This window comes from Phyllostomus discolor, chromosome 8, assembly GCF_004126475.2.
Source record: "Phyllostomus discolor isolate MPI-MPIP mPhyDis1 chromosome 8, mPhyDis1.pri.v3, whole genome shotgun sequence".
In the NCBI taxonomy this organism is placed as follows: Eukaryota; Metazoa; Chordata; class Mammalia; order Chiroptera; family Phyllostomidae; genus Phyllostomus; species Phyllostomus discolor.
The window spans coordinates 79,805,708-79,877,585 of record NC_040910.2 but is presented as its reverse complement, the minus strand read 5'-3'; the positions used below and the strand labels follow the sequence as shown (position 1 = coordinate 79,877,585).

Here is a 71,878-nt window from a genome sequence, read left to right as displayed (position 1 = left end):
GGTCAGGGCGCATGCCTACGTTGCAGGTTCGTAACTAGTCAGGGCATGTCCAAGGGGCACCCGATCGATGTTTCTCTCTTACATCAATGTTTCTCTCCCTCCCTTCCCCTCTCTCTAAATATAAATAAAATCTTTAAAAAATATAGCAGTAAGGACCATGACACACGGACAGGTTAAGAGATTCGCCGTGGACACGCAGCAGGCAGCCTCTGAGCCAGGACAGCCCGGGGGGCCTGCTGCCCAGCCCAGAGCTCTGGCTGCGGGGCCAGCCCCTCCTGGAGGTCGTCCTGGGTGTTCCTCTCTGCATGTCCTGTGGCTTTCTGGGCTGCACGGCTGCCTCGCCCTCGCCCAGCTCACCCAACAGGTCACATTTTGGGGCTGCTTCTGACGAGGGCCACAGCACACGAGTGCTGCTTAGCACCTTGGAGGGCACACCGGGAACAGGTGGGCCACTGGGAGGGGGGCCAGAGGCTCTGAGGCTGCTGTGGAGAAGTGCTCTCTGCTCTTGTGCTATGTGCTGTGTCACCAGCACATAACGGCGCCACACTAATACCTGCCAGCACTGGCATTTCTCAGCCTCATCATCCTGGGACCGTTTTCTTTTTGGGGGAGAGTTTAATCTGTATTGTATTTTTTTTCCCATCAAATAGCATTGATCTGCCCCTGCACCAGGTGGTGGAGATGGTTCAGCTCCAGGTGGCCCCTGGGAATCAGCAGCTTTGAAGCTCTTTCTGCCAAAATGATAATCAGAGAACACTTGCTAAGCAGAGCATTTAGGTGTATCAACCACCAAATCCACACAACCACCTGTGAGGGGAGGGTTATCACTAGTCCCATTTTAGAGATGGGGACATTGAGGCTCGGTGAAGTTAAATGACTTGTCCAGGTTCACACAGCCAGGCGGTGATGAGACTAAAACCCTGGAGTCCCCTTCCTTTCTCCCTCACCCCTGTCATCCCCTGCAAAGGACAGAGCCAGAACACAGCCCCAGAGGAGCAAGGCCCCTGCACCACACTCATCGCCTTTCCTCCCCAACCCTCCTGTAAGAATAATTATTCTCGGAGACAAGAATAATTACAGCTTACTATGCCAGGCCCTGAGCTTATCTCATCTCGGTCAGCCCTCCAGCAGCCTCCCTCGAAGGTTCTGTTGCTATGCCAATTTCACAAGTAGGGGGCCTGAGACACCAAAGGGTTGAGCCACCAGCCCAGGGTCCCTCAACTCACAGGGAACAGCACTGAGGCTTGGCCCAGGTCTGAGACCAGGGTCCTTGCTGGGTTGCAGATGACTCCCCACCTCATGTGCCCCCGTGTGCACACCCATCTCTGCGTGTGAGCACACCTCAACACCTCAGGGGCAAGGTGAGGGATTGGCAGGATAGGGCTGGGAAACCGAGGCCACTGTAAGAGCTGAGTTTCACTTGGGGTTGAATGTTCTCCCCCAGGTACCGAAGTCTGTTGCCAGCTCTGTGCAATATAAGACAGGTGCAGGGTGGGGGTGCAGAAAGGAGAGGAGACCCTGCTGCATGCCCTGCTGCACAGAAGCCCCTGTGGAACCCTCCCACCAGCTCCTTGAGGGAGCTACTGTCATGTCTCGTGTGTGGAGTAGGAACCCGAAGTTCGAGAGGGAAAGTGACTTGCCTGAGTCTCCCAGGGAGTATGGGGCAGAGCTGGGATTTGAATCCAGAATGTCAGACTCTACAGGCAGGTTCCTTCTGTGCTATGTGTTTATGGGGTGCCTATCACGCTCACCGCTGTATTCCCGTGGTTCACAGTAAGTGAAACATGGATTGTCACAGGGCAGTCAAACATGGATTGCATGCGGAACTGTGCACTTACCATGTGCACGGCACTGCACCCAGCCCCATGACAACCTCGTGATGAAAGTGTCATTGTTCTCATTTTACAGGCGGGACATGGAGGCTCGGAGAGGCTGCCCACAGGCTCAAGCACCCATGGATCGAAATTGGACATCCAGAAATGCAGACCCTCGCCCTCCAGCTCCAAAGACAGGGGCTGCCCCCCGAGGGGCTCTGCACTGATGCCAGTGCCGCCCAAACCACCCGTCTGGGCCGCCCAGACACCGAGGGCACCAGGCCTTCCGCGGCACGGGCAGGCGGTGGGTCTTGCTGCTCAAGGAGGCTGAGACTCTTCAAGCAAAAGGGGCTCTTGAAGGGTGGAAGGACTTAGATGGGGTGAGGGGACAGAGGAGGGTGGCTCAGGCCAGAGGCAAAGCCTCAACCTCCATCGCTTCTGAGGGGAGTGTCAGCGTCCCTTCTCCAGGGTGGAGATGCCGAGTGTCACTCTCGTCCAGAATGCTCCCGCTCAGCAGCCCAGGCACCTGGTGTCCCAACAGAAGGGAAAAGTGTGGTTGTCACGGTGAGCACAGGGCTCTCAGGGGGTCAGAGAGGTGGGGGGGCTCTCAGGGTCATTGTATCAATGGTGATCCAGAGGGGCCTTGGGGTGATACCTGGAATAACATTTTTTTCTTGTAAATAGCTGAAGTATTTATTGATTTGATTACTGTCTGTGACAACGTACTGATTTCCCACTTGTGTAAAAGGATAAAAATTAATTTAAGTTAAAAAAGAGTTAATTTAAGGAAAAATATTTAAATGAAAAATAGTATAGGCAGTTTCCCGGTGTGGCGGAAATTACAAAGGTGGGATCCAAATAACCGCAAGGAAAGCACAGCAGAAGACGTGAGTTTTGCTCTGTGTTTGTCCCCTGGCGAGTCACGTGTCAAAGGACAGTTCGGGGAAGAGAGAGGCCTTCTAAGAATCCTCCCAGTTGTGGTGCCCTGAGGCGTTAGCGTCATGTGTTGACTGACCACTAGAGGGCGTGAGTCACACAGGTTCCCATAAGTCAGTAGCCAAGGTCTCCCTCGAATGACTTGGAGATGACAGAAGCACAGGGACTTTTGCTGGAAATGCCCAGGTGGTCACCTGGGTGGACGGACCCGGGGTGGATCAGGAGATGGACGGCTTTGCTCTCGGAGTCCCTGGAGCATGACTCTCGCTGGCTGGTGCAAGCCTCGCAGGTCACCCTGCAGGGCTGGCACAGTGGGTGTGGGCCTGACAGCCCTGCTCTCAGGAATTTTCAGCCAGGCTTGGAATTTTCTTGTCAATGTTCCCCAGAACATGCACCCTTCTCTGCCCTTCCGTGATGCTCCATGGGTTGGGGAGTGGCATCCAGGCAAGTCCTGAAGTGTGGTATTTCAAGGGTCAAGGATTCAGGTGCAAGTAGTGTATTTGGGACCTGCAGGGGACTTCACTAGGGGGTTGGGGAAGGGCAGGCAGTCATCCAGGGTGTGCTCTTAAACCAGCCACCACAGTGGGCAACAGGAGTTCAACCCCAAGGGGGCCCTTAGGAAACCATGTGGACCTTAGAGCCGCCCACCCAAGAGGCCAGGCTGCTGGCTGTTCACCCAGCAATTTCTGAACGTCACTGGTTGGGGTTGTTCTCAGGGGTGGTGCATGCTCCGTGGCCTGCTGTGGAGAGAGCAGCCCTCCTCAATTCTTGCAAAGCCCTCAGGTCCAGGTAGGCTGATGCGCGCAGCTGGAATTCACAGGGCACACCTGAGTGAGGGATGTGGGTGGAGGAGAAAAAGAAGCGGTTCCCCAGCTTGAACCTCTAAGGATGCTGGGTGCTGATCCAAGAATAAGCTCTAAATGCCTTTGCAATAAGCAAGCACACCCTCCAATATTTCCCTAGCTATCTGGGCACCTCTGGTGGGGCCGTGTGAGCCCTCTGCACCTCTGCTTTCTCCGTTAAGGTTCCCTGGAGCCTTTCCAGCTCTGATATCTGGGCTGTCTGAGTCTCCCCGCCACAGGCATGTCTTGACTCTGGTGTTCTTGGGACAGTCCCCTTGCCGATCAGAGTGCCCACCAGAAAGCAGAATGTGGCAAGAACTGGCGCCTCTGAGTCCAGACTCCGGCCACTGGTACACAAAAACGTTCAGGGCATCACCGTGTGTGAGAGTCAGAATCATTTGAGAAGATCATGCTGGTCCCACTTTAGAATCCCCCTTTATGGTGGATCACTATATAGTCAAAGAAATGAAGGATATTAACAACGTTTTATGTTAAGGAATGATATTATAGTACAAAACGACCTCCACCATGTAAAATAGAGGCTTAGAGAACAACTGAGTAAAAAACCCTAAAATACTAAGAGTGGTGGAAATGCGGGCAATGGTTATTTTCTTCTTCACCTTCTCTGTTTTCCATGTGGGAATGGGGGTGGGGCAGAGGGAACAGGCAGTTTGCTGTATGCAAATCAGGACTTGGCTCTTGGAGTAGCTGACGGTCCCCACCTGGAAGGAATGCTTTGTTTCCTCCTGCCCTGGCTGCTGAGCCAACAAGGGAGGCGCCTGCATTACTGCAGGGGGTAGCCTTGGCCTTTGGAATCCCACACTTGTGCCTCTCCTGCCTCATTCAATCTGCCCCTCTCTCAGGACTCCCCCCCTTCTCCAGGAGCTCCCCAGCAAGCTACACCTTTGTTCTCCCTGCCTAGAGTAGCCTCCCCAACAGCTCGCCACCCCGACTCTCCTCCCCAGGCTAACTCTAATCCCCTGAAGACTCTCTCCAGACTCTGCTCCTATGTGGTCATCTCCAGAGGGTTCCTCCATCCTCCATCCCTAAGCTTGCTTGTTTTTCCTCCAGCTCAACACTTATCTGTCTCCCTTACTGGACACAAGCTCCCCAAGGCCAAGGCCATGTCTCACAAATCTCTGCAGCACCAGCACCATGCCTGGTGTAGAGTAGGTACTCAACAAAATTTTTTTTCATCAAGATATAATTCACATAACATAAAATCCACCTTTTGAAGTGTACAGTTCAGTGGTTTTTAGTATATTCCAATGTGGTGCAATACTGTCACCATTACCTAATTCCAGAATACTTCCATCACCCCCAAAAGAAACCCATACCCCTCAGCAGCCACTCCCCATTTTAGTCTCTGCCCAGCACTAGGCAACAGCTAACTTAACTTTGTCTATGAATTTGCCTGTTCTGGACAGTTTATATCAATGGAATCATGCAATGTATGGCCTTTGTGTCTGGCTTATTTTACTTAGCACAATGTCTTTAAGGCTTACTCACGTTGTAGCATATATTGGCACTTCACTCCTTTTTATGACCAAATAATAATCCCTGGTACAGACCTACCACATTTGTTTATCCATCACTCAGTTCACCAGCATTTGGGTTGCTTCCACTGTTTGGATGTCATATGCTGCTACGAGCATTTGAATACAGGTTTCTATGTGAACAGATACTTTCAATTCTCTTGGGTATAATGCCTAGGGGTAGAATTGCTGGGTCATAGGGTAGCTTTATGTTTAACTGTTTAGTTTTGGAAGAACTGTAAGATTGTTTTCCAAAGAGACTGCTCCATTTAACACTCCCACCAGCAGCAGTGAGTGAGGGTTTTGGTTTCTCCACATGCTTTCCAACACTCGTTATTGCCTGTCTTTTGAATTACAGCTTCCTAGTGTGTGCAGTGCTCAGTGAACTTTCAAGGAATGAGTAACTAATCGATGGGTGGGTGGGTGGGCTTGTAGAAGCGGATGCCAGCCCCTGAGCTCTGCTCTCTGATTTCGCTGGGGGTCTGCACGGAGCAGAGACACAGCAGCCTGTAGCATGCCCCTGATGTGGTTCTGTCACAGGTGTGCACAGGTAACTAGGTTCTTAGTGATCGAGGAGAAAGAATTGAACCGAACACACAAGGTTTATAGCATAAAGAAAGAGGGAAGATTTATTAAGTGATAGTACACTCCACAGGACATGGGAGTGGGCCAACTCTGAGCAGAGATGGACAATGTGGGCTGGGGGGGTTCTATTCTTATATGGCAGAAGCTCCCTGGCTAGTCTTTGGCGGGCTTTTCCTGCTCAGGTACAAGGAGTTGGATTTCAAAGCTACTGCGCATGTGTGGTTTCCCGTGATTTTCTTGATTGGCTACTGGAGAAGGAGGTCCCACAAGGTTAATTCATTATAATGCTATTATAATGAATCAGGGGTAGCGCACAGGCGCATTCTATGATTCAGAGTTATCCCAGAAAACAGGAACAACCCGTCTTAGGGGGTCTTTGTCATGTATAGATGTTTTCTACCTCAGCCCTGCGGGGTCTCTGGAGTTTTCTTCCTGACTATCTCCTGCCTCAGTTCCAGACCCCTAATCTGCCTCAGTCCTGGGTCACGCAAGCAGGCTGGTGGCCTGGACGCCACTTACCCCATGGGGAGCTGCTGGACAGGGGGCCCCTTTCTGGATGGGGCTAGCTCTGTAACCCCTCTGGGCCTTAGTTTCCTCTTCTGAGAAGCGGAAGTAAACCTCCGCTTATGGGATGGCAGTGGAATGAGGGAACGCACACAAATCGCTTGTGCAGGGCGCAGGAGGAGGCTCTCTTTTCCCCAGTCTGTTTATTCAGAGGCCCATCCGACACGTGCACAACTGTCACTACACGAATTAACTACTGGAAAAGAGCTTGAGCAGAGGGGGTGGTGGGAAGGGAGAAAGAGAGGCAAGAGGTTTACATGAAGCGGGAAAGCAGCAGGGACAGCGGCGGGTCATGGAGCAGGTGGGATCGCAGACAATCCCGGGAGAATTACCCCAGGCCTCAGGGCTTTTTTTCTCTAGAGCCATTTGCAACCTCAAGCACCACTCTTGCTTTCCAGACCCCTAAGCCTCCCGTTTAGGTCCTTGGAGGGGCACAGAGCCTTGTGGCAAGAAGGACTTTAAGGTTCTGTACCTATATTTTGATTGTACTTTCCCCCAAGATTCTGCATATTTTAAGGAGCGGAGCACTGTAAGAGCAGCGACCCACATCTACTCTTCTAGACCAGTATAAGGTGAGACCTCTGTTAGATACTTTCTCTGTCACCTAAGTAATTTGTTGGTTGGGGCAGTTTAAAGGTCAGGGGAGAAAGAGGAGAGAGTTAAAATAAACTGCTGAAAAGACTAGGGTGGAAACAGCCAGGGTGCTTCGCCTGTGGCTGACCCTGACCTCCAGGACGGACTTGGACTTGCAGGTCTGGTTTGTGGAGGACCCAGGCAGAGGTGTCTCCACCACTGAGAGAGGCCAGGAGGGCCCAGGCCTGCTGCGGGAAGATTCTGGCTCATTTGAGTGAGTCCAGGAGCGCTGGCTCCCTGGTTCCCCAGGGAGGAAACCGAAGCATGCAGCCAGTGGGTTGGGAGAGGAGGGAAAAATGCACAGAAACACAGAGAATCCACAGTTGCAACTGTGTTCCAGGCCCTTGTTTTGTCTGTAATTTGTATTAATTGGTTCGTCATTGATGCCTAACTCCTATCTGGAGAAACCCTTTCTAGGAGCGTCAGAACAGTGGACCTGGCCCGGCCACTTCTCAGGGGTTTCCTGGGCCTCAGTCTCCCTGCTGTGTATCATGTGACCCCTCCCAGTAGACTGGACCAGGGTGGGCATGTCACTCTAGGGCAGCCAGGGCCTCAGAGGTAGCCTGGTGGACCCTCTTTCCAGAAGGATTCAAACTGGGCACAGAGGAGCAGTGGTTGATAGCAGAGTGGATCTCAAAAAGGACCCCAGGGAGAAGGTGGAGGGCGGGAGCCAGGGTGCAGAAGAAGCCAGGAGTGAGCAGGCACCCTGAGGTGGGGAGTGAAGGCAGATTGCTGCGGGAGGGGCAGGCTGCCCCTGCCAGGCCGTGTGGAGGAAACCCAGGACCGGACAGTGTCAGAATTCCCCAGGCTGTGTGCTCCTGGCCATGCTTCCTTATTGCCCAGAGTATTCCACAATAAACTCACTTTCTGAAAGAACCTGTGTGCAGGGCTTGCACTTTTGCAGGCAAGAAGTTTTCCAAAATGATTGCTCCTAACAGAGCCTAACACAGGTACTACTGTTTTATTGAGGAAGTCTCCTATTTGGGGGTAAAAGTTTACCAGGAATTGAGGAAGGAGAGGAGCTACACAATGATGGGTGATGCTGGAAAGTAGCCCTCGTACTGAGGCTGCTGGGCTCTACAGACGCAGAAAGCCATCTGAAGGTCCTGTTGGAAGAGGTAGCCCATTAGACGTGAGCATGGGCAGGCGAAGGAAGGGAAAGGGAACAGTGTGTCCTCACACGTCCTTGCAGGTCTACGGGGCCTTAAGTGAATCTCTGGGCTGGCACAGGCCTCGACACACCTGGAACTATGGCCACCAAATCTGACTCAGTCTCAGGACATTGTTCAGCTGCATAGGTCACCTGTTCCAGCCCCATAGCGTGCGTGTGGACAGGTTAGTGAGGGGGTGAGCTGATGAAACAAAAGCAGAGAAGTCCAGGAAGGAGGGTCCATGAACACCTGAGCTTTGGACTGATGGGCACTCTCACTCTGAGGTGCCCACTCAGTCCCTCCTGGGGATATTTTCACCCTCCCAGTAAATTCTTGCCTACCTGCAGCCTCTCTTTGTCTCTTGACTGAAATCTTTTCTTCACAAAGATAAGAATGGAAGTCTATGTCTCAATGTCTCACCAATAACATCTTTGGTGCCATAATACAGCTTGTCTTATTACTGGTACACTGGTCGTCCTTGTCACCTTGGCTTGAAGGACCTGTGTTTTCTAGCTCCTTTCATCCAGCCATGGGGTTTTCTCTTGCTAAACCCTGGCTGGTGTGGCTCAGTGGACTGAGCGCTGACCTGAGAACCGAAAGGTCACCAGTTCAAGTCCTGGTCAGGTCACATGCCTGGGTTGCACATGCACGGTTTGGGGGCATGCAAGAGACAACATCTCTCATACATTGATGTTTCTCTCCCCCTCTTTCTCTCTCCCTCCCCTTCTTTCCAAAAATCTTGCTTCCTATGGATTGCTGCACTTGCAGGCACAGGTCGAGCATTTGAGAGCTGACAGGGTGCTTGAGGACTCCCACGAAGGATGTCCGTCTCAGACCAAGGAAGTTTGGGAAGCTTGCACTAGGCACCCTGCCGACTGCAAGACAACATCCACGCACCCCAGAACACTGTAAAATAGCAAAGGCCCTTCCCCAGGGCTCTCAGGCTGCTAGTTCCAATGGAGACAGAGAGAGGTCCTTGTCTTTTTGGCTAGAAGGACATTCTTTTCTTCCTTTCTTATGTCTGGAGTTGAATTCAGGCTGACTTTCTTTAAGCTGGTTTTTTTTTTTGGTGGTGGTGTTTTTTTATCAGTCCTAGAGGTGGAGCTAAAGGTTAAGGGTCAAGAGAACCTAAGCTATAGATAAGGATTGGGATCACCAAGGACAGGAGAAAAAGGGATGGCTGTTTTTAATTTTGGCTCTTCAATTGGAATCGCTTTCTGAGAGTTTGAACAAAATCTTTTGCTGGATAAACGAGAGCCTGAACTCATTCGGCTCCAAAGATAAGGGGCACTTCCTCCCTTCAGCTCAAATTGAGGTATTCGTAGGTGACTGAGAATCTCTGTGCAGGTGTCAGGGGTACACCTCACGACATGAAGGGGCCCCACAGGGCATTCCAACTCAACTGTAGTTAAAGAACTGACTCGACTGGGGACGCGCACATAAAGAGTCCTCACTGCTGTGTCAGACAGCCTGGGAGAGACCCTGAGACACATAAGACAGTTGGAGACAACTCGGGAGGTGACAGCCCCTTGGAGCTCCACCCATAAACAGCACCTTCAACCCACCCCATCATACCCCTAGAAATTTGTTTAGACTGCTCCTCAGATCCCAAAATTAAACTAAGATCAACACGGAAAATCATGCCTCCAAGACTGGAAGCTCCCAGACCCCAGACCCCACACCCCCATGAATAATACTGCAGATACACAACCGAAAGAAAGTCTTTACTTGCAAGTAGTTACAGAAATGAGAAGACTTAACTAGAAGAGCTATCAATTTAAGATGGCCACAATGTAGCTCTTTTGATGCCTAAGTTAATTTTTGCATGTCAAAGTAGAAAAAGCCAGCTCTAAAACTAAAGCTAAATGGATGGAAAGCTTATCTTGATGGGAAATGAGGGGCATCTGAGAGAAGCTCAGGTAAGTACAGAATAGAAAACCAGAAAAACTGGTAACAACAGCAATGGAATACATTCCTTTCTCCAGGACCCCAGTGGGTCTGCAAAGGAATTTAATTTAACCATTAAGAGAATTTGGTCCTAGTTTTTTGCATAGGGCTGCTCTGAGGGCATTTCCCCTTCTCCTCACTGGTGGTTTGGGAGAAGCTGAAATTATCATAAAAGAGAAGCCACTGAGGCTCTTGCAGACACTGGGGCTACTCCATCTGCTCTTAACCACGTCCAGGTTGCCTTCTCCCTGGGAGTAGAGCTTCTGCACCGGTGGTAGAGAGAGCTAATCAACCAATGTTCGTTTTTTCATCAGAACCTGTTCCCTTCCAACAAGGGAATGTCATGGGACAATATCAGCTGATAGGATGAGATTTTCTTTTTTTTTCTTTTTTTTAAAGATTTTATTTATTTATTTTTTAGAGAGGGAAGAGAGGAAGAAAGAGAGAGAGAGAGAAACATCAATGTGTGGTTGCTGGGGGTCATGGCCTGCAACCCAGGCATGTACCCTGACTGGGAATCGAACCTGCGACACTTTGGTTCACAGCCCACGCTCAATCCACTGAGCTACACCAGCCAGGGCTAGGATGAGATTTTTTAAAAATCAGTGATGCCCACATATCCTTTTTCCAGGAGGGTGAAATATATTTAGAACTAAATGAATCAGATACTGAACCAATTGGGAAAATAATATTTTAAGGGAGCCTCAACAAGAGGAAGCTAATCTTGAGACTGACTGGAGGTGTGTTCATTTTTCCTATGACTCCTGTGTCTTCTCACCCCCAGGGACACCCAGCAGCTTCTGATCTTCCTGGAGCAGGTGACAGAATTTGCCCTCAGGGTCTGAGGTGCTGTCTCTGCCCGGCCAACCCAGCTAACACTCAGAGGTCACAGGGATCTCCTCTAATACCTCCCTGGTCCCCTGTCCTTTAAAACACCTTTTCTGCATACTCCCTGGGGTCCCCGAATCCAGAGAAAGGGACCCTCCTCCATAGAGCCTCTGATGCAGCTTAGCAGGGACATATCCTTCTCTTCGAGGAGTGGAGCACCTCTCTTTCCCTCTCTCTCTGTTTCTCTCTCCCCTCTAGGCCCCCTAAAGGTTTAAGGCTCTTAGAAACATGAAAGGCAGGAAAACAGGATGCTTGCCCAAATACTAAAGGAGAGTCACAAGACGAGTTTTTCTACCCAAGGCAGCAGAGGTAGTAGATACCCCTTGTACAGACAGACACGAGGGTGGGAACCTCCACTAAGGCTAGTAAAAGCCAGAGGCCACCAGACTCGCCCATGTGGAGTTAAACAGACCCAACAAGTTGTGCCTCACCACTATCTGTTGGTAAGGCTCCACACCTGAGCATAACTGTATTGCCACTCCGGGAAGGTCTCCGCCCCGTCCTGGGAGGGGCAAGACGTAGGCCTCAGGACGCTGAAGTCAGCAATGGTACAAGACCAGGGGTGGGTGGCATGGTTAGGCTAGCTGATTCCAGGAACCCAAGCACGAAGCAGGGGGTGCTCTCTTCGAGCCCACTATAGGCTGGGAAAAACAGGGACACCTATTTTCTCCCATACTCTCCTCTCTTCTCTTCCAGATGGGAAACAGATCCCTTCAGTAAGCTGAGAGGTGAAGGATGGTCTCTAGAAGTTTTCTGTCCCCGAAGACAATAGGCAATGCAATCTTCACCCACAGTGCCTCAACATACCCTCTTTTAGGGGGCATGCTCATCAGCTGGGAGAAATTTGACCCTGAGTCCCTTGGGAAAAAGAGGCTAATCTTCTTTTGTGACACAGCCTGGCTCCAATATAAAGCAGGCAATGGGGAGTCTTGGCCAGCTAATGGTGCCGTTAAGTTTAATACTATCTTGTAGCTGGACCTGTTGTGTTGGTCCCAGGGAAGTGGACAGAGGTTCCACATATCCAGGCCTTTGTGGCTCTCGGGGATGACCCTAAGCTATGTAGATCTCTCAGTAATTGCTACAGAGCCTCAAAGAAAAATGTACCCAGACGATGAGGGATGATGAGGGACGGGAAGGTTTTAATCCTCCTCCTCAGGAGACAAAGGGCTCTTCATGACTTAATTAAAATGCCCATCAAAGGCCTCAGAAGATAGAGGTTAGTTGGGATGAAATAAAAAGAGCTGGAGGGAACATATTACAATTAAATATCATTCCAGGGGCATCTCTGAGGCTCTAATATTAGAAAGACAATCCATCACTGTTTTCCTATCTGTTCCACCACACTGGGGGCATTTCTGAAGATGTCTGGGTCCTATTTCTAGAGGCCTGGAGAGGCCTCAGCAACTGACCCCTTCTGCCCACTGCTTCCCAGTGAGAGGAGAACCATAGTGGGTGAGAAGTGTCTGGTATCCATATGGCGGGTATTTAATTAATGTGTGTGAAAAGGAAGAAGGAAGGAAGGGAAGGGGAGGGAAGTTTGAAATTAGAATTTGCCTAATCTAGAGGTGAGCCAAAGACTTGCTGAGATAACTTTTCCTCACCAGAGGATATTTTTTTCACTGCTTTTAGAGAGAGAGGAAGGGAGAAAGAGAGAAACATCGATGTAAGAGGAAAACATTGATTGGCTGCCTTCTTGTATGCACCCAAACTGGGGAATCAAACCTGTAATTCGGGTAAGTGACCTGACCAGGAATTGAACCCATGACCTTTCAGTCAATGGGATGATATTCCAACCATCTGAGCCACAGTGGCCAGGGACTCCTTGGAGTCTCTGTTCCTATGTCACCTCCTCACTGGTCAACCCTGCCATCCTTCTTTAAAATTACAGGCTTTGTCCTCCCCTGCCCCCGCTGATTCCCCTTATCCTTCTCTATGCATCTCCCCCAGAACTTAACCTCACATCCTATGTGATTTACCTTGTCTGTTTTTCCCCACTTGAATGAAGGCCCCAAGAGTGCGGGAATTTTTGTCTGTTTTGTTCATGTATGTATATCCAGGACCAAGCACAGTGCCTGCCTCAATATTTTTTAGGTGAATGATTGAAATTCTCTGATATAATGTGACAGAGAATAAATTATTTGTTAATTGCCACCACTAGCACCTTCTAAGGAGAGTGGGCCTCAAGGATGATTCTCAGTTGGTGGAACCCGCCCATCCCACCTGGGTGCCTTATTCCCAGCTGCCCCTGCAGACTCCAGCTACTCAGGGATAAACCATGAGTCAGAGAATGAAATACTCTTCCAGCACGAACTCACACCCCCCCATGTCTGCTCTCTGGCCCCATGTCCACCAGCCAGGTCAAATCCCACACACTGAGGAAAGGGTGACAAATAACAAGTGCTCTTTTCCCCTGTCTTCAGAGTATCAAAATGATGGATACAAAAGCAGCCTTCTTGTCCCTTGCGCATGGCAGAGTGGCTGCCAGGGCTCACGTAGCCAGAGAGAAGGCCTGGGGTGGGGGCGGGGTGGGGGCACAGTCCAGGAAAGCTCTGGACAGCAGTCATCTGCCTGGAAAATATTAGTCCACAGCTTGCTGTTTGCAAAACCTGAGCTGGGACACGTTTTCTCTTTCAGTTACAGAAATAAACACTTCTGAGTCTCAAAATATTCAGGACTTTCCCTGGTTACTGCTTCTGCCAGTACTGGCTTACTTAGTCTTTCATGGTGTAAAACCTGTTTTCTTTCGGAAGCAAAACTTTGACTGGGGCAATAGGAAGTATAATGAAAACATTCAAAAATGCAAAGCTGGGTTCTTCTTCTTCTTTTTTTTTTCCTGAGGGTAGTTTCTTGGAAATCTCATTTTTCCAGCAACAGCTGAAAAATCTTGGCCTGGTGAGACATCCTTCTAAGCGGCCACCTTGGAGTTGGTGACTCTGTACTATTCCAGGCCAGAGCATCTAGACCCCGCCCCTTCATCGCTTCTTCCTGGGCATAGTCTAGAAAGAGACTGTCCTCGGCTTCAACACACTGCAGGTGTCCAGATTCCTTGTCAAGACTACAGTTCAACCTTAAATGCAGACCTCATCACAGTGGCAAGGATGTTTGTTTCACCAACTGGTACTGGAACGACTGGGTTTTCATAAGGAAACTCTGACCAGTACCTCACAGCACACACAAACATTAATTCACAATGGGTTATCGATGTAGATGTGAAAGGCAAAACAATAAAGCTTCTAGAAGAAAACATGGGAGAATATCTTCATGACCTTGGGGCAGGCAGAGAGTTCTTAAACAACTCTAAAAGGACTACCTGTAAAAGAAAAAGATGATAAGTTGGACCTCATTAAAATTAGAAATGTCTGTCCATCAAAAGATATTATGAAGAAAGCAAAAGGCAAGCCCAAGACTGAAAAAAAAAAAACAGATTATCGGCCATACTTATATCTAAGCAGAATTTGTATCCAAAATACATAACAAATTTCTACAAAACAACAAAAGATGATTCAATTGTTAGAAATAGTAAATATTTTTTATGTCACAAAAGAACATTCAAGTGGCCAAATGAGCATTTGAAAAGCTGTTCCATTCCACCTTTTCAAAGGTGAAAAGATGTTCCACATCTTTGCTCACCAGGGAAATGCAAATTAAAATCCACAAGGAGATATCAAGACACACCTACCCAAATGGCTATACCTTTAAAAAAAGGCAATATCAAGTGTCATTGAGGACGTGAAGAAACTGCTGATGATTGCGAACTGGTACAACCACATTAGAACGCCGTTGGGCAGTATCTACTAAAGCTACTCGTGTGCCTATCTTATGACCTGATAATTCCACTCCTTCCCCTCCACAAAATGAGTGCATATATTCACCAACACCTACTGCAGCACAAGTCATTGCACCCAAAAGTGGATAACCCAAAGGCCCATAACAGGAGAATGGATAACTTAAATACACTGTGGTATATCCATATAACAAAATTTTATACCGCAGGCATCAGCAAACTATGCTCCACAGGCCAACCTGTAGCCTATTCTGTGTGTGTGTGTGTGTCCAGCCCATGGCTGCACCGGAGCTACAATGGCATCATCTGCATAGCTGAAAGTATTTATGCCTGGCCCTTTACAGAAACAGGCTGCTGACCCCTTGCACACAGCAGTGAAGAAGACTGAATCTCTACTAAATGCCAAACCATGGATGAGTCTCTCAGACAAATGTGGAGCAAAAGAAGCCAAACCCAAGAGTCCATCCTGAATGATTCCATTTAGGTAAAGTCCAAAACCAGACACAATTAATCTATAATGATGGCAGTCACAATAGTGGTTACCTCTGGGCCAGCGGGCATGAGGAACAGGGGATGAGGGAGCCCGTGCTCTAGCTTTTGATGTGGGTGGCAGTTCCACAGGGGTGTAATTATGCAAAAAGTCATCAAGCTGCAGAGTTAGATTTTGAGCACTTTAGCAAATAATTTATACCTCAATTTTTAAAGGGAAAAAATGGTAGCCTTCAAGCAGGTTCTCCCTGTGCAAAGCATAGTGGGGAGATTTACCCCTTCACCCCAGGCTCTGGACTCAGTATTATACCATGGCTCCTTTTGAATGCAGCATGTCAAGATGGTGGCATTTTTACCCACAAGCCCCTTGATCCCACTGACCTGGCTCCAGATACCTGGATTCAACTGATGGTGCCAAAAGCAACCTTATGTACCTGGTCCTCACACTTTACTTAGTACACCTGCGACTCATCCGGGAGCTTGCTGGTGAGGCCACCCCTTGGTTTCTAGTTCTTTCAAGTCCAGAGTGGCATTTCCAACAAGTCCTTCCAGTGAATCTAATGCACAAGATCCAGAAACCACGCTTTGAGAAATGCTGCTGTGCAGGATGACGTAAGGAAGGAGAGGGCACAAAGGGGAGAAGGCAAGAAAGCTAAATGGTCCAGACCAGACAGGGAAGAAGGGAAGTGTTGAGGGGACGTTGCAGCAGAAGAGGAGATGAATGAGGTTGGGGAGCAGAGAGCTGAGGTGATGAGCATGGGGAAGGGGGTTTGGGGATCTTGACAAAATTTGTCTGTGTGGCGTCTAATGGAAAGCCCCTTCCCCAGCTCTCCACCAAAGTGCTGTAAAGTACCCATCTCTTACTAGTGTGCTGTGACATGACCACATCCAAGGTGCTGAGCCCAGCTCTCCAGGATGAGGAAAGTGGCTGTCCACAGAGATTCAGTCATATCCAGATTTGATAAATGTCCAGGGAAATGTATGCAGTCCTCCTTCCAGCCCTTGGGGTCAGTCATTGCCACCAGAGCCTCTGGGTTCCTTCATAAGGTCCAGGTTTAAAGCTGCCTCCGCCACATTCAGGTAGGTGTCCGTGTCAGTGTACACACAGACACCTGTGTGGGCCCCTGTCTCACTATCATGGGCAAGACTGAATGAGCCAGACACTGAGACCAGAAGAGTCTGCATTAAAATTAGTTTGCTGAACTAAGTAAATTACTGCAGTCCTCTGCAGCTGCTAGGTGTTCCTGCATACCTAGGCAATAACCTCTGAGGCAGATTTTTAGGTGTAAAAAGCAGGATATAAAGTATGGTGTGACTTGTGATAAACTGATGGGGGAACGATATATCTATATATGCTTTTGTGCATTAAATATCTTGGAAAGAAGTACAAGAACCTGGCACAGTGGTTGCCCCTGGGAAGGGGAACTGGGTATGGGAGAGAATCCAGGTTGGGAGTGAGACTTAATTTTGATCCTGTACTCTTTGGTACTGCTTGATTTATTTTACCCTGTGTACATTTTATCTATCAATAACTTAAAAATAAAGAAAAATTAGGAAGAAAGGAGGAGAGTGAGAGAAGAAAGGAGGGAAGAGAGTATTATTAGTTTTTGCAAAGCCAGCCTGGAGTTCAGAGCTGTGCTAGAGCAAGAACAAAGAACAGGGCCCACTGGACTCCTGCCAGCCACACCATGATGCTCACAGACAGCAGGCAAAGTCTGTTCACCATGCCTGGGGCTCCCTGCTCCATCGCTTCATCCCCAAGTTGTGGTAGGAATGTGTGGTCTTGAGTTATGCCCACACCCTGGGTGGAGATGCCAAAGTGGAATTTTCAGCAGTTTCCATCAGTGTAGGAGTTCAGAGATTGTTTTTGGGTGAAAGAGACAAAGGCAGAAGCAGGAGGGCTGAAGTACAGAAGGGGCCAAAGCTTGGAAAATACACTAAGTGCTGTCAGAGGGCCTCCTAGTCATGGTCATTGTGTAAGAGCTGAGAGGCAGGACAGGGCAGTGGTTAAGGCTCTCAGCCCACTCTACCTGGGTCCAATCCTAGCTTTTCCATGTAAAGCATCATTTCCCCCAAGTAAAAAGACAGAATCTACCACGCAGGGTATAGTGAGAATTAAATGAGTTAATGTACATAGTATTCAAGCAATGCCTGGCACAGAACAAACACACAACAGATGTCAGCAATTATGGCTCATATTTTATTTGAATTCTAATAGTAATCTGTAAGGCAGGAAGCAATTATTGGCCTATTTTACTTCACTACACCAAAGTTTAGGCAAATAAACTTTGAAAGGGCTAGAAAACAGAGTCTCTGATACCAAGGGTTTGGCCCATTACATCAGCAGATTCCAAACCCTGTTCCAATGAACATCATGTCTCATCACCAAAATTTTAATAAACGTCCCTTCAAAACAGGGCTCTGTGACCAACAAGTTTGAGAAACACCAGGTAAGTGGGAGTAAACAGATTGTACAGGGTGGGGCAAAAGTAGGTTTACAGTTGTCTGTATGGAAAATGATACAGTAATTAATAAATAATAGTACAAGAACAAACAGTGTGTTTCATGTACTCACAAACGTAAACCCCCTCTTGCCCTGCCCTGTGCATGTAGGATTTACCAGGGCCTCTACAGTGCTGAGTGCACCTGTGACTCCAAGACAGGGGGTGTTTCCCAAGTCACTGAACCATTACACTTGTGTTCTCATGGCACACCTGTGAACACCTGAGACAGAGTTGGGTTCCATGGATAACAGGTCTGGAGGTGCTGGGTTACGTGATAGGACAGGTGTGATTAGAAGACAGCGGGACTGCTCAACATCTGTTTTCATGTCAGCCTCCATCAAAGAAAATGTCTCCCAATCAGCAGGTATGGAACACACTTGGGTGTGGTGGTGAGAGGGAGATGAGCTGCATGAGCACTGAGGTAAGACTGGGATCTGAGTCCAGATCCTGACACGGCTGCTCAGGCAGATCTCTCTCAGAGCCTCAGTTTCCTCATCTGTAAGTTAGGAGAGTAGCATCTACTTCATTTGGCTGATTTAATATTTAAATTTCAATGGCTCTGAAGTGCTTGCCACAGGATACTTTCTCAGGGTTAGTTTCCTTTCTTAGAATGAGTTGGAATATTTCCAGTTGCAAACAGCAGATAGCCAAACTTAACTTGGCTCCAGCAAAAAAGGAAATGTATCAAAGTAAATTAAAGTCCTGGGTTTTCACCAGAGTTTGTGATATCATTATAGCATTTTCACCACCAGAGAGCTTAATGCCCAACCCTGGGAAAATTCTAGACTGATTATCAAATAAGTGACCTATGAGTGTCTTAATCTCTAGGAACCAACGCAAATTCACCAAGGACAAGTCATCAGAAGATTGTCTTTTTGAAAAAAATTTCAAAAGGACTATTGAGTCAGGGGACCAGTGATTTTCAGGCTATGTGGGCAGGCACCCCTGGCAACTGTCAGAATTTCCAGAGGGAGTTTCCACCAAATCTCTTGGCTGATAGATATGTTTTAAAACTCAGAATAAATAATCATTGTAAAGGGCTTGGACAAAAAAATAAGTTTGAGCATTGTCATAGATGTAGAAAGACCAGGTCTCAGAAAGGATATTTGACAAAACTCATGAAAGCTTCATAGAGAAGCTGGAGGAGTGCGGGCTAGCTGATGGTAACAGCTACTGCTGATGCACACACTATATAGTTCTGTGTAAAATGCATAAGATGCTGAATTTTCTATTCAAGCAGAACTTTAATTTTATTATTAAAGTGCAGTAGTTGTATGTATACTGCTCAGTGAATTTTTACATATATATGCCTATATGCCCACCACTCAGATCAAAAAATGACACTTCCATCTCCTCAGAAGGCTTCCCCATGCCCCTTTCTTGTCAATTTCCTGCTTCAGGAAACGCTATTCTGATTAACTTTGTCTGTGCTTGAACTTCATGTAAGTGAAATGATACAGAACTTCATGTACTCTTTTGTTTCTATCATTCTTAGCTCCCTGTCATATCCATGAGAGAGTCACTGTGTTGTTGAATGTGCCCATAATTCTTTCTTTTTCATTGCTATGTGAATTGATTTGATGGGCCTTTGGGTTTTTGCAGGTATTTTGTTAATACCCTTTATTATAATACCAACTAAATACTGCTAACATCCAAGTTAGTAGTAAGATATTGAACATTTTTCTTCTGAGTTTGAGAACAAGACAAAAATGTCCATTATCACCACTTATATTCAACACTTTACCAGAGGTCTCAACCAATGCAATAAGTCAAGAAAAAGAAATAGATGAAGATTGGAAAGGAAGCTGTGAAGCTGTCATTTTTCGCGGATCACATAATTACATGTGTAAAAAAGCCAAATAACTCATTACTGGAATCAACAAGTGAATTTAGCAAAGTTACTAGCTACAAGGTCAATATAAAACATCAATTTTATTTCTACATATTAGCAACACTGAAAAATAAGATTTAAAAAATACCACTCACCAATAATATGTATCTATATGTATGTCTGTGTGTGCATGAGAGAGGAGGGGGAATTCTGAAGCATATGTAATAAAATGTTAACATTTAGGGAATCTGGAAAATAGTTTACATAGAGTTCTTTGTACTAATTTTGCAACATTTTAAAGTCTGAAATTATTTTAAAATAAAAGTTTTAAAATATTAATAATAGTATCAAAAAACATCAAATACTTAGGAATAAATCTATTAAAAGATGCACAACAGCTGCACTAAAACATTGCTGAGGGAAATTAAAGAAAATACAAATAACTGGACAGAAACACCACATTCATCATTGGAAGACTCAATATTGCAAGATACTACTGACCTAATGATTCAATGCAATCTCAATTAAAATCCCAGCAGGGTTTTTAAAATATAGATATACAAAGGACTTAGAATAGCCAAGACTAGGGGTTGCAAACCTTTCTCTGTAAAGGGACAAGGAATATTAGACTTACAGGCCATTCAGTCTTTGTCACAGCTACTCAGTTCTGCACTTGTAACACAAAAGCAACCACCAACAGTACGTAGACAAGTGAGCATGGCTGTGTTCCAATAAAACTTTATTTACAAAAACAGGCAGTGGGGCAATTTGCCCTGTGGGCCACAGTTCTCTGATCTTTGGCCGTGGTAATCATCAAGAAAGTAAAAGAGAGTTCTAGTCAAGATGGACGCAAAGGTAAAAATGCTTTGCCTCCTCACACAACTACAGAAAAAATTACAACTAGACTACAAAACAAATATTACCTGGACTGTCAGAAAATTGAGCTGTATGGAAGTCCAATAATCAAGATGTAAAGAAGCTATGCTCATTCAGACCAGTAGAGGGTCAGAGAGAGGTGGAGAGGTGCGGAGAGGTGCAGAGACACAGCAATGGCATGGAGAGGTGGTGAAACAGGTGGTCCCACATTCACAGGTGGTCCCACATTCACATGTGGTGAATAAAAGTCAGGAAGGATACCTTGGGAGCAAGGGGTCCCAGCCCAAAACCAGACCAACCAGCAGCCCAGCGTTCCAGTGCCAAGAAGATAAGTTCTCCTAGCTTTGGGCTGTAAAATCCAGTGGGGGTTGGGGCAGCAGAAGAAACTGCTGGATTATTAGGAGACTCCTCTTAAAGGGCCCACACAGACTTAGGACTTATGTAGACCCACCACCTCTGGGATTCAACAGCAGGACAACAGCTGGAAGGGCACAACTGGCATACAGGGAAAAAGTAAAGTGACTGGCAGCAGGGCAAGTGCCAGGAGACAGATTCCTCCTGGGCAAACTTCCAGATGCCAGACAGTGGCATTGCCCCCTCTCTGAGCCCTCCCTGCACACAGAGCCACAAAGCAGTGACATGGGCTGCCCTGCCCTGGCAATAACCTAAGGCTCCACCCCACACAGTCAACAGGCCCACTCTTCTACAATAGGCCACTTTACTAAGGGAATCAAAGAAGATCTACCTAATACACAGAAACAAACACAGGGAGGCTAACAAATAGAGGAGACAAAGAAATATGGCCCAATTGAAAGAACAGAGCAAAACTCCAGAAAAACAATAAAGTGAAATGGAAATAACCAATCTGTTAGATGCAGCATTCAAAACACTGGTGATCAGAATGCTCAAAGAACTCACTGAGTATGGCCACAGCATAAAAAAGACCCATGCAAAAATGAAGTTTACATTAAGTGAAATAATGAAAAATCTACAGGGAACCAAGAGTGGAGGGGATGCAACTGAGAATCAAATCAATGATTTGGAACAAAAAGAAGAAAAAAGCATTCATTCAGAACAGCATGAAGAAAAAAGGATTTTAAAAAAGGAAGATAGAATAAGAAGCCTCTGGGGCATCTCAAAATGTACCAACATCCGAATCATAGGGATGCCAGAAGGAGAAGAGGAAGAGCAAGAAATTGAAAACTTATTTGAAAAAATAATGAAAAAAAAACTTCCTTCATTTGGAGAAAGAAATAGACATGTAAGTCTAGGAAGTACAGAGAGTCCCAAACAAGATGTACTCATAGAGGACCACACCAAGACACATCATAATTAAAATGCCAAAGGTTAAAGATAAAGAGAGAGTCTTAAGAGCAGCAAGAGAAAAGCAGAGACTTACCTACAAAGGAGTTCCCATATGACTATCAGCTGATTTCTCAAAAGAAACTTTGCAGGCTAGAAGGGACTGACAAGAAGTTTTCAAAGTGATTAGGCCTGGCTGGTATGGCTCAGTGGATTGAGTGCAGGCCTACAAACCAAAGGGTCACCGGTTCCATTCCCAGTCAGGGCACAGGCCTGGGTTGCAGGCCAGGTCCCCTGTGGGGGGCATGTGAGAGGCAACCACACATTGATGTTTCTCTCCTTCTTTTTCTCCCTCCCTTCCTCTCTGCCTAAAAATAAATAAATAAAATATTTTAAAAAGGAGAGAGAAAGAGAGAAGCAGACTGCCCTGGCTGCCTAGCCAGGTGGCTCAGTTGGTTGGAGCATCATGCCATACACCAAAAGGTTGCAGGTTCCTTCCTTGGTCAAGGCACATATCTGGGTTGTGGGTTCAATCCTTGGTCAGGGCATATATGGCAGGCAACCAATCTCTCTCTCCCTCCCTTCCTCTCACTCAGAAATTTGAAAAAACACCTTGGATGAGGATTAAAAAAATTCCATGAGTATCTGCACAATGGGGAGATGGACATTGTGAAGAGGAACACTTCATTGCCTATTTGGATGTCTGCAGAGCCACCAAGCTGCCCTCAGGCTATGAAAGTGGTATGGGCAAGAAAGGGCAAGGATTCTGCCCTGCCATCCCAGGTTCCCACAGCCAGGGCCTGTGGCACCAGAGTTGGAGCCATGGACAGTAAGATGGGCTGGGAGGCCGGGCACAGGTTTGCTGGAGACAAGGAGGCAAGCAGCGTTGGGCACAGAGGCATGAACGGTAGGTTCTTCCTGCTGCAAGTTGACCTGAAGATACACCATCAGGTCATGGGACCATCAAGACCCAGCAAAGTCACTTGGCGTGATGGTGTACCAAGGGGGTATATTCCACTGAGGTGGGAGGAAGTATTTCATTGCTGACATTATTTAGGGTTATCCCTGCATAATGATGATAGGCACAGATGGACTTTTGTCACTTTTATGATGGCTTTTAAATTCTCTAGGGACAATGCTGCCACCATACCTCCTCCATATGCCACTTGACATTGATGTTGACATTGAATCCCCTGTAGCAGAACCCTGATCAGGTGCCTCCTTTGACTTATGCCAGTACAAAAATGAGGGCTGCAAGTCTTTGTTTATGTGGAATAAATACCCAGAGCGGGACTTCTGGGTCATGGAGGGAGGGGGGTTGGTGAAACACACCCATCACATACACCTTGGAAGCAAAGGAGCCTGTGGAAGCCTGGGAGGAGGGAAATTTGGAATCAAATATAAAATTGAAGTTTTTAAATGAACAAAACTTACATTGTGTTGTTAATATTAAGATTTAATAACAAATGAGACCGGTAGGGTTTTTTTCCTAGCTTTATTGAGATATAAGGGACAAACAAAATTTTACATATTTGAAGTGTACAGAAGACTGCTTTAATAAACACAAGTGACCAATGTTATGAGGACAGACTGAGAGGTCCTCAGGTTGTTCGGCAGCAGAAGCTTACCTGCAGGAAGAGGGTTGGTAGCACCCCGGCAGCAAATGTCAGAAACATGATACTGTACTTTGTTAAATAGTTTGTGAGTTGCAACTCCTCAAGTAAAGCAGCTATACTGGCACTTCTTCTGTAATAATGCATATATGCATTGCTCAGGGGAGAGGATTATGTATGCTTCAACAGATTCCCAAAAGGGCTTCTGGACGCAAAGAAGGTTCAAGAGCATCAGGGTCCCATCAGACTGGCTAGCGGCCCCCCAGACCGTTACCTCAAACCCCCCTTGCCCACGACACTTTCTTAGTATCCTGTGTTGGGCAGACATCTCCCCACCACTGTGTGACCTTGGCAAGTTACTAAGCCTCTTTGTTCCCAGAGTTCTTCGTCTATAATGAGGATAACAACCCCACCCAAGTGAGTAAATGTACAAAGCTGGTGCATAGAAAGTGCTATCTAAGGGATGGTTGTTATTGTTAATATTTTTACTAATGTTAGTTCCTGGGTCCCTGGGGGAATCTACAGAATTTCTGCACGGATGTCTGGCTCCCTTGTTAGGTGGTACAGCTAAGTGATACCCATTTCCGAGAAGTGCACTTTTCTAGAGGAAAGTCAAGACTTAGAGCCAAGAACTGAGAAAGAAAAATGAGCCAGAGAGCTGAATCACTCGTCTCACCCACACAGGGAAAACCCCGCGGTTGCCACGCTCAGAAGTGAACCTGGTGTCTCAGAAGTCCCCAGTTTAATTAACTGGGGGATTTGAGGAGCTCTCTTCCTGTCCTTTGACAGGACATTGGTTTAACATCCCTCCTGTAAGGGGACAGCCCCGGCCCTCTGTTTCCCAATGCCAGCTGATGCTCTCTATTGGTCATAAAACAAAGTCCCAAAGACAGGACAGTCACTCACCATCCCTGCCCTTCACCTGACACCCTGGAAGGAACCCGAACCTTCCAAAGGGCGCAGGGCTGCAAAGAATCCATCACTGACCCATCTCTGAGTAGAAAGTATCTTGTTAGACAGCTGGAATCAGGAGATGGAATGTCTGCCTTAAATTCTATTTTTAATTAAAGTTGACATATAATATTATATTAGTTTCAGGTGTACAACATAGTGATTAGACATTTGCATACTTTATGAAGTGGCACCATGGTAATTCTAGTACCCATCTGACACCATGCATCGTTATTATGGTATTATTGACTATATCCCCTGTGCTGTACATCACATCCCTGATTTGTTCTGTAGCTGGCAGTTTGTACCCTTAATCCTCCTCACCTTTTTCTCCCATTGCCCTAATCCCCTGGAACATCTGCACTTAGTTCTGTATCTAGTCCCTTGGGAGATGTGTGGGTCACCAACCCAGAGAACTGGGGAGCCCCCCTAGGCATGACCTCCAGGAGTGACAGGGGTCTTTCTGGAGCTAAACACTTCTCCTTGCAATGCAGGTGTTTGCAGCTGGTTGCAAAAGAACCACACAAGAGAAGGCAGGAAAAAATAGGCTAATTTGATCTCCTGTAAATGTGTATCAGAAAAGCTACCTTTGTGCTCTGGCTGGTATGGATCAGTGGATTGAGTGCTGGCCTGCAAACCAAAAGGTCGCCAGTTTGATTCCCAGTCAGGGCACATGCCTGGGTTGTGGGCCAGGTCCCCAGTTGGGGGCATGTGAGAGGCAACTACACATTGGTGTTTCTCTCCCTCTCTGTCTCCCTCCCTTCCCCTCTTTCTAAAATAAATAAATAAATAAAATCTTAAAATATAATAAAAATAAATTTTTAAAAAATAGAAAAGCTACCTTTGTACACAAAGTCAAATATTGGACCTGGGCCAGTTTGTCTGCTGGTTCCAAGCCCAGCTCCAGGATATTTGCTCTTGGGTAGAAACCACTCTTGCTAGAGATGCCAGGGCTGGCTTTCTTCCACCCCCTCAGGAAGTCCACACTCAACATGGAAATGCCAAAGTGTGCAGTCTGGGTATTCCCAACAGCTGAAGCTCCTGAAGCTCCTGCTCCATCTGTGAAGTCAGCGCCTTTTTTTGTGTCTCCTTTGGCCAAGTCTCTCCCGGCTATTTCCTCTTCTCTCTTGACAGCATCACCTGGGGCAAATACGGTATTGAGCAACCCATGGAAAAAGAAGACATGGGGACTTCTGGTGGTTTATTCAAACTGGCTTGTTTGCATTACTTGTATCAGCTGTGTCTGTAAAATACACCTTTCCAGAAGCCAACTCGTTATGCGCAACCACCTCACACCCTGGAACCACACTTAAAAATAAAAGTGACGTAGGCTCTGGCATTGATGCGGGAGCTTAATTGAGCTGACTACTCTCCTTAGAAGAACCATCACTGATCTGCACCTTTGTGACTTCATGGTAAGACCTAAACCACTTTTCCTACAGCCAAAACAACAGTTAGAGACACCTCTGAGCAAGTCATCTCAAGTCCCTTCCACAAACACCTACAAAATAATCTAATTTCCAATAATGTAATCCCAGGTGACTTCCCTGGGCCCAGGGGGATGGCAGGCAGGTAACACAGTGGTTGCAAATAATTTTTTCTGCTCTATGCAAAGCACTTCACAGAGCTACACATCCATGTTCTTCTCTTTCAACCGAACATTGCTACAAGTAGCAGCCCTGCAGGTATTTCTACAGAACTGAGGAAAGAGTGAAGATAGGCAAATACTTGTAGTTTTTGCATGTTGAGTTCAAGCTTTTTTGAACTTTCCAGACCTACATCAATGTCTGGATAAACAACTTTCCAGTCTGGTGCCTGGATGTGCATCTGGGTCTCCAGATGCCCTCTAATTAACTCTGAAGGACTCATGCAGACACCCACCTGACATCCTCATCCAAGCCACTGAGCTGCGAGCAGACCTCATGGCACCTGCCATCTTCTGGACCACAGGGCATCCGTTATCTTGACCACCTGCCACCCAACTGATAACCATCCTGGACCAACCCTAGGGCTAAGAATGAAGGATGATCATTCTCAAGAATGTACTTTTGCTGTAAGAACTTTTAATGTCTCTTTCTTCTTTGGAACACTTCTGGGTTTGGGTCTAACTGTGTTTCCAGTTTGCAGACTCTGAGACCCATGAATAAATCTCTATCATTTATTTCTAGCTAAGCCTCCAGACATTTTTTAGTTCACTGAACAGAAAGGGAAAAAAAGATCCCCAACCTCTGAAAATTAAAAGGTTCCACTTATTAAAGCAATTGCCAGCTACCAAAGTAGCAGAACAACATGTGGACTGAGCCCAGGCTGGTTGCAATGGGGTGTGGCCGTTCCTGGTTTTAGTATGAGTAAATGGGGACACAGTCACAGAGTTGTCTTAGAGCCCCGTTATTTGCAAAATCCACCAACTGCAATTCCCTCAGTTCGAATCCTCAGTCAGTTGGAATCTTATCTGCCCATCCCTTTCCCAAATGCAGGTGGATCTACTGTTAATATAAAAAGCCAAATTACGAGAAGGTACATGTGTGTCTGTGAGGTAATAAAAGTACCAATGTTCAGGGACTGTCCTTGACATAACCCAAGTTCTTATGTACGCATATTGCAAGCAGCATCGCTGCACCGAACCCACAGCCACTATAGCATCCTCGGTGACTATGGGCAAAAGCACCTTCTTTCGACATAATTTTAACATGGGCGCAAAAGTGTGTCAATAAAGATAGAATGGATTTCTGTTCAGTTAAACCAGAAAGGGCATTTCCTAAATGCCTCTTCTTAATGCAACAAACAAACAAACAAAAAACACCTTCCTGTGTGGCCTGAAGGGTTCAAGTCAATTCTTTAAAAAAGTAATTGTGTCCTCCAGTCAAAACAAACACCGACTGTCTACTCTGTACTTGGCTGAAGGCAGACAAACACGCGTGTGACCCCACTCCCCACCCCTGTGCAGGCAGGCGTGGCTGGTAGTTCTGGGGCTCTCACAGAGCACCTGGACGCCACCGTTAGTCCACAGAGTCTGGAAAACACAAGCAGCTCCAACCTCCTACAAGAATGTTTCCTGGGCACCTACTGTGTGCAGGGCCAGGGGGCAGGAGGGGACAAGGGCAAAGGTCCTGCGTGGGGTAAGCCCAGCAACATCAGGAAAGGGCAAGGAGGCCAGTGTGGCTGAAGCAGCAGGGAGAGAAGAGTACTCACCAGGAGACAGTGCGAGAGGTCCTGGGGCCAGATCATGCAGGGCTTACGGGCCATTTTAAGAGCATTGGCTTGTCCTTCAGAGATGCAAGGAGCTTTGGGTGGAGGAGTGGCATGATCTGACTTACATTTGAAAAGAATCGACCTGGCCGTTGGCGTCCAGAATAAATTTGGACCAGGGTGGTGACAGCAGAGGCACTGAGAAGTGGTCAGTTTCTAGATGTGGTTTGAAAGTAGAGCCAATAAGGTTTGCCTGTGGATTGATGTGGGGAGTGAGAGAAGGAGGAGAAGTGAAGGGTCACCAAGGGTCTGGCCTGAGCAGCTGGAAGGGGAGGTGTTTCTAGCTAAGAAGAAGAAGAAGAGGGCAGGAGGTCAGGACCGGGGAGACAGGGAGGCCGGATTTGGGCACCTCCTTTGAGGTGAGGAGGAAACTGTAAACAGAGAGAGTGTGGTGTCCTTCAAGGCACGAGAAGAGAGTGTTTGAGGGAGAAGGGCGGGGAGGGATTAATTCTGCCAGATGCTGCTGGCTGGCCGCTGAGATGGGGCCTGAGAGGTGAGTGTTGGGTTTAGTGCTGTGAAAGTCACTGGGGACCTTGACTGTCAATGAAGTTCTCTGCCATTGCGCCAGGCATGGAGATTCAGGTTCTGGGTTATGGAAGATGCCAGAAGGAAAAGCAAGCTCTTAACTCCAGCTTCTGCTGCTGTCTTGGGAGGCATAGCAGCAAGCCACTCCCAGACCTGCAGCATAGTGGATATGGAGACCAGAAAGCACTACTGCCATCAGCAGGTTCATTTGGGTGAAAAAACGCAGGGAGCGGCTGGGAGTTCAAAAGTAGAGTTCCATTCAATCCCTGGTCACAGCACACACAAGAACCAACCAATGCATGCATAAATAAATGGAACAACAAACCAATGTCTCTCTCTCTTCACCCCTTCCTCTCTCCTCTCTATTAAAAAAATCAATCAATAAAAATTGTTTAAAAAGTAAAATTCCAGCCCTGGCTGGCATAGCTCAGTGGATTGAGCATGGGCTGCGAACCAAAGTGTCACAGGTTCAATTCCCAGTCAGGGTACATGCCTGGGTTGCAGGCCATGACCCCCAGCAACCGCACATTGATGTTTCTCTCTCTCTCTCTTTCTCTCTCTCTCTCCCTCCCTCCCTTCCCTCTCTAAAAATAAATAAATAAAATCTTAAAAATAAAATAAAAATAAAAATAAAAAAAAGTAAAATTCCAAGCGCTGGACGTGCTTGTATTTGAATACCAGATCCACCTTTTCCTCATTATAAAACCCCAGATGAGTAATTTAATGTTTTTTGAGTTTCAGTTTCCTTATCCATAAAAACGAGGTCACAATAATGGCATTGAGAGTATTCTGAGTATTGAATAAAATGAGATGACTTGCATAATTGTAGATATTCAGTAAATGCTATTTCCCTTCCCCTAACCACGTACCAGCCTACGTGACAACAGAACTAACAGATTATGCAACTGCTATTGTTTCTGTGCTTTGTTCCGGTGGCCCCGCAGCCAGCACTGGACCAGTTGCAAAGGAGTATGCAGATTCGCAGCCCAGGGCTGCACCCAATGCTGGCATCGTTGCTTGATTCTCTGGCATATTTATTTAAAAAATTAAAAATTATCCCCCCCTAAAAGCCTTGCCATACATAAAATCTATTCCAACTATTTATTAGTATGGAAAATAGAATTGTCATGTGTCTTCAAAAAGTTGTGTGATAAAGGCTTTTCCACCTTCCTTATATTCATAGGGTTTCTCTGATCTGTGTTCTTTCCCGAGTTTGCAAGGACCTGTGGGATGTCGGATGTCCGTGGTCCTCACCATATTATTTCCATTCAGAGGGTTTCTCTCCAGTGAGGTTTCTTTTGCGTTTTTGAAGATCATTGGGAAACAAATGCTTTGCTACATGTTTACATTTATGGGGCTTCTTTCCCGTGTGATTTATTTTGTTCTGTGAAGATTTCTGACAACTGAAGGCTTTGCTCCATTTTTCACATCGTAGGCTTTCTTTTCTGTGTGAGTCCCTCCGTGTGTTTGAGAAGTTTGATGATGGCTGTAGGCTTTTCCACACTGTTGATGCTGATGGAGTTTCTCCCGGTGTTGTTCTCTGAGGTGAAATTGAAGAACTAAACGCTTTGTCACATTCCTTACATTAATCGGTCTTCTCTCCACTGTGGTTTCTTTCGTGTGTTTCAATGCAGGGCAGACAGCCGTGCCCACTGCGTTCATGGGGCTCCTCTCCGTAACGCCCAGCCTGACGTCTGCCGGTGTGTTGTGGGGCGAACGGTGCAGGAAGACGTTTCCATGCACGCTGTGTTCCCTTGGCTTCACTCCAGGAGGAGTTTTCTCGTTCAGCTTGAGGCTTGGAATCAAGTTGGAATTTTCTTCCCATTCACTATCCTCTTTCCCACCACAGACTCTCTCTACCACATGACTTCTTAGTTTTCTCCCCTGGTTTTTGGACTGGTCTTCAATGTCATGATCTTCCCAGTGTGTTCTTCCCACTGATGCAGGTACCTGAAGGGTCTCCTCACACACCTCCACACAGAGTTCCTCCTGTGGAGGCTCCAGGAAAGCCCACTCCTCCAGGGGGAAGAACACAGCCACATCCTCAAAGGCCAGTGAGTCCACTTCTAGGTTTCCTGGGTCTCCCCGAGTCCTTCCTAAACAGATTGCAGTGGGAGAGAGGCTGTGACCCCAGGGCCATGGAGAGCAGGCTGCACCGGGAGGGCAGTTCCTCTTCCCTCCCCAAACCTATGCCTGATGGTAGGTACATAGGTATCTCCTGTTCACTCACAGCAAGGAAAATATGTCAACATGTATACATGCACATTAAATAACCAGGTGCAAAGCACAAGGTCAACCATGTTATCAAGAAATTCTCCTGATGGACGTGCAGGCTGTCATCCTGGGACGACTGCAGGTCTGGGGTAGCGCAGCTGCAGAAGGGGAGGAGCGCGTGGGCCTCTGGCACGTGGACCTGCCGTAGGCTGAGGGTTGAGGTGGTATAACAGCAGCTCCGTGCAGACCCCAGCACAGGATAGCACTAGTTAGGAGTGGTGAGGAGCCGCTTTTCTAAATATGGGAGTTCTAGGTAAGAATCATAAATACTGGCCTAGACAGTGGGTGCTGATACACTGGCTGTTTGGGGAGCCCCGATGTGTAGCACTTGCTGATTTCCATGGTGAATTACTCTCACTGTGGAAGATGTCAGGCCACCAATGGTTGAATAGGCTGCCTGCAAAGTTCCTGCATATTTAACTATTGGCCCTGGGAAGCCAGGGTGCATTGGCCCTGCACATTACTGTGACATCTGTGATTAGTGGGCCAACTTGACATGGCAGGTAGCACGGTATTTTATTTATAGTGCTTATAAGTACCTTCAGAATTCTTTATGATAAGTCTCATGAGGAAGTTATCATGATGAAGGTGATTGTAAGAACACTGCCTGATTCTCAGGAAACCAAATTTATACCTAGAATTCTTTTAGTAGAAATAATTTTTTTATCCCTGGCTGGTGTGGCTCAGTGGATTGAGTGCCGGCCTACAAACCAAAAAGTCATTGATTCATTCCCTGTCAGGGCACAAGGCTGGGTCGCGGGCCAGGTCCCTGGTTGGGGGCGTGTGAGAGGCAGCTGACTGATGTAGCTCCCGCACATAGATGTTTCTTCCTCTCTTTGTCCCTCCCTCCCCCTTCTCTAAAAATAAATAAATAAAATCTTTTTAAAAAAGAAATAATTCTTTTAACTAGAATCTCATATCACTGCACCTTTTTTGACTGGCTTTTGTGAAAATAGAATCACCAAAATTATATTAAATTATTATGTTAAGTAGTATTATGTTGAATGCTAATAATAACATAAAACGCATTATAAGGCAGTGACAAATTCCCTCACAGATAATCTCTTCAGAAACATTAATTAATTATATATAATATATACACTTATATATAAATGTTATATAAATATTAAATAAGTAAACATTTTGGCATTATTTGATTTTATTTATTTTTTAAAGATTGTATTTATTTTTAGAGACAGGGGAAGGGAGGGAGAAAAAGAGGGAGAGACACATCAGATGGTTGCCTCTCACACGCCCCCAACCAGGGACCTGGGCCGCAGCTCAGGCATGTGCCCCACAGAGAACTGAACCGGCAACCTTCTGGTTTGCAGGCTGGCACTCAATCCACTGACCCACACCAGGTGGACCATTTTGGCACTATTTTAAATGGATATTCAGGAGATTTGTTCCAATGTTTTTATTTATTGCTGAAAAGAAGTTTCACTGTATTGCCTTCTTGACCTAAAGTAAGTTAGATGAAATGAATTACAGTATTTTGAAGTGAGGTGGTTGGCTGTAATTACAAAAGAATAGGACATTTTTAGGAAGAAGATCAGTTTTATTTTTTTAGCCTGTGGTCTCAGGCTAAAATATTATTTTCACTGTCAAATTCTGTTTTTTAATCTTAAATTATCTCAAATTCCTCACAACACCATAAATAAGATGTAGGATTAATTGAGTGCAAGTGTTTAATGTTTTATAAATCCTAGTCTTAAAAATATCTACCTACATGTATATAATTTATTTTTATTTATATTTACCACAGTTTTTTATATTGAAAGCAGTTTGCTATTTTAAAATACAGTGCAGAAAGGGTGAGAATCCCATCTTTGAATTTTTATAAAACTATTTTAAAATGCTGAATATTCTTCAGTCTGCCCGTTTATGTTGTTTTATATATTTATCTTAATTATTTGGAAAATGCCCATAAAAATATGAGAAAAAATCACCTGGGAGCATTTAAAACACATCAACAACACAAGGGCTGTACTTACAGGTTCCTACTGAGTTGGTCTCAGGTGGGACCCAGACCTCAGAGTGTTTGAGCGCCTCCCTCCAGGTGATTTTAGTGGACAACCAGGGAAAGAACAGTTGCAGGTAATATAGGTTACAAACAATTCCCATATCTAGAGTCTATTGCCATAGTACCCTGTATGAGAACAAATATAATACTGTACCATAATTATTGTAAAGTTGTTTCATGTGTGTGACCTCCCCCAATAAGATGTGCCCCCAGGGACAGGTGCCTCCCACTAGAGTGTAGTAGGGTTGTGTCCTTGGTGTGTGTTCAGTAGATGCTAAATGGATGTCCAGTGACGAATTCCTATTAATAAAGACCTTTGGGCCCTGGCTGGTGTGGCTCAGTGGATTGAGCACTGGCCTGCCAACCAAAGGGTTGCAGGTTCAATTCCCAGTCAGGGCATATGCCTGGGTTACATGTCCCCAGTAGGGGGTGCACAAGAGTCAACCACACATTGATGTTTCTCTTCCTTTCTTTCTCCCTCCTTTCCCCTCCCTCTAAAAATAAATAAATAAATACAATCTTTATTATAAAAAGAACTTTGGGCTTGTTTTCAAATGCCTGCACACACTAGAAGGATCACAGCCTTCTGTGGACATGACATGACAACCATCAGAAGGAAAGGTAGGGAGAAGAAGAGAGAGACCCCATTACCAGCCTGTGGACACAGAGGGTGCCCATTAACAGCTCAAAATTCCCTGACCCTGTTCCTTACGCTCATGTTCTTCTGAGAGTTTCCGGGACGTGTTTCACAAGTGCACTTGGGTGAGTGCTCTCCTGCTGAGTCCCAGCTTCTCCACAGAGTTGTCACAGAGTACCACCCTGGCCACCAGACACCACCATCTCCTGTCACAGCCAAGACCCAGGAGCCCTGGAAATACTCAAGTTGCAGGGTTTTCTGGAACAAAGAGGAAGAGAGCGCCTCTTCGTCTTGCATCCTCTGAGAGGAAGTGTCTAAACTGTCCATGGGAGCCCATGCAGGTATAAACATTTAAGGGAGAGGCCCTCAGAGTCACCACCCTCTTTCCCTGCCTGTGTCATTCTCAAGAGCTTCTTCTTACCAATGGCTGTCACTGCCTTCTTTACTTAGAACAGAGTCTCAGGAAGGTCCCCTCCTTCATGCAAACAGGGTTTTGGAAAGCCATCCCACTGGGTCTTCAAGACGTGTCTGAACCCCAGGTTGGAGTCAGGCTGGAATCCCCACTCAGGTCACAGTCAACACACACCGGTGGCAGCAGTCGGATCCAGAGGGCGAGCAAGGTGCCTCCAGAATGTATGGGTGAGGCCCCTCTAGTGGATCAGCACTTCATAGGTGAGATTAGCCACCTGTAAGAGTGACCTGCCCAAAGCAGAGGAAGGGGAGCGGGAGAAAACGAACACTTCCTGAGCACCGAGAGCTTTCTAGCTCATTTACATATTATGGCATCAAGCACTCACAACACCCTCAGAAGGTAGGAAAAATCACCCTCATTTTACAGATGAAGAAATAGAAGCTCAGAGAGATCATGTGGCTCAGATTTTGATCTCAGAGGTGTTTGGCAAGCACTGATCTATTTTCTAGCCCCTATAGTTTTGCCTTTTCCAAAACGCCAAATAAATGGAATCAGAGTGTGCAGCCGTTTGTCTGGCTGCTGTCTCTCAGCAGAAGGCATCGACACTCATCCATGTTGCTATATGCACAGCAGCCCTTTTCTTTCTATTGCAAAGTAGTATTTCATTGTATGGGTGTGCTGCAGCTTGTCTGTATTCTTTAATCAAGGGACATTTAGGCTGTCTACAGTTTGGGTCCATTACAAATAACATAGCTATAAACATTCACATACAGGTTTTGTGTGACTGTAAGGTTTTCATTTCTCCAGGAGTGAGATTTCTGGGTCATGGGGTAGATGTGTGCTAACTTTACAAGAAACTGCCAACATTTCTAAAGTGGCTACAAGCATGTTTGCATCCCCACCAGTGGCAATGCATAAGGGTTCCAGTTACTCTGCATCCCAGTCTTCGCCTGATATTATCAGCACTTCTTTCAGGCATTCTAAATAGTGGTGGTTTTAACTTGCATTTCACTAACGACTAATGATACTGAGCATCTTTTCATGTGCTTATCCTTATATCTTCTCATCCGTATTTTTGGCTACCCACGTATCTTCATTGGTGGAGCATCTGTTCAAGTCTTCTGCCCTTTCTATTGAGTTGTTTGCTTCCTTATTGTTAGATTTTGATAGTTCTTTGTACAAGCATATAAGTCATTCATCGGTTATGTACCTTGCAATTATTTTTTCTGAGTCTATGACCTTAAAGAAGTCCAATTTACAAGTGTTGCCTTTTACAGATCAAACCTTTGGCGTTGTATGTAAAAAAGCCTTTGCCTAAATCAAGACCACAAAGATGCTCTCTTGTTTTTTTTTCTAGAAGTTCTACAGTTTTAGGTTTCACATTATGGTTTATGATCCATTTTGATTGAATTTTTTTTTAATATTTTATTTATTTATTGTTAGAGAGGGAAGGGAGGGGGGCGGAGAGAGAGAGAGAGAGAAACATCAATGTGCGGTCGCTGGGGGTCATGGCCTGCAACCCAGGAATGTACCCTGGCTGGGAACCGAACCTGGGACACTTTGGTTCCCAGCCCGCGCTCAATCCACTGAGCTACGCCAGCCAGGGCTCATTTTGATTGAATTTTGTAGATGGCGATTCGTACAAATCAAGGTCCAGTCATTTGTGTGTAGATGTCCGCTTGTCCCAGTACCATTTGTTGAACAGCCTTCCCTATTTTAACGTTAGAGTTTTTCCCCTGTAAATGGTACTTTTCCACCATGTGTCAGCGTCTTGGGTCATTCATTTATTCATTCACCTACCATCATTCACTTCCTCTCGCTTCCTAATTCCAGCCATACTGGTCTTCTAGCTATTGCTCTAACACGCCTGTTATGGGCCTGCCTCTGGGCCTTGTTCTTGCCATTCCCTCCGTCTGAAATGCCCTCCTCCCAAATAGCCACAGAGCTCACTCCTTCTCTTTATCCAGGTCTCTGCTCCAAGATCACCTCATTTAAAAGCTCTTCCATGAAGACTCTATTTAAAACAGCTCTCCCAACCCTATCTTGTGCTACTGCTTATCCTGCTTTATTTGTTTTCATAATATGTATAACATGTGGTACATGTTTCATACATGTGATAACATGTATCACAATCTGACATATATTCACTAGCTTATCTGTCTGTCGACTGTACTCTCCTTCCCCCGGCCACTATCAGAATGTTAAGCACCCCAAGAGCAGGAATTTCTTCTTGTTCTATTCACTCATGTCTCCCTGGTGCCCAGACAATTCCTATACATAACTGATACCTAGCAAACAGTCATTGATCTTACTGAATAAAATCAAACAAGACACATTTACTGAGCGCCTACTAGGTGCTGGCAGAGTGCTGGACTCTGGAGATGCAACAGAGAGAAAAACAGACACGGTCCCTGCCTTTATGGGGCTCAAAGACCACCAGGAAGAGTGACATTAACTAAATAATTACAGAAATGAAATGGATAATAGCTTCTGAGTCTTGAAGAAGTACGGTGCTGGGGAGCTTGTAGTCTAATCACAGAGAATTAGTCACGGAGGTGAGGCAAGGGTGCCCTGGAGGACGGGTGATGGAGCTGAGAGCTGAAGATAAAAAGCAGTAACTGTCCTGGCTGGCATAGTTCAGCAGATTGAGTGCGGGCTGCAAACCAAACATCGCAGGTTTGATTCTCAGTCAGGGCACATGCCTGGATTACAGGCCATGGACCCCAGCAACCGCACATTGATGTTTCTCTCTTTCTCTCTCTCTCTCTCTTTCTCCCTCCCTTTCCTCTCTAAAAATAAATAAATCTTTTTTAAAAAAGCGGTAACTACACGAGGACAGGGGAGAAAGGGCCTTCTAGGCATCTGGCACTTCGTGTACAGAGACCCTGTGAGGGGAGGGAGCTCGGCATGTCCAGGGAACTAAGAGAGATGGGTGCGCCCGGTTAGGGAGTTGGGCAGGGAGAGAGGCAGGCAGCACGGCCCTGGTGTGAGCAGGGAGCGCACAGGCTGGGTCACACAAGGCCAAGAGAGAGCTGCTCTTAATTCAAGAGCAAAGGGAAGACATTGAAGGCTGGTTCCACCTCTTTAGCCACCCAGTGTACATGGATGTACACATGTTCACATGTTGAAAACACTCAACAAATGATGTTCACATGTTGAAAACACTCTTACATGTTTGCTGGTGGAAGTGTAAATTGATGCAACTTCTATGTAAAGCAATTTTACCACATCGTTCAGAATTACAAATGTATATACCTCCACCCAGCAGTTCCCTTCTAGGAACTCATTGTACAGACGGACTCGGCCAGGCATGGAGTGACATTTGCACTGGGTTATTCACTGCGCTGTTGTCTGCAGCAGCAGAAGAATGGAAACCAACCAGATGCCTCTCAATAGGAAATTATTTTTTTAACTTTATTTTAATTGTTGTTCAAGTACAGTTTTCTATCTTTTACTCCCATCCCAGCCCTCCCCACCTCCCTCCCATTTCCACCCCCCCTAGTTTTTGTCCATGTGTCCTTTATACTTGTTCCTATAAACCCTTCCCCTTTTCCCAATAGGAGATTATTGAAAAAAACTGTGCTGCCTCCATGCACTGGACTAAAATGAACCATTTAAAAAAAAAAGAATAATGAAGCCTTTTATGCATTTTTAAAAGAATTCCAAGATATATTATTAAGTTAAAAAATTCAAGTTTCACAGCTGACTTTATAAGTGACTATTGTGTGTGAGTTTAAAAGGCAAACAAACCAGGCTCAGGAAAACAGTGAGCACAGCTTTTCTGTGCACAGCGTACCTCTGGGAGGAGACCTAAGTAACCGCAGCATTACTTCCCCTCCAGAGAGGGGAACCGGCCGGCAGCTGGGAAGTGGGCCAGAGACTTTGACAGGGTACCTTCTGAATGTTTGAACCATGCAAACATCTTACCTAGCCTATAACTAAATAAGTTTGCATAACAATTATTCATTAGCTAAATGAACTAATGAATTAGGCAATTAATTTATTATTTTCCCTGGCTGGTATGGCTCAGCAGATTGAGTGCCAGCCTGTGAACCAAAGGGTTGTCACTTCGATTCCCAGTCAGGGCACAGGCCTGGGTTGCAGGCCAGGCCCCCAGTGGGGGGCACATGAGGCAGCCACACACTGATGTTTCTCTCCCTGCCTTTCTACTCCCCTTCCCCTCTCTAAAAATAAATAAATAAAATCCAAAAAAAAGAAAAATTAATTTATTAAACAAATGGCTTCCAGGTGGTACTCCTCTCTATTTAGAGAAAAACAATTAGGAAGTCCTGGCCCCTGCCCGATTCCCTAACTCCTGGTACAATCCCCATGGGGATCTCCCAACAGAGGAGCCCTTGGGGCCTCTGGGAACGTGGGTGGGATGAAAATATTCCAGTCAATTGGCATCATTTCCAGGAAGGATCTCCCTCTTTCATCCCCATACCAGCTTGTCTCGTGGCCCCACAGAGGCACATCACTTTGGGGCCTTTTCCGAGCTTTTTAAATTAGGCTTCTTGCTGAAAAGCTGTATTATTGGTCTTTGACGCAGCAAATGGCCCATAAGATGCCATATCCACATCCCTTCACATTCTCACTAAATAGTCTGATACTCCATGCTTCCCTGTATAAAAGTAAGCACCCGAAAGTACTTGCTATATTGGGAAAGCAGCTCAAGGTGGGTAAGGCCAGGATGTCTTGAGTTCCCTGGCTGCAACAACCAGAGAGCGTGGTCAGCGAGCTCTGACTACATTCCAGTGCAAAGGGCAGGGACAGCACCAGTACAGGTCTCGGGCCCACTCGGGCCCACTCGCTGTCATCACCCTGGCTTGATAAGGAGGATGAAAGGGAGACCCACAGGCGCACCTCCAGGAGTTCCATTTCTCTGGGAGGGGGTGGCGGGTGGGTGCCAGGTGCTGATGAAGGAAGGCTGCTGTGAGCTCTGTCCTGGAGCTCTGTCCCCTCTGGCAGGCCTAAAGCTTGGACCGGGCCAGCGGGTCTGGGAGGGGACGAATAAGTGAAAGGAGCAACAGAAAAGAAAGAGAACAGAGGAGGAGAGGGGATCTTCAACTTGCAGGCTGTTTGTGTTACAATGTGACTATTTCTAAACAACCCTGTGGAGAAAGGATTACTGCCTCCCCCACCCCCACACCTGTCCCATTTTACAGATGAGGAAACTGAGGCTCAGGAAAGTACAGTAACTTGCCTAAGTTCTCACAACTAGCTAGTGCCCAGGTCAGGATATGAGCCCAGGTCTCTCTGGTAACAGCTCGTTCACTTTTTAAGTCAGAAACAAGCATGTAAGCCCTGGCTGGCATAGCTCAGTGGATTGAGCGCGGGCTGGGAACTAAAGTGTCCCAGGTTCGATTCCCAGCCAGGGTACATTCCTGGGTTGCAGGCCAGAACCCCCAGTAACCGCACATTGATATCTCTCTCTCTCCCTCTCCCTCTCTCTCCCCCCTTCCCTCTCTAAAAATAAATAAATAAAATCTTTAAAAAAAAAAAGAAAAAGAAACAAGCATGTAGCTTTTTAAGAACCTGTGCCATCTGGAGAGAGAGGAAGGGAGGCAGAGAGAAAGAGAGAAACATTGATCAATTGCCTTCCATATATGCCCCAACCAGGGATCAAACTCACAACCCAGGTCTGTACCCTGACCAGGAATCGAACCTGCAAACTTTTGGTGTACAGGACAGCACTGCAACCCACTGACCCACATGGCCAGGGCACCATTTTTCTTTTAAATATGGCTTCTCAATAGGCTACTTGGTATCTATAAAATATTTTTATTCTAAAGACAAAGGAGATGAATTCTTTCCTTTTTCTTTTCTCCTTACCACGGGTTCATCCATATGAGCTGAATGGGGGAATCTCAAGTCCTTCTACCAGTCGGGAAGACAGAAGCACAAGGGAGGGAAAGGAACCCGTGTACAGCAGGACAGGCTCTGTCTGGGGGGCAACTGGTGGTGGCAGGACTCCAGGCAACGTTACCCCAGGGATCAGCCTCCAGACGTGACAGGTTCCCTCAAGCAGGCCTGATGTCCTTGGATGGCAGGTGCCTATCACTGCGCAGATTGACCTAGAACTTCCACCGTGGACACACATGCCAGCATGGCAGTGAGAGTGCAAACAAGCACCAGCCAGGGTGCAGACCACAGATAACAGATGCCCTCCTGTGGGCACTGTGCCTGCACAGTGGACACCAGAGAGCAGAGGAGAGACCCACCTAAGAGAAGGCTCATGAGCGGGTGAAGCAAAGACAAGGGAGAAAGCGATCACCTGATTACCTATCTGTGCTCATGGCCTTAGCATCACCACTCCGTGGGATGTGCGGTCGGCTGCACATGAGGAAAGTGAGGGTGACACCTAAGGAACTCGCCCAAAGTCACTACTGAGTGACAGACCTGGGATCTCAACTCGGGTGCCTGGCTCTGGCGCTCACACTGCCTGACTGTGGATGAGCGAGCCTTCATCTCCTTCTCGTCTGCTTGGAGGCAACTCCGTAAGCCTTCAGTTGGATGCATGTAAGGGCCCCGACCCTGGGTGATTTAAGGCCCACCCACCCAGGCAAACGAGGCAGGCCTGAGGGTGGAAGTCTGGGAACACAGCTCAGAAAGGCTACTGAGGATGGGAGAGGCTCCCCCGTGCTTCACACAGTACCCCCCCCCCCACAGCCCGTCTCTTGGCTCTGACCACCTCTGTGCCCCGCCATGGTTTCCTGCCTCCCCTACCTTGTTGCCTCCACCTGTGCTTCCGGGCACCTGCCCCCAGTGACCGTGCTCACTGTCCCCTCTGGCATCACTGGGGCTGGCGGAGAGCTGCCAACATGCTGTTAACAAAGCCGTCCCCCTTGCCAGTGCCCTCCTGGACGCCCCTCACCGGGGCTGGACACCCACTGCCTGCCTCCTGGGAGAGTCAGCACACCTGGATCGGCACTGACAGTGAACGGAAGGTCATGGGACCACCCCCAGGAGCCAGTCACAGGCAAGGGACACTGCTCTCCCAAACCCTGGCCCTAAGAACTAGCTCTGTGACCCTGAAAAAAGGCTCAACCTCTCTGAGCTTCCATCTCCCACCTGCAAAGCAGGGCTCCCTAGCAGTTTAGCTGGATGAGCACTCGGTGTGCGTTACTCCTCTCCATGGCCCTCGAGCCAGGTACGGTCATTACTCCACTGGACAGATGAAAGCCAGGCTGAAAGAGGCAAGGTGAGTTACAACTTGAGTGGCATGGCGATGTGACCCAGGTCTGTCTTTCTCCACCAATTTCAGGCTCACAGGAACCCACACGACTGTTTGCTGGCTTCCTCCCTCCCCTGCTTCCAAGATGGTGGCAAAGGGAGGAAGGGACAGGCTTCACAGGGGATGGGAATGGTTAGGCTTCACAGAAGCCTAACCACGTCGCTGCTACACGTTGGTGTTTCTTCTTGGTTCACACAGGCTGCACTCCACTCCTCCGGGGCTCTGTAAACTCCAGGAAGGGAGAGACCAGGGCTCTGCGTGTCCAGGCAGGGAGGGACGGTGTCTGGGAGCACAGGTGCTTGGCAGGGTGCTGGGCACAGTGCAACTGTGAGGGCTCAGGTGCCCAGGGGAAGGTGGGGAGGGTAACAAGCAGGGACAGGCCAAGTCCACAGACAAATAAGACATGACGGGGAGTGGGCTGGAGAGAGGTGCGTGGAGCACCTCGGGGGCGGAGGAGGGAGTGGGGAGGACGGCTTCCTCAGAGGGACATGTCCGGGCACCAGCACGCACCGTGTCCTGTGATAGGCTCTTTGGCTTCATCTTATTTAATTCTCACAAGGGAGGAAACCGAGCTCAAAGTCAACACCCTTGAAAATCCACTGAGCTGGGATTCAAATCCAGCTCTGTCTGGTTCTGAAATCCATGCCCTGTCCTCTACACAGGCTGCCATCCGAGGGGACGCCCACTCCGGGTCTCAAAGAATGACGTCCAGAATAAATGAATCACTTCCACAGCAAAGTGAAGAAACACATTCTCCCCAAATCTCACATCACACCAGCTGGAAAAGCAAAGATAAAGGTCACTGGAGACACGAACATGGCGAGAAGAGCCGTCTGAGCAAATGTCAGCTTCTTCTGTTGCTGAGTTCCTGCTCTCTCACCAACGAGACCGATGGATGGTCCGGAACTGCTGCTGCTGATTAGTTCCAGGAGCAGTGAAGTCTTCAGGACAGCTCCACTCTGAGCCTCAGTTTTGTTTTTTATACTGTAGGGCAGAGATCATTAGAAGTGGATGAGGGAAGCGATGGGAGAGGGAGGACAGGGGAGATCCCAAGAACTGTGGCCGTCTAGGCCGCAGGCGTCCCCTGCAGGGGCCTCTTGAAGGTGGTGGAATCTCTAGGTGCCAGGATCCCCCCTTTCTTCTCTACTGGGAACGGGATTGGGAGGAAGGCTAAGACAGACACTGGGGAGTTAGAATTAAACGTAGTGGCATGCCCATCGTTCCCTTTAAGAGGAGTCTTGTTTGGGGGGAAAAACACCTCAGGTAGAGGGGGAACCTCAGAAGCCATCTAGCCCAATTGGAGTTCTAAGAAATGAATCCTGGACCCAGTATCTGCAGATTCTGACTGAGAAGAGCAGGGAAGTGGGGCATGTTCTAGCTCTCTAGGGTTTCTAACGCCAAAGTGTCAGGACCAGCAAGTTGGTCTGTATTCCTGACTCCCTCCCTTTCTCCGCCAAAACAGATACTTGAATGTTTCCTTAATAACCCTGCCTCAGTGTGGATACTTACAGAGACAGGGAGCTCACTACCTACCCGCCACCCCCTGCCCCAAACAGCTCTCTCTTCTCTGAGACATCACAGGACTCCTGGCGGCTTTGTCACCACTGCTTCCAGTGAGACTGCTCTCTTCCTTCTTCCTGCTGCCCCATCTCGGCTTATTCAGTACTGCTAGGCAAAAATTTGCTCTTAGGAATTATGGGTGCGACCCTCTCCTCCAACACACACGCCAATGCAATCAGAAGGGCATCTGCCATCCAGGACATTTGGGCTCCCAGAGGCTGGGAGCAGCTGGATTATTCTCAACGGTGGAGCAGAGGCGACCCCTGTTGGCCACGGAAATTACAGCTCACGATGTCAGAGCCCAGCGCTTACTTTGTTCATGATCCAGTCGGCATCTTCAATGGCTCTTTTAATAATCTGCTGGATTCTCTCAGGATTGTCTTCATCTGAATGAACCCGGAAACTCTGAAAGTTTAAGCATAAAAAAAAGATGACGGCAAAATCCACAGGCCCAGCAGCTCCAGAGCACCAGTCCCAGGCCAGCCACACTGCGGGTGTCTTACACTCAGCATCTCACTCACCCCTCCATGGAGAGCTGGGATTCCGCCTAGAGATGAGGACACAGAGGCTCAGAAGTCTTAACCTGCTGCTAAGCAATGATGTCGGCATTTGAATCCTGGTCTAACTGACTGCATACTCCTGCCAGCAGGCCAGTTGTGAGAAGGAAGAGTGGCCCCAAGTTACCCCTAAATCAGGCTGGGCCCAAAGGTTATCAGGCAGGGGGAAGGGGTGGTCAGTAGAAGGCCTAATGGAAACTTCCATCCCTGTGTTTCATTTGCCCCTGCCAAGAAACTGCTTTCACTAGGGTGAGACCTTTGCTTGGCTTCACAGTGGGGAAGAATGGGGCTTCTCCTGGCCTGTGCTGGAAAGCCAAGTAGAGAAGGCAGGGGCCGTGGAGGGGGTGGTCTGGGGAAATCCAGCCAGGCCCAGTGCAGAGCCCAGGCTGCTGCTGGCTTTTGACCAGACACGCACGCTGGAAAAGCAGCCTGAGGTTTAGGTTCACACAGGGCACTCAGGGCCTTTCAAAAGTACAGACACCTCTTCTGCCCTGTTACTCTGGACTGCACACCTCCCCCTTCCTGTCTTCAGGAGCACTCACCTCAAGTGCTCACCTCCAGGAAGTCCTCCTTGACTCCCTCAGGCAATGCCTGCTCCCTTCTCCACATTTCCACATCCCTCTGTTGCTTCCTCTATCTTTTTACTTTCCATATTATATGTGTATTCATTTTAGTTTTTCACTTTTTATTTGTAAGTAATTTCTAACCTATAGAAAAGCTGCCAAGAACAAAACAATTTGCCTTCAGAATCACCGACTGTTAACATTTTGCCACATTTGCTTCATCCTTCTCTTTATCTGTGTTTCTTTAAAAGTTTCGGGAGCATTTAAAAGTTGCAGACGAGCTCTTAACCACCACTTAGGTGTGCATTTCCTCACAACAAGGCATTCTCTTGACAACCACAGTAATTGAATTCAGAAAATTTAACATTGATACAGTGCAGCTGTGTCTCTCTAATTTATAGCCCATGTTCCAATTTCATGAATTTCCCCAATAACATCCTTTACAATAATTGCTCTCTTCTGGTTCAGGATCGAATCTGGGATCATGGGTTACATTCAGCAATCACATCTCTTCAGTCCCCTTTAAAACAGAGTGGTCCTTGTGCCTTTCTTTGTGTTTCGTGACATTGACGTGATGACAAGAACAGGCCAGTCGTGCGGTAGATGGCCCCTTGGTCTGGGTTTATTGACGTTTTCTCGTGGTTAAATTCAGGTGAGCTTGGATGACAGAAACACCTGTCAAAATGATGATGTGTCCCACACCGTTTCAACTATCCATCTAGCTGCCTAATTCAAGGCCTGTTGCAGAGCTGGGGGCGGATGATGCATTCATCCTCTGTTTCCTGAACAAAATCCGAGGGAAGAGCTGGGCTGCCCAGCACTGATTTCTGGTGGCTCTTACGGAACTGCCCCCTGAAAGACCATCCCTGCCCCTGCCCCTGCCCCTGCCCCTGGCTCCCGACTCCGTAACAGGCCCTGTGTTATAGGAAGCACCCCCAACCCCAGGCCCAGAACACTCTGCTCCCACCTGCCTGACAGCGTGTTTGTAATGCTCCTGCATGCCCTTGGTGGGCAACTGTCGGCAACAGCGCAGCAGGTATCGGTAGAGCTGCAGGGGCCTCTGGACCAGCTCTGCCCCCGGGAGCGGGGCCATCTGCAGACCGTCTGTCCCTGGAAAACACAGAGCGTCACTCCTCAGGCATCAGGCGGTGACTCTCAGCCCTGGCCCCCAGGTTCCAGTGCTCTGCGCAGTGGACTGGGCAGTCAATCTTGCAGAAGTCTCAGCCCAGAGCAGGCCAGCAAGGAACAAAAGTGAGATGTTCAGCCTCATCCTGGCATCTTCTTTCTGGACCCCAACCTCAGGTAGTGGGTAAGGAGGTGTCACTGGCAGGCAGAGCAGGGGAGACAAGCAGGAAAAGCCTGCATTACAATTGCTGAGAAAACATCTAACCTCAAACAACAGCGGGCAGGGTGCCCAAGGTCCGAACCTCACTACTCAAAGTACAGCCAATAGCATCCACATCAACTGAAAGCGTGTTAGAAATGCAGAGTCTCAAGCCCCACCCTGGACTGACTAGACAGAACCCGCACTGTAATCGGATGCCCAGGAGATTCACATGGACGTTAAGGTCTGAGAAACACAACCCTGGAGCGCTCTGCATGATTTCATTTTACTGTGCGTTATAAACAGGAATAATAATGAGCTTTTGTTCTGTCACATGTGTGCTTTACATGTGATTAACGCACACATTAAAAAAATCAGTGCAGAGAGGTCTGACAACCTGCCCAAGGTCACACAGCTGGTAAGGATAGAGCTGTGATGTGAACCCAGATGGGTTCCAGAGCCCAGATTTTTTTTTTTTAATTTTTAAAGCTTGATTTCAGTGTGATTAACATACAATCACATATTTAAAGTGTACAATTTGGCGTCGACATATGCACACAACTAAGAAACCATCATCACAATCACTAGAGTGAATATTTCCACCCCACGTGTCCTTGAGTCACTGTGACCCCTCCCTCACGCCCTCGCCACCCTCCTGCCCCAAAGCAACCTCTGGTCTCTGTCACTACAGATGAGTTTGCGTTTCCCTGAGTTTTACACAGAAGAATCGTATGTCATGTACTCCCGTGTGTCTGCAGAACCTATACTTGCATGCTTCGTATTTATAATGGCTCTTTCCGAAGAACGCGCAACTCCGATCTGGCCCCTTATTTTTCGAAGTAGGAAACTCAATTAAGAGCACAGATACTTTTTCCCAATGGTAGATTCTAGAACATAAGGATTTGTCAAGGTTCCATTAAGTATCTCCCAGTACATAACTGTCCCCTCCTTTATGCTCACTGCCCTGTGGGCTCCCACCAGGACCTCTGCCACGGCATCTTCCCTGGTGTCCCTGCTTCCAGCCTGTCGCTTCCCAGTCTCCTCCAGACCGATGCCTGGGCTCATCCCACAGTCGGCCACGAAGACCTTCTCCCAGCCCCCAAAACAGCAAGTAAGCCACCTCTCGGTGCCTTTGCACATGCAGCTCCCTGGGCATGGCACACCCTTCTGCTCTCCATGTGAGGAACTCGTGTTTATCCTTACAGGTCCAGCTCATTGTCACTTCCTCTGGGAAGCCCTTCCTGACTGTCCTTCCCGGGGGCCGGCAGTGCCCTGTTTATGGAGCTGACACAGTGCTTCCCACACTGCCAGGGATTCATCCGCTGCCAGGCCTGTGGAGCCTGGCCCAGGCCCCAGCGCTTGGTGCCCTGTTTATTGAACTGGACTGAATGGAATCTGTTATCTTTTCTGTACAGATTTCCCCTCTATGACAGAGAAGCTCACTATGTTCCAAATGAAGGGGCTAAAAGACCAAGATTAAGTGACTGGCCTTATTTTTAAAGTAACATTTGAAAATAAAAATAAAAAACAACCCCTCCCCCTCAAAAATAAAAAAAGGAAGAACCAGAATTCTAAATCTATCAGAGGTCCTGAAACTAAGAAAAGAAACGCACTGAGCAGCATTAATTTCAGAGGCTCCTTCCCTCCTTTTGCAGCATGTTATCTTCCTGGCAACGATAAATGTCTGTCTCCACAGCTAAGTTTGCCAATTGCTCATGGTATTCCGGGCTCTAGCTCTGACCCTGGGGTGGGCAGGTGGTTATCTGACCCCCACCACCCATCCACCCTTGTGGTAACAGCCCCAGATGTGCAGCTGGTGATCTGCTCTTGGCCAGGTCAGCCCACGAGGTCTGGGTGGAGCCCCACTCCAAGCCTGACCAATCAGAGGCCCGCATCCAGGGGTCACAGGGATTGGTTCACAGATGGGCACGTGATGGGACCTGAGTGAATCTCAACACCTCTGCAGGAGTGACTGGAAAGGACTCAGTTCTTTCTGTCTAGACCTGATACACACATACGGAGAGAACTTGTTCTCTCTCAGGGAAGCCATCTTGCCTCCCCTGGAAGCCTGAGACTGAAGCCACAGCAGAAGGCAGAGCTGAGAATCTGAGCAAAACCTAAGTCTGAAGAACTCATCTGAGTTCTAAAACCATCCACCTGAAGGCAGTCCCACTCCTAGACTTCTCAACGATCCAAGACAATCCCATTTGCCAAAGCAGCTTGGGTTTGTTTCATCGCTTGCAACCAAAAGCGTCTGAACTGATCAGAAAATCTCAATCTCCCAAATTCCTCCTGCACAACGAGCTGAGGGACTCAGCTCTAAGGAAGGGTGCAAACCAGGCAGGGGTCCCAAGGTCCTGGTGCCCCCAATATCAACCTGCCAGTCTGACTAGCTGAGCTTCAGCCCAACACACTGAGGGGAACCCCATCCAATGGGGCAAAGACTTTCAAGTGCCCCCGGAGAGGACATACCACTGAAGCCCCCAATCTGATGGGCAGATTCCACTGGCAGGCTTCCCCAAACTATATAAAGTGCTAATCAAATATTGTAAAATGCTAATGGTGTACCAGATGGCTACCAGCTGCTGTCTTCAAAATTAACATTTGGAAAGAGCACAACTTTGTTTCATTACTTTAAGCCCAAGCAATACTTAGAAACCAACCAGCAAGTATGGGCGGGAGATTATTTTCAGCTCAATTATAATTCTTAGTCATTCTCAGTAATAACTAGCAGAGAATGCATGTGTGGGTCTGCTCAGAAGAATCAAATGAAACATGTTTTAATTTAATTTAAAGTGTGGGTTTGCTATTATTTAAGGGGCAATGAACTTCACAACATAATATCATTGCTAAAACTAATAATATCATTGTAGTCAAACACTGTGGCCCTGGAACACTCACTTTGCATATCCTGCACCTTGGACTTGACCTTAGCCTCTTCACTTGGGCTCCCTGCCACTGGGAAGGTTCTGCCATCGTCCCAGGCAACCAAACCCCACCCATTACAGAACCGACCCAGCCTTTTCCTTCTCCCTCAATCCCCATGTCAGCAGTCTCTAAGCCCTATCGAATCCTACCTCTAAATGCCCCCTCAAATCCGTCCCCTCCTCTTGTTCCCACGGCACACCCTTGGTTAAGGCTTTTATCACAGCTCACGTGGACAACCCCAAGAGTTCCCAGCAGGTCTCCCTGTCTCCCAATCTACTCCCCTCCCAACATCCCTCATCACTCCTCCACCTGCCAGGCACGCCGACGCGCCACCTATATAGTTCCTTTAATGACAACAACCACACAACCACACAACAACTACAACCACTTACCATTATTACTACAGCTCCCTTACTGAACAGTTGTCATGTGATAGGCCCTATTCTAAACAATGCACATAAATTAACTGATTTTAATCCTCACAATAACATTTCAAAAGGGTACCATTATGCTCTCCTTTTACCAATACCAAAACAGAGGCAACAAGAAGGCCAAAAATTTGCCCAAGGCCACACAGCTATGAGTGCAGAATCACGATTTCCACCCAGGAAGTCTGGCTCCGGAGGCCACGGTGGGTGCAGCCTAGAACACTGGCCCCATCCCGCAATTGGACTCTGACTCACCCTGCAGTTGACATTCGTGGTTCTTCCTAATGACTGCCCCCCCACACATCCACACCCTAACTTCTTTTTAAGAGGTGACTTCTTCCCCTGGAGTTTGGCCTGCTGAAACTGCCACCAGCAACTCCATCTCACCCAGCCACAAGAAGAGCATCAGACTCATGCCAGGCCGATTGAACACTGGGTCCTTGAACAGTGTTACACAGAGCCTGAAAATGAGTTCGTGCGCGCCCGCAGCAGTGTGTCTGATCAGCCTCCTCCTGCTCCAAACTGTCCTTAGAGTTCCCGCTGCCTGGCCTTCCAGAATGTCTAGATCCCTACGTGGTTCCCCAGCCTCCTCCCTTGATCCTGGGAGCTCCTAACACACTCCCAGTACATTTCTCTCTGGTTGTATCCTCCTGCCTCCTCTTGCGCCACACAGAACTAGACTCTCCCCCTCGCCTGTGTGCCCACTGCCTGTTGCACCTGCTTAGGTCACAGCAGGATGGCCCCGCCCTCCAGTTTGTCCCTCCATCTCCCCCGCCAGACCAAGCTCCAGGAGGGCCAGCGCTGTCAGATCCCTCCCCTCCATCCCCTCGATGCCCCGCACACAGGGGCCTCCTCCTTAAATGCTTGCCAACTGATCAACCTCCAAATCTGACCAGTCCCCACACCTGAGAAAGCAAACAACAGCTCAGCCTTCACCCTGCCTTCAGGTCCTGGGGACCCAAATGTGCCTGAGACGGATCCACGCTCCTGCCCACTGTGAAGTGACGGCCTCCGCCCTCGCAGTGCCCTCCCCCTCCCGCCCACCCACTCCAAGCCTGTTCCCGTGTCCTCAGCCTCCCTGCAACAGACCTGCAAGCGACACCTCAGTCTGCAGAGGCCATCAGACAGGAATATCCTCAAGTTTCCCCACCATGAAACGCATCCTCACCTGAGAGCAGACGGACAGACTAGCACACTAAGCATGGTGCTGGGCACCTTTACAACAATCCTCCGACCAAAAGCACTGCCCCCACGTTGCAGCCGGGAAGACTGAGGCCAGGATGCACAACTGGGGAGTGGCAGCGCTGGGGTGTGAACTCTCAGAGCTGCAGCCTCCCTGAGTTCTCGGAGGAAAGGGGCCCTTCCTTTTCCTAGGCTCTGCTAGACTCTCAGGGCCACTCTCCTGGGTGAATCCAATACCCTTCTGACGTGTGTCCTTTCGGTCCTTCATCTCTGAGAGCCTTGCTAGATGGCCTTCAATGGTGTCCACAGAACAAACTCTGGGTCACTGGTATATGTAACACATGCCTTTGTGTGCCGGCAGGAGGGGAATGGTGTTCTAGGCTTTCCCCAGGCAGCTGCCAATCTCTGACCCATCTGTAACCAAGTCCCCGCACACTCCGACCTCTTCCTGCCTCTGTCTCCTCTGTCACTTAGCTACTGCTACCGTCCCTGGCACACACTGGTCACTTGATAGAGGGGTGTCATAGTGAGTCCTCCCTCTCCCTGACAACTTAGAAGCCGCCCTCCTGACCCCTGAAGACTGAGTGGACCAGTGAAAGCATGTGGGCGCCAAGTCACGGTAAGAGTGACGTGAGCGTTGAAGAGGAGAACTCACACCTGCTCAGGGCAGCAGCTCCCTAAAGTGAGGTCTCTCTCCCCGGGCCTTCTCCACCCCTGGAAAGGCAGCGTAGGGGGGAAACAATATGTTGTGATGCCCTTTTAATGCTTCTATCCAGAATTAAAGGGCTTGTTCCAAGAAGCCTCCGCTGCAACGTGAAACTGGGGGAGTTTGTGGAGTCCGCTGATTCAGTTAGCTCTGGATACCTCAAAGAGGAAAAGTACAGCTTTTTTCTTTTAAATCAAATAAAAGATCAGGTGAAGTTCATTTAGCTTTTTCCTGAATCAGAACTGAGTCCAGGTCATTCAGCCTTTCGTGGATTAGAAAGGTATAAAAACACCTAAGGTAGCATGGCTTGGCTCCTAGTGGGCTCTCAGTAAAAGGTGTTAACTGAGTGAAGAGAAAAATAGTCCAAAGTAGGCAGTCTTTCCAAACCGGAACACCGCGGAGCTCAAAACCACCTTCCCCCACCCGGTGTAAGAGAAATCTCTCCCCCCACATCCTTGTCAGCCCAGGGTGTCAGAAAATCCTTTTGTTTCTGAGCTCAAATCTGCTCTGCAAAATTCTACTTATTGTTCTGAGCTCTGCCATCTGGGCAAAAGTCTCTCTGCTGACCAAGTCTAGTCTTTCCTTATTCAAAGTCGAGGACCCCAGCCCTCCAGTCGTTTATATTCCAGGATAACTACCCCAAAGGTGCTATGATGCCTCTCTGAATGCTTCTCCAACCCACTCTGAACACACCCCTCCTCCTCACGATTGATCTCACCCTTAAAGCCACAGTGTGCTGTGTTCTGATTAGTTCCATGGGCACTGGAGCTCAGGTGGCAACGCCACCTCCTCCACCGGGGAATCCAAGGAATGCCACTCGGACAGCACTCTGTCTGGGCCCTTCCACAACCCTGGCATTCAGCTCAAAGGCACCTTTTCCTCCATGATCAGTTCTTTCTTTGTTTTCCATGAATGAGGCTTAAGTCTCCTTCCCCACCTGGGATTTTGCCAGGTCAGTCCAGAGTGCCTGGGGTCTGCCACAATCTCCGGGGCACCTGATCCTGTCTGATATCCCGTTCAGCTCCATGCAGCACAACAAAAGTACAGATGGTCACACACCAGGTCCTAGTGGGGTTCAATGAGAGCGAGACTAACCCCAACAGGCTGTGTCAGTCACCCATACAAGGCCATTCAGAGCATCTAACACGTGTGTGACTCTGGACTCAGCCCTGGGACCAAAGACAAAAGGCCTGACGTGTCACTGAGCAGCCCTGTCCCGAGCCTCCTGCAAAGCTGATGGCATGTCTTACTAGCTACCATGTGCCAGGTAGATAGTGAAAGCTTTACATGTGTTATCTGTCATGTGTCCTCACAATGGCCTTACAGGGTGCTATCAGTACCCATTCTATAGGTGAGAGAACTAGGGCTCTGAGAGGCCACACGGCTAGGACGTGCTCAGGTCCATTTGATTCTCAAGTCCATGCCCTGGCCTGCCTCTAGCACCACCTGCCGTGTCCCATCGGAGCCACCCACACAGCGCTGCCCAGAGCAGGCTGAAGACCTCACAGAGAACCTGCCCCCCTCCCCCCCAGGGACTCACTCAGGACCCGGGCCAAGCAGCTACGAAAGCACCTGATTGCTCTGTTATTCGGCACTTATTTTCCAACTTTCTTCATAACAAAACATAACTGCTTCATGCTTTTCAAAAACCCAAGGAGCACTGTCTATAACTCCCCCCTGAATATAGAATGAAAAAAAGTCACAAGGCTGATGTAAATTACACAAAGAAAAGGAGGAGCTAAGGATTTGCTTAAAAAGCTCTTAGGATACCCCAAAGAGAATACAACAGAATAAAGGAAAAGAGTGAAAATAAAGCCACAAAGGAATTCCTGGGAGCCAGTGGTAGCAATGGCACAGATGCTGAGAAACAGGCCTATGGCCCCATTTAGCCCACTGTCTCTCCCTCACCTGTGCCCCGACAGAGGGCACCTAAACATAAAGCTGGGGGGGGGGGGGGGCATCCTATATTTAAAGAGAGAGAATGGAATGAAACTAGAGAAACATAACCAGAACTTATGCCCTACTGAGCACCAATACAAGCTAAATTAAGCCTGCATAGGCCATTGTTTAAATATGCAATTATTCTTCTCGATGAGGAAAGTCACAATATGGGACCGAAGAGGTTCTGCTCCCCCCGACTCCGGGGCTCCAGCCTGCACATGCACATTCCCCCAAGCAAGGAATGGGGCGGCTATCCTTACTCCCCGGTCCCTCTGCTACGTGGTCTGGGCCCTCAGGGCGCACCCTCCATGTCCCTCACCCCTCCACCATCCCCAAACCCACCCACCTCATCCCCGAGCACCGCCTTGGTTCCCATGCCTCCTTCACACTGTCCCAATCCCTCCCAGTCAGTCTCTCTCCTTCCAGTCCGACCCCCACAGTGCCACCCAAAGACACATCCTGAAGAACACACCCTGTCACTCCCCTTCTCCAAAACCCCCGGTGGAGCACTCCTTACGTGTGGCCTCCCAAAATCTGGTTCCAGCTTCTCTCATCGAACTCATCTCTTGTGGTCCTTACCACACGTCCTGCATTTTAGCAACACTCTGAACTTGGAGGTTAAGTTCATGAACTTTAGGATCAGACAGTCTGGGTTCAAATTCTGGCTCCGCTACTTGCCATTTGTGGGACCTTGAGCAAGTTTCTTAACTTCCATCTCAGAGTTTGCTGCACATCTGTCAGCGGGGCCACTAATAGTATTTCCTGCCCAGAATCACAGTGAGGGTTAAGTAACGCTCCTAAACCACTCAGCACGATGCCTGGCACTCACTGTGTGCTTACTAACTGTTCGTTGTTATTGTTAATAACATCTCTGAAATGCGCTTTTCAATACCTCTTTTCCCACTACCTTAAATTCTTTACCTACCTCAAGAATTCCACTTTATCCTTAAAGATCCAGTGCCTATGTTAGTTCCTCCATGCTGCCCACACTCCTGTAATGGAGTCATCATACTGTGCTATAACCATCTGTGTAACAATGTGACAGAAAAGCATAGGGCAGGTTTGAGCACAAACAATCCTGGTTGGTGCCCTGGCTGGGTAGATTAGTTGGTTAGAGCATCGTCCCAATACACCAAGGTTGCAGGTTTGATCTCTGGTCAGGGCACATACAAGAAACAACCAATGAATAAATAAATACGTGGAACAACAAATTGATACCCCCTCCCTTTCTCTCCCTTCCTCTTTCTCTCTCTCTCTCTAAAACCAATAAAAATTCTTTTTAAAAGAAAGAAAAAGCCGGGCTGGTGTGGCTCAGTGGATATTGAGCACCAGCCGGCTTGTGAACCAAAGGGTCGCCAGTTCAATTCCCAGTTAGGACACATGTCTGGATTGCAAACCAGGTCCCCAGAAGGGGGTGCACGAGAGGCGACCAGACATTAATGTTCCTCTTCCTCTCTCCCTCCCTTCCCCTCTGTCTAAAGATAAATAATTAAATATTTTTAAAAAATAAAACAAAATACAAACAAATAAACCTGGCTTAGGAGCCTACCTCTTCCATTTACTAGCTATGCGATCCTGGGCAACTTGCTTGGGACTTCTGCCTCCTGCTCTGTGTCCTGGAGAACAGAAAATGCGCCTCATGTGGGGAGGGGTTGTAAAGACCAAGAAAGAGAACCTAAGTAAAGTGCCTAGCACAGGGGCTGGCACACATTAGGTGCCTGAACGAACATCTTACCCTTTCCTACTCTACCTGGCCATGTTCCTTGCTGACTGTAACTTTCTGGAGTGTAGAACCCACATTGCACTAGACACCCCTCCACAGGTAACAGTGCTCAGAACATAACAAAAGCCCAATAAATGTGTGCTGATTGATTCCCTTTTACCAGAAAGGAAATGAAAGCCAGGAGAAAACTGACTATCCTGAAGTCACAAAGCCAGTGAGTGGCAGAGCCACGTCTCAAACTCAGGTTCTTTGGGTCTGAATCCTCAGCTTTTTCTATCACACCTGGTATCTCAAGGCTAAGGTGTCAAGTTACATCTGACAGCCCAAACTGCCCTGGGCCATTACTGGTTTCAAATACACATAGGGAGCTCTTCTAGCCAAAGCAAATCAGAAAAACTGCAAAAGGCAAACATGTTTGTCTCAGACTGAAGCAACCAGCAACCTGCACCGAATCACTGCTCCTGTTAGAGTGCTCTGTGCCAATGGCCTCCCGCACACGGCCACGGCACATCGCGCTGGTTTGAGGATGAAAGAAGAGGACTACTATTTGTATACCTACCAGGTGTCAAACACGGGGGAAAAGACTTCACAGGGACAACCTCATCTACAACCCTGCTCCTCCCACATTGCAGAGGGAAAAAAACTGAGGCTCAAGGACACACAGAAATAGGCGAGAGCCACAGCTGGGCTTTGTACCCACATCTCTGCCTTCCTAACTCAAGCTCTTTCTACACACACCCAGGGCGTGTGTGAGAGGACCCTTGAGCTGAAAGCTCCTGGTTTATCCTTTTCTTCTCCCTACTTCCACCCGGCCTCTTTGCTGGTCCCCATATACCCAAGCATTCTTCCAGGCTGCCCACATGGGCCACACCGCCTGCCCCTCTATGTATCCAAGTCTCATTGAAGAGGCCTTCCTTGACCACACTACGGTTCCTTCTATTTATCTTCATGACACTCTTTACTACCTGAATTATAGTTGCTTCTGTTTGTATTCCCCCACTGGAATGTAAGCTCTATAAGAGCAAGGAGTTTATCTAGCTGTATCTCTAGTAAAGTGCCTGACATACAGTAGGCACCCACGAGCACACATGTTGAAATGCTAATCGCTGAGCACCAACAAGGTGCTAGGTGCCACAGATGCAGAAACAAACAAGACAGCCCCTGACCCCATAGAACTCGCACTTAACAAGTGGAGACAACAAAAACCACTTATTCAATTATAACTAAATGCTAAAAGTGGAATTCAGGTCCTGGAGACTGGCTCATGGGGTCCCTCATCCAGCCAAGGGTCAGAGAAGTTTTCTTAAGAGAGGGACGTTTAATCTGAGGTCAGGAGGAAGAGGAGGATCTGGCTGGAGGAAGGTGAACATGGAGGGGTGGTGAAGGCAGAGAGAGCAGCCCACAGCCCACACGCAGGCCTAAGGGAGGGAGGGACTGCCATGCCCACAGGAGCCCCCAGAGGCAGGGAGGGAGAGCAAGAGCAAAGAGGATACTGTCTAGGAAGATGAGGTCAGATTCAGAAGGGTCTGGTAGGTGGTGAGGAGTTCAAATTAGTCCTACAGCCCATCAACTGACGGGTAAATACAACAGGGTACCTTCATACGATGGAATATTATTTTATAATTGAAAAGAAATGATACACGCTACAACATGGGTGAACCTTAAAAACGTTACACTAAGTGAAAGAAGCGAGTCACAAAGTACCAAATGTATGATTCCATTTATGAGAAATGTGCGGAGGAATAGGCAAATCCATAGACACAAAATAGCTTAGCACTTACTGGGGCTGGAAGGGATGGGAGATTGGGATGGTGACAGCTAAAGGGGGGGTTTCTTTGGGGGGATGGTAATGAAAATGTTCTAAAGTTGATTATAGTGCTGGGTGATGCTCAAATGTGTGAACGGACCAGAAGACATTCAATTGTGCACTTTAAATGGGTGAATTGTATGCTATGCAAAGCAAACGAAATAAAACATTAGTCTTAAGGGCTAAGGGATCTCAGCCACTGAGTGACTTGATCTGTTATTCAGAAGCATACATCAAATCGTGAAGGTTACTCCGGGTAAGCTCGCTCACGGGGTGCTCCAGGCAGATGGACCATGCAGGGGCCACATCTTGTTAAAAAGGGCAAATCGAGGCCGACCAGCGAGTGTGCGCCAGACAATGAATATTTCACTAGTGGGCCCGGCAGCCGAGCATCGCAGAGACGCCTGGAGATCCCTGGGCTCCCTGTGGCACCCCCATAGACCTGGGCCTTCTCCGCAGCTCCGAGCCGCCCGGGAGAGGCCTGCTACAGGCCTGGAGCATCCGAGAATAGCGCTCGGGAGAACCCAGCTCTCCAGAGGCACGTAAGAGGGACAGGGGTTGGACGAATCGCTAGGCCTTCCACGGGCCACGCAGAGCCGAGGACACCCGAGGCTTCACATCCCCAGCCCGCCCGTCACCCAGCGAGACCGAGCCCTGCACACCCACCCGTGCCCCCGCCCTCCGCCGAGGCGGCATGGCTCACCCGCCTCCACTGGGAAACGTCAACCCCGGACGCGGCGGACGCGAGGCCACAAGTGCGCCTGCGCCTCCGGATCTGCTCAGCACCGCCCCCGCCTGGTCACTGTGCGCCGAGCGCCCTCTGTCGGCCGCGCGAGGGACTCGGGGTCTGTTTATAGGGGAACCAAATACGCCGTTTCTAGTGGGTGCCCCTTCCCTAATCGGACCCTATCCATTTGAAAAAGAAAGCTGTTCCACTGACAGCCTTCTTACGCTAGCACCCACGCTTCCTTCTGGCTGTTGCTACCTCGGACATAAGCCTTGAAGGCAGGCTGTCCCCCATATTCCCGGATATGGATTGCTGCTAAAATACTGGGAGTGTTCAAGATCTGTGAAAAAGCTTGCTAGAGGACTTTCCTAAAACACTAGTATTGATGACAGGAATTATATTTGGATGGGAATCTGCATTTTGAGTCATTTCATCAACTTACAGTCTTATAACACCTGTCAAAAGAATAAATATGACAGTAATAGGCATGCTTCCTTTCAGACCCATCCTATAATTATAATTGAGGAAAAGAATACAAAATTTAAACTCAGAGCTACTGCCACTATCATTCTTTGAAAATGAAATATGCTGTTTTATTAAATAGGCTCTCCCTGCTGTCTAATGTTTAAGCTTAAGTGCTTCTCTGAATTGATTTAAATACAAGTTTTATATCCTGAAAGAAATAAAGATGAGTCTTTATCTTCAGACAAACCCCCTGTTCAATGCTGCTGCTGGTGTTCTCTCAGCTGATGTCTAAGAGGGAGTTAGGTTGTTAGTGGATAATATTGCTTCTGTTCACGTCTCTCCTCTCTAAGGCTTTTTAAACCTATTTGTAATGAAAAGGCTGATTTCCTTACACAGACAGACTCCTTGAGTAGCTGATTTAGCAGGACAACTTTTTTTTCTTTCTTCCTTTTTTCAGGGAAAACATTGCTCCCCAGCGCACCTGGGAATCTATTTTTCTCCTTTTGGGATAAGGGAAGCAGGCAGGGAAAGGGAGAGTTAGGCTTTTCTCCCTTTTGTTTTTCCCTCACTCCCTGTAGAGTTTTCTCTCCCTTCACCTGATACACTAGCCTTTCTCCACATCAGGTGGGGGTTCTGCCGCTGAAACATTCAGATCATTGCCTCAACCCTTGAATTTATTTTCAATATGTATTTTCCATATGGACCAAATATATCTGTAAGATATGATTGAACTTTCATAACAAGCCCTCTTATTTACACATGCATATTCAGGGGCACATCATTAGTGCAGATTCAATCAATAAATCATTAAGCTTTTAAAGTCCTTACTAGGAACCATCTGCAGTATCAACATCCATTTCTGTTTTCAGCATTAGAATCACTTAATATTTTGAAAAAATGTCACAGTTCATTCTTTGGCCTCATTTCCCTTTTGTTCCCAGATTGCTGTGTTCCTGCAGCAGAAACATTGTTCTAACACAACTGTTTTCAACCTTTTTTATCTCATGGCACACATAAACTAATTACTGAAATTCTGCAACACACCAAAAAATACATTATCTTTTTTGCTGATCTGGCAGAAAAAAATAGATATAATTTTGATTCATTCACACTGGACGGCTATTGTGGCTGTTGTCTCTCTTTTCTTTCTTTTTTTTTTTGACCAGCTAAGGCAAAAGAGGTCAGTGCCCCTGACTTAATAGTCAGTTATTACATGTTTTAAAAATTTAGGCCTGGCTGGCATAGCTCAGTGGATTGAGCGCGGGCTGTGAACCAAAGTGTTACAGGTTTGATTCCCAGTCAGGGTACATGCCTGGGTTGCAGGCCATGGCCCCCAGCAACCGCACATTGATGTTTCTCTCTCTCTCTCTCTCCCTCTCTCTCCCTCTCTCTCTCCCCCTCCCCTTCCCTCTCTAAAAATAAATAAATAAATAAATAAATAAATAAAATCTTTAAAAAAATTCTTTCCACACACTGGTTGAAAATCGCTCTTCTAGCACCTAGATTTCATAAAATATTCAAGATGCAACCTGTTCACTTTACCTCAGAAAGACTCCACCTTCACATCCCATGTGCCTCTTTGTCTTTACAAACATGCAAGAATTTACCTGTCTCAAAAATTCTTTATAAACATCTAAACACCAAGGAAAAAAATAACCCAAAATAGAATAGGCTTGAACAACAATTACCAGTTTTTGTCCAAGTCATAAGGGAAACCTAGGTATTTTAAATGATTGGATTATAATATTTTGAATTTGACATCAGCCTTAGATTCTTACAGCTTCAGTAGTAAAACTAAAGAATTCTTACCAGTATTAACATTCACTAAAATGGTACCTAGCCAAAATCCAATGAAAACCCAGCCATTCTCTCTATGTTATTTTCTTTTACACTGAAATGTTAGCAGATGAACCCCCTTGTGTCAGACAATACAGGGTATTTCCCAATAAGTGTAATTGAAAGACTTTTTGCTGGAGATCTCTTCCATCCAAGTTAGCTGTCCAGGGGATGTGTTGTCACAGGGGAGTCAATCGGCTTCATGAGGAATACACCACCTTCTCATGATTTCTGACATTATGTCATTTAACCCGACAACTGGAGGTTTGTCACCAATAGTTGTAGGAAAAGATACAAGTCCTGATGTTTTTCCAGTTTCAACCTGCTTTTATATATCAGAGAGAAATGATACATTTGCATCCTCTGATTAAACCAGGTTATTGTCTCACAGGTTGACCATGTAAATAATTCAAATTAATTCATCAGTGTACAATAGATTTAATAAGCATACTAAACACTTTGAAGACAACATTTAGGACCCTCGGTCTGCCCTTGCTCTCACTCCCATTATCTCAGATTTCCCTGTGAACAGAATGAGTGGTACCACGTTGTTCTTCTATTCAAAATATGCAAAGTTGCTATTTACCAGTTTGCAATTTGCATGTCTCCAATCCTGCCAGAACATGGGGTGAGGGGCTTAGGGTGACTGGTGCAAGTGTCAAAAGAGGACGCCAGAGTGAAAATGGAAAACCCAGTGCACAGATCTTCTCCACCCCAGGGTGCTGCAAAGTATAACCTTCACCAACTACAGAAGATTTATTTTTAAGAAAATGAAAACATTGGGTCTAAAAGGTCATGTGAACTCTTAGATATCTAGTGTCTTGTTTCTTTAATTGCTGGTTTGAAGAAGGGGATGAGCAAGAATTTCAAGGTTTTTCTATAAAGGCGTACAATAGGGAAAAGGGTACAATTGTGACTATTCACAATATATTCTTGGAGAGCAATTTACAGCCTGGGTTCCTTGTGTTACTTTCTGCAGCTCCATAAATCTAAACTTGCTGACTGGTAAATATCATACCACATTTCTTGGTGTGTTCTGTGGTGATATGTCTACAGCGGCCACATGTGAGACCACACTGATGATCACATGTATGAATATGAGTCTTCCCTTTTTCATCTCTTGCAAATATGCTCAATGTCTCATGATTTCAGATTGTAAATAACATGCACACACTTTTTTGCATAAATCACCTCTGAAATGGAATTGTTTCCATGAAAAGAAGAAGCAAATGCAAGACTGTGTATATGGTGATATTATCAAAGAAGCAAATGTGCTTGGGAACATTTTTCTTTTTTGCATTTTGACAGCATTGAGCTAAAGATGCGTTTTAAAATTACGTTGTTCACAAAGTGTAATTCTGTTTCCTCTGACTTCATCTGCAGAGTCTTAAGATAGCCACAGGTAAGAATTAATGCCACCGATAATAGAAATAGAGACTGTATGGAACAATGAACTTTATGAAATAGGGTTGCTTGGAGAAAGAGGTGAGAAAGAGAGGAACAGGGGAGGGAGAGAAAAAGAGAGAGAAAAGGAGAGGAGTGGAGAATGAGAAAATGGGAAGGAAGACATCCTTTTAGTTCTCTCCCACACAGAAAGGCCTGATAAACTTAAGGGAAGCAGCCCAGAACAAAAGGGCATCATTAATTAAAGGAAACCATTACTCATTTTCACCAGGAAATGAGGTGTCTGGTCAATCAAATATGCAGCTAGGAACTCATCAAACATTTGTGGAGACTCCTCCAAGTGCAAACCTCCATGCAAAGCCCTGGGTCATAGCAGAGGCCCCTGGACTCCCTCTGTCCCATTCCCACCCTCCCGCCCTTCTCTACTTTTTGTTAGAGGCAGATCTGATCTTGTCTCTCTCTTGAGTCCCCAGAATGGCTTCTCAGTGTTCTCTGAATAGATACCCTCAACTCCTTATCCACATCCTGCAAGACCCTGCAGGGTCTGGTCTCTCAGGTTTCACTCCATGTCCCTGGTCCTTTGCTGCAGCCAAACTGTCCATGCAGACCCTCAAACGCCCCATGTTCCTTCCACCTGCCCCTCCCCACAAACAGGAGCCTGTATGTTTCTCCATGGCACACATCCCCATGTATAGTTCCTGTATCCGCATTAGCTTGGGATCCCCCAGAGGACTGTAAAGCAAGGATTTGAGTGCAGGTAGTTTATTTGGTAGCTGATGCTAGAAAACACCCAGGAAGGGAACTGAAACAGGGAAGGAAGGCAGCCCATGAGGGAATCTTGTCCATCAAGTTGCCACCATGAGCAACCGCACTTCATCCTGCAGGGGGCGCAATATGCAATATACACCAGTTATCCCACCCTAGGGTCATGAGAGCTGGGGTATTTATTCACCAATCCCTGTTAGTTACTGGCTGAATGCTGCTGTCTGGGGTCCTCTCCTCCCCACCCCAGTACTGACTCTGCCCTTACAAACTCTCAGGGAAAGAGATGCAGAGGCCAGCAGTTGTTAAGTTAGCCGAGTGTATACAATGGTAAACCTCAAGGCACTATGGGGGCGGTTCTGGTAGTTACATACACATGTATATTTATTGTGTATTTATTCTTGCATGCTTAACTTCAGTCACCATCAAAGTACTCTCCATTTCATGTAGTACACCTATTGAGACCTTTTCCCATGGCTCAAAAGAGCTTTTGAACTCATCGATTTTGATGCCTTTTAGCACTTCTGCTATTTTTTTGTTCCACCTCTTCCATGTCAGTAAAACATTTCCCTGTGAGGACTTTTTTCATCCAGGGAAGCAAAAACAAGTCACTCAGGGCAAGATTGGGTGACTAAGGAGAGTGAGACACTGGGTTTTGCCGTTTTTTTGGTCAAAAACTGCTGAACACTCAGCGCCGTGTAGGCAGGTACGCTTGTAAATCGCCCATCATGAAATGACAAACACAGTGAAAGAGTCTTCAAAAATAATTCACTGAAGCCAAACACAGCCTCTCACAACAACACCAGCTGGTACACTGATATAGATGTGTTCCTTGAACACTCACCTAGGTGGGGGAAGCCTGCATTCCAAGGGATCCACCCTCCAGAAGATAAATCTGGGGTTTCTTGGCTCCCCCCTCATATGTATCTTGTCCCCCCACCAGACCCCCATGAGAACAGGACGGAGTACCAGTGTCTCTCCCAGTGCCTGTGCCTCGCTTTCTGTGGTCCACCATTCAAACCACTCTCCCCTTCACTTTGTAAATTACATAAGTGTCTAAACCACTATGCTATACACCTGAAACTAATATAAAATAATGTGGGATGTCAACTGTAATTGGAGAATTACAATTTTTTCTAAATAATGAATTTTTAAAAATACCCCCCACCACCACCAATACCATCAACCCCCTGGTTCTTCTCACCCTCGGTCACACTCACTCTGAATGAACCTGCCTTCCTCCTTTGCCAACCTGCACCCCAGCAGATTAAAGCTGAGAAAATGACACAACAGAGGTAGCTGATGGGTTTTGCTTTACATTCATGATTCAAACTCACAGGCATACTGGATGCTGCCTGGGAAGAAAATGACTGTTTCTCAGAACTCCCACAGCTCACCTCCACCCTTACTCTAAGTGCTGACCCCACTGAAACGGTAGACACCCCAGTCCAGAACTTCCTCCTCTTCTCACCCCTTCTTCCTGTTACACCGAGGAAAGTTTCCTTCACCTTTGAAAATCCAGTTCCTCCATGGGTTGTCTGGCTTCCATCCCCTCTGCCTTCCTAAAATCTTTGCTGCTGTCATTACCCCCCTCTCCTTCCTCATTACTTTTTTCTCTTGTTCATGCTAAGCAACAGATCAAATTGGGCTAGAGGCCTTGCTACTCAAAATGTGGTCCATGGACCAACACCATTGGCCTCATTGGGAGTTTAGAAATGCAGATTCTCCCGCCCCGCCCCTGCAGAATCAGAATCTGCATTTAACACGATCCCCCGGTGGTGGCTAGGCACACTAAAGTCTGAGAAGCATTGCACAGTTTCCCACTCTATTTCTCCACTCTCCGCCACAGCCAGACTTTTATCCACTCATTCCACAAGTGTCTGTAGAACACCTACCAGGGAGCAAGCAGTCTTTTAGGTTCTGGGGATACAGAAAAATGAAACATCATTGTGTGTGTATGTGTGTGTGTGTGTGTGTGTGTGTGGTGTCCTAGTGGCAGAGAATCACAAAGGAAGAAGACATGATCAGGTCATAAACAAGTGCTTTGCTGAGAAATAAAGTATGGTCATGTGATAGTCACCACACGGCTACTTTAGATCACTCCAAAATGGTGACATTTAAACTGAGATCTAAATGATAAGGAGCTATCACTTGAGCTGTTGACACAGGCTGCCTCACTCTCTCTCTCTCATTCATTCACCCGCTCACCTTTCAGGGGAGACGGCTGGTCTCCCTCTGCACAGCGCCGAACCTGCTCCCAAGGTCCCAGTGGCTTCCCTGCTGTCACAAACAACACCCCCTTCTCTGTCCTTAGCTTCCTCTACTTCTCAGATTCCTTGGGTCAGCTGACCACATCCTCTTCCTCAAAAGCTGTTAAATTACGTTAGTCACCTAATTAACCTTTCCCTCACCATATAATTGTTCAATGTTACTTCTTATTAGAAAAAAAATTGAAGACTTTTCTGGGTAAGAGAAGTAAGGGCAGAGAGATGAGGGGAAAGACCATGAATGAGATGAATTTTATTCAAGCATGAACATGTAATTCCAAATCAGAAAAAAATACATTTGACATTATAATTTATTTTAAAAGCCTTGGTTATGTTAGGCATAGCTGAAACTGAGAGAGATAACTGCTTTGATCTAGTTCACAAAGGAAAAAATCTGGTCCAACATTCCTTCCATACCTGCCTCCCTGCCCCTGTCTCAGGCCTCAAGGAATCTGTGCAGGGAGGAGAGCTGGCAGGGGCTGTGCGGCTCCCTGTGGGACCCCGGGACCCCGGGACCGCGGGACCCCGGGACCGCAGGACCCCGGGTCTAACCTCACTGCCAGTCCTAAAGGGTGGGTTGGTACAGTGAGAGGCATAAGGGGGGAGGAGGAAAACCATTTGCTGGGTGCTACAGAACCTTGCCTAAGAGGTAAATGGAAGTCATTATTAGCCTGCCGATATGCAGAAAGACCTAATTCAGCCCAGGGAAGGTGGCTCAGGATGTCAAGGTATCGTACACCAAAGTGCAGGTTCGCAAACATAGAGGACAGTCTGTATACCACATTCGCCATGCATGGATTGTCAAAACTCTCAACTTAGATATTTGTGTTTAGTTACCAAACACTGTCAGGCCCAGCAGGAGCACACAGCCCCCATGTGGCCGCAGGCTGAAGCTGGGTCCCTGGCCCATGGCGGCGGCGAAGGACCCACAGCTCCGACACACACGTGCACCGTCGTAGTCACTGGGCGCCTGACTCGGAGGTTCTCTGCCCCCTGGGTCCACGCTCATCAGACCTTGGCCCTTGGTGGCTGTGGGGATATGAGCAAAGGCAAAGAAAGACTCAGCAGTTTGAAGATGGTTCCAGCTTCATGCCCCTGCACACCCCAATAGCAGAGGATAGTAATAAAGTCAAAGAAAATATTTTGCAACACATCAAAATTATATAAAATTCATATTTCAGTCTCCATAAGTAATGTTTTATCAGAACAGAGCAATGCCCATTCATTTACATATTGTCTGTGGCAGCTTTTGTGCTACAAAGGCAGAGTTGAGTAGTTTTGACAGAGACCATGTGTCCTTCAAAGCCTAAAATATTCACTCTGTGGCTTTTTACAAAAAAAGCAAAACAAGACAAAACAAAACAAAAACAATCCTTTGCTAATCCTGGTCTACAGAAAGCGGTGCAGATGCTTCAGCCAGGATTCCCGGTTCCGTGTGACGGAGCTCCAGCCCAGGTCCACAGCATCCTCTGTGGCGTTTTCCTTCACATTCCTCCCATCCCAGCTGTAAGAAATGCATGAGAAACAGGCGGGAGGAACCACGTGATCTGATCCAGGTGCCTTTGTAAGCGCGATGCTTCGCTTTAAGGTCAGGCTGAGTCAAGATGGACTGCAGCCCCGGGCGGGGCGGGGGCAGGAATGGGGTTTTAAAAGAAAAAATGTGGAGTTTGTGTAGGGGTAGGGGAGGGTTAGTCTCATCTTCTTCCAGGCAGGAGCCTCAGGCCTGGACAATGGATTGGGTAAAGGGCCCAGCTGTTCCCAGGTACAGGAGGGTCGGTCTGACCACCGGCCACCGTAGTGGGCATCAGATAGATGTCTGTTGGGTGCGGAGGGAGAGAGTTTCGGTTAAGCCGTGGGCTAGCAATTGAGTGGAGACAACGGAGTCATAGGCAGTCCAGCGGGTTGGAAAACTGGCCTGACTGGGTCCTGAGCAGTCTGGCGGCTCGGAACTGGCCTGAGCCTTTCAATGGCCATGGCATACATCTTCTTGTTCCTCATTTAAATTTCTTGCTGTCCCACCTCTGTGTTTTCACCCAGCTGTTCCCCCAATCTGGAAACCACACCCAATACTCTCAGTCTGCTTTTGTGGCGATTTCCCCCAATCTTCAAGCAGTTCTTCCTAAATCTCTCAACCCGAATTTATTTCTCCACCCTCTTTTTTGGCCATAATTCTTTCTGTACCGTCTCATGATGCACTAGTTTCCTATTTTGCATTATAATTATTTATGCACATGTTTTATTCCCCCACTAGACTATAAACTCCTTGAAGAATGCATTGGCTCATTACAAAATTAGCATTCCGAGAACCCTTATTTGCATCACACATAAGATCTCTTGTCTTCAGCAAAAAGGAGTATACTTATGACACATATAATTGGCACTTATCACACAAATCAATGATAATGGGAACAAGGGCAAGAGAGTTAATTAAAACCTACGGCACATTCCTCTAAAATTTGCTTTTGCCTTCCCTCCTGCTTTACCAATGTAATATGTGCGGATTTGTATTAAATTCCTTTTCTGTCTAACTGCATGCCGTGAGTGGAAGCAAAAAGATCAGAATAATAATCCGCCAACTAAAATCACCAGGCCTTCACTAATGGAAAGCTTTCAGGGCGTCCTTTGTAGAGAAGGTTATGAGCCTCTGAACTTCCCACCCCCAGGTCTCTACAAAGATTTGAATGTGTGTCCAGGCCATTTGGAATTTAGACATGGAACAGTAACCTTTAGTGTGGCCCTAATACTCAAAAGAATAAGTGAATTTAATGTAAAAGTAAAATAAAACAAAACAATCAAGTTCCCTGAGCATATGTTTGATTAGGCAGGCAAAATATTCTATCACAAACATTAATTCAACAAGAAATGATAAGGAAGTAAAACAAACATGAAAAGTAGCCCTGCTTGCCAAAGCAACACATGCGTTTGGGATGATTCCCTGTACCCGTGACTAGTGTAAACAAATATTTTGTTAAAACCTCTCCTCCTAATAGTCTCATTTCTCACAAACTCTTCTGAGGAAAAAATGTGATGCTAATTTAAGGCGACTTATCCTACTAAGCACATAAATAAAAAATAGTTCCGAATCCAGAACATGACAGAGCTCCCCTTTCACGTCTAATTAAGTACTTCTAATTGGCAATTCCATTGGCAGACGGTATATGTACTTCGGGCTGGAGAGAGGACGGCAGCGCAGACCCCTGGTAAGATACAACGGAGGAGACGTGGGGCACGTACAATTGCTTTATCGTTAAGTGATGCAGAAACGTAATGCTAGGCGTGGAGAAAAGGTGACTATCTATACATCTGGGAAGGAACTCGCAGTGAACAGGGCAAATGCTAGAGGGCCCGATCATGATTATAAAATGTAATTTAGGAAGATATTTACATTGTTAATTAGGCAATGAAGCTAGTAACTGCTACTCTGTAAATTACGCTAATTACCCCAGTGCCTTGGAAGGTTTTCTAATCAGCCAGATCAATAGGCTTCTGGTTTATGCTAATAATGCAGTGTCACACTCTTCCTGAAGTGCTTTGCTTAGACAAGGCTGAACCCGGTACAGGTCCGCCCACTGTCCTGTGCTAGAGGCAGCCAGCATTCATCTGTCTGCCCGCATCACAGTGGTGAGGCTGATGCCGGCTCACCCACAAGGCCCACAGTGAGAAAACAACAATCCCACCATGCACTGCATCTCCATCAATTGTTCAGCAGAGAGGCCGGAGCCTCAGTGCTCTGTGAAATTTTTATATAGCTGCAGCCCTGTTTTTCTCCAACAATTAGAAAGATCACAGAGTCCCGAGGGATAAGGGGTATGAAGGAAGGCCTAGATTCAAGTTTCCTCTCTGCCGCTGACTTTGACCTTGAAGCAGGAAATGTCAATTGTTTTGATGAGCATGTGTGTAGTCCAAGGAAGAGAGTCAATTTAGTTCGACTACTGGATGGACATTTGGGGATTTTTGTCTGTTTAGTTTCTCACTGAATTAAGTGATTATGTTGGTATGAACAGACTGGTCTTTTGAGCCAGAACTAAACTACTATGTCTTCCAACACACAATCCGCTTCTCTAGGGTCCCAACATGACAAGAAGGGATTTGAAATGTGTAATAAAAGGCAAAGACAGTCTAATGTAGAGTGCTCGCATGTGTTCGTTCACCTGGCACTTGGTCATCTCCTAGGGACGGGAGAGTATGCATGAAGGAGACCCAGAAATAATTCATTTACCTCGTTGCAACCTCTAGTTTCTAACTTTTTCCCCATCAAACCTCAAACAAAAAAATCAAGAGTGGTCTGGTTTAAAGATCAACTTGTTTGCTTTCTCTCTCATTCCTTGGTAGGTGGTGTCCTAACGAATAACCAAAATCCCAGTTACAGAGTAACAGGGTGAAAAGAAAATTAGCAAAGGGTTTGGGTAACCCACGAATTGATAAATCAGTCCCCAAAGAACTGAAAGTTGACTGCACATGAACTCTACAGAGCAGTTAGGGAGGGCTTGGAGGAGAAAAGTCAAGGTGAGAGAGACGAAGGCACACAATTAAGGTTGGAAACAGCTGGGATCCATTTCTTCACTTGAGAAATAGAACTCCTTCTGTGTGCCTCTCTGCATGGGGCTCCCAGGCTTTCATCGCTGGCTCCCCAGTCCCTGTGGGCAGAGCCTCTGAGTTCAAGGCCAGCTCCTGTGCTGGGCTTTGGGATGGGGCCAATTTGTTGAGTTGTTTCAGTGCTTTGATGTGTAAACTAATCATCTGTCATTGTGCTCTAATTAAACCTAAATGGTGCAATGGATTTGCTGTCATAGAGGCCAGGGCACTTCCTGGGTTGGGGGAGGGAGGGGAAGCATCTCCCTGCTGAAAACAGCACTGTCCGAGAGCAAGGAAATGCCAGACATGAATATGAGAGGAGCTGGGAACTCTGACCTGGTCCAGGAGACTGGAGAAAATGGGACAAACCAGGAACCAAGGTGGTTCTATGAAGCTCTGACTTCCTGGGTGATATCGCCCTCAGCGTGAGTGTCTAGACATAACAAGCTCAGGTCAAGTGAGTAATCACAAGGTGACCCTACCATTTGCCATGGTAACAGGCCTCTCAGGGGCCAGCTGGCCTGGCATCATCAAAATGTAACCCAGTTTCATAAGGTGAATGAGCACTTTCCACCCCTATACCCAAACCAGATGGCCAAAAAGTACAAGGAGGGCAATTTCGGAACTCTAGAAAATGTTGATCATCATGATTATTTTTTCCCCAAAATATTTACCATCTGACTCAAAGGAACTGCTTCCAAAATTGTGAAGGGGGGAGTGGACCCTCCCTAGGAAGGAGAGCCAGAGGAGAGGGGGAAAGGATGGTGGTGGTGCAGTTGATATCATGACATGTATCTTGGGAGTAGAGCCACCCTGGTCCCAGGCCTGACTCTTCCCCAGCTCCAGTGTATCACCGAGGGCCAGAAAGGAGATGTTTACGTCCCTCACTGCTCCAACGCTTTGTGAGAGCTCAGCAAGGGTAATGCTGATTTGTTTGTGCTGTTGGCTCAATGTGACTGACAAATCCCACTCCACAGAGACGAGGTAATGGGATAATGAAAAGGCTCTTCTCTCCACCCACGTATTCATTCAGCACTATTGACCGAGCACCTAGGTACGCGGCACGCTACAAGGTCAAGGCTGTGTAAGATACAACCTCTGCCATGAAAGAACTCACACCCTCAGAGGACAGATGAGGTGATCACACATGATTCAACCATTGCAAGCAATTCAATAGTAAAAGTACCTTGGAAAACAAAAGATAGGTTAAGCATATCATGTGGAACTGTCTGGATACTACAATAAGGCAGTGTAGGGAAAGAAAGTGTGGCAAATAGTGCCACTGATCCCTGCCCTCCCCACATGCTGTATCTGCTCTCTCCTTCTCTGGTAATAGAAATGTTAGTCCTAGTCCTTAGCCCAAGCAAAAACTGCCTTTCCCAGAATCCCTTGCAGCTAGATCTGGCCATGCAACTAGACAACTAGATCCTGAAAACGGAATGAGAATGGATGTGATGTGTGCTACTTCCATGTTGCACCATTAAAAAAAAAGGCGGCCCATCTCCCCTTTCCTTTGTGCCCCTTCCTGCTGGCTAGAGCACAGATGTGGGGAGCCACCTTCAACCATGCAAATACAGTAACATGCCAGGGGTGACAGAGCTACTAGCTAGCAGGATGCTGGGTACCCCTCACTGTGAAGGCACCATCTCAGTTTGGACTGCTACTGCTCTCACTGTGACATGGAAGCAATGCACTGTCTTGTTTCAATCATGGATATATTGACTCAGTGCTTCAGGTGTATCCCAACCAGTATAGATTGGTACAAAGCAAATAACAAAGAGATGCCAAGAAGAGGAAATCATCCTGAAAAATAGTCGACTGTTAACAAAACATGTTTTTTTTTACCAAGCATCTATTATGGGCCTGGCGCTATTTTATCTCTGGGGATTGAAAAATAAATGGAGCAAAATTCCTGACCTCAAGAAAGAAACACATGAAATAACCATTTAATGTGGAAATAGCAGTGATAGAAATAATCACAGGGTGTCATGAGTGAATGGAAAACGGACACTCATTTCAGCCTAAAGGAATCAGGCATTTAATCCAAGCCTGGCGAAACCAGGTTGGATTTTAGCGCTGAAAACGAGAGGTGGAAAAGAGTGGAGGAAAACTTGTTAGCAGAGGCTGCCTCGCTGCCTGGCCTGCACTGGCATTGCTGCCTGGGAGCCTCCCCTCTCTCTCTCCAGGTCCTAACCACTCTTGTAAACATGATTTACAGTCCCACCTTCTCTGGAACATTCTGTTGAGCCTGCCTCACTCTGACTTGGTAGGAATATCTCTGATGACATTGGTACCTAACTAGCAGCATGAGGCCACATGCCAAGTATGTTTGCATGACTGACTTCTCTCTCCGTTTAGGTTAAACTCCTCCAGGGCTGCTTCGACAGTTTCCAAAGATCTGTGTATCCTGCTCAGCACATGGCACAGAGCCTGGAATTGGGAGTCCAGGGCAAGGTCAAAAGAACTTGCACTTTGGACAAAGGCTAATACAGGTTCAGCTCCCAGCTGGCTGTGTGGGGCCTTGAGCAAGTTACTTATCTCTCTGAACCTCACTTTTCTCATCTGTGAAAACAGGAATACCAGAACGCATCTGGAAGCATTGTTGTAGCTGTTGAATGAGATAATGTTTGTAAAAGTACCTAGCAGGGTGCCTGGCACAAAGATCATTTCTTTTCTTTTTTAAAATAAACATTTGTTCAAATGTCCTTAAACTGCACATGTTGTTTTATTTATTAGAAACTGTAGTGCAAGCACTCTGCTCATTCACAGTGAGTACGTGCTGAGGACTTTGGAGGATTCCAGCAGGCAGAGTCTAAATTCAACTGATTTAAGTGCCATGATCTTCGCCATTGCTAAGCAAGGGAGGTGTGTGTGAGTGTGTGAGGAGCAGATAAAGGGAGTCTGCTGGTCATTTCTGGACCTCATGACACAGTTGGTTATTTATTAAGCTTTAACACTTGCCAGATTGGGCGTGCCAAGCAAAAACTGTTGTCAGCCACTCAAGCTAAGAAAACAGACCACCCATGTCCTGGTTGCCTCCTAGAGCCATTTATTTTACAGAGAAAGGAGATTCGGCATAGAGTTTGCAATTGACTGGCCTTGAGTTTTTGATCCCTCCTGCACACAGTCCCCCGTTCCCCTACCAAGAAACAGCCTGTTCCTGCTCTGGTCTCCCCTAGGTCAGTAACAGGCGCCACCATCCCCAGCTGCCAAAGCCAGGAGCCCAGGAGTCGTCCTTGATTCGCCCCTTCCCCTCACTTCACACAGGTCCCTCAGCAAGTCCTGTCGAGTCTCCCCAGTCTCTCTCTTGATCCATCCTCTTCTCTTCATCCCACCAGCCTAGCCCAAGTCACCATTGTCTTGGAGCCTTGTTGTTCAAAAATGGTCTGTGCACCACCAGCAGAGTCAATAGCACGCAAAAGCTTGTTAGAAATGCAGAGTCTCAGTCCCCACCCCAGACCTAGGGGATCAGAATCTGCATTTTAGCAGGATCCCCAGACGGTTCATTTGCACAGTAAAGTTTAAGATATGCCAAGAATACTGCAGGAGCCACCCAACCAGTCAACTTCTCCTCACCCCGCCCATTGGTCTGGGACCAGTTTGCCAATTCCCAGGCCACTCAGTGTAATTTCTTTTATTCCACCCTTTCACACAACACAGGATCAAGGTTCTAATATCTCAGATTCCTTTTTCCACAAGACAAAGGGGAGATTTCTTGTTTCCTACTTGAGTTAGTGAAGGAAGTTATTTTAGGCCATTTTATTGAGAACCCCCCTTAACAGCCCGAATTTATGAAGGGGTTTCAAGTCTAAGTCCCCTTTTCCAGTGGGCCCAAGCCCTGCCCCCTGTGCCAGCATAGGCGTGAAAACTCCAGCCCATAGCCATTAGGGTCTGTATTCTAGAACTTCCCCGACCCCACTTTCACCCCCAAGCAGCCAGAGTCCACTTGGCATCCTATCTTCCTGCTGTGACTTTACCTTTCCCTTTATTCTCTGACCCCAGATAATTTGCCTTTCTATAAAATTCAGATATATAAGTCAGTTTAGTTTTATTTAGGTTTGTTTTTTTAACTGAAGGCATTTCTGAGTGTTTGTAGGAGGGAAGGGGAAGGAAAAAGGTCTCTTTCCAGCCAGAGCCATCTTTTTGTAAAAATCTTTACCCGAGGATATAGTTTTATTGATTTTAGAAAGAAAGGAAGGGAGAGAAAGAGAGAAACATTGATGTGAGAGGGAAACATCAATCGGTTGCCTCCAGTAAGTGCCCTGACTGGGGATCCAACCCGTGACCTTCTGGTGTATGGGACAGCACTCCAACCAACAGAGCCACCCAGCCAGGGCTAGAGCCGAACTTTTAAAACTAAGACCATACCCCGCCACTTCCCTGTTTAAAACATATCAGTGATTTCTCTTCATATTTAGGACAAAATCCAAAACCCTGAGTAGACCATCTGGCCCCTGCCAACTCAGCTCTTCAGCTATTTGTGCCCAGAGGTAAAGCTGTCTTTTCTGCACCTCCCAGGCCAAG

The 71,878-nt window shown here is 47.2% G+C and overlaps 1 protein-coding gene across 1 annotated transcript; it reads right to left on the bottom strand.

Annotated features, from left to right (window-relative positions):
* Window positions 1-41,116: 41,116 nt before the first annotated feature.
* LYRM9 (LYR motif containing 9) lies at window positions 41,117-56,120 on the bottom strand. The gene is made up of 4 exons (XM_028520289.2): window positions 56,022-56,120; window positions 44,247-44,389; window positions 42,472-42,564; window positions 41,117-41,583 (listed from the first exon to the last, which is right to left on the bottom strand). The coding sequence occupies exons 2-4, from the start codon at window positions 44,370-44,372 to the stop codon at window positions 41,566-41,568; spliced, it is 237 nt and encodes a 78-aa protein (XP_028376090.1). The 5' UTR covers window positions 44,373-44,389; window positions 56,022-56,120; the 3' UTR covers window positions 41,117-41,565.
* Between the last annotated feature and the right edge of the window lie 15,758 nt (window positions 56,121-71,878).

What these genes read in the sequence shown, in the direction of transcription:
- LYRM9 (XM_028520289.2), bottom strand. Translation starts at nt 44,372, where the DNA reads ATGGCCCCGCTCCCGGGGGCAGAGCTGGTCCAGAGGCCCCTGCAGCTC. An exon ending in ACAAACACGCTGTCAGGCAG is followed by an intron (nt 42,565 to 44,246) that starts GTGGGAGCAGAG and finishes TTAAACTTTCAG; the next exon opens with AGTTTCCGGGTTCATTCAGA.